At 43.7% G+C, this 72,089-nt stretch overlaps 1 non-coding gene across 1 annotated transcript; it reads right to left on the bottom strand.

The window, feature by feature from the left end:
- Positions 1–45,965: 45,965 nt before the first annotated feature.
- Trnap-cgg lies at positions 45,966–46,040 on the bottom strand. The gene has a single exon. It is a non-coding gene; the product is annotated as a tRNA-Pro (tRNA).
- Between the last annotated feature and the right edge of the window lie 26,049 nt (positions 46,041–72,089).

The raw sequence follows: 72,089 nt of genomic DNA, 5'->3' as shown, positions 1-72,089 counted from the left end.
CGTAGCTGAAGGCTATGCTAAACTGTCGTCTCTGCAAATGAGAGCGTATGTAGACAGTGAACCATCGCTAGCAAAGTCGGCTCTCCAACTGGGGCGAGTGCTAGGGAGTCTCTCTAGACTAGACCTGCCGTGTGGCGGCGCTCGGTCTGCAATCACTGATAGTGGCGACACGCGGGTCCGACGTATACTAACGGACCGCGGCCGATTTAAAGGCTACTACCTAGCAAGTGTGGTGTCTGGCGGTGACACCACAGTCAACAACTCATTGGAAGTAACCTGCAGAAATATTAAGCCATGCTGCCTCTATAACCGCCCATAATTGCGAAAGTATGCAGGATTTTGTGCACGAACTGACCACTCTATTATCTCACATAAATATTCGATGGAATTCACTTCGCGTGATGTGGGTGACGAAGCCATTCGCTCGAATTGTTCAGTGTGTTCTTAAAACCAACTGCAGACAGCTGTGCTTCGGTAACATGGCGCATTGTCATCCATAAAAATTCCATCATTGTTTGGGAACATGACGTCCATGAACGGCTGCAGATAAACTCCAAGTAGCTGATCATAATCATTAAAAGTCAATGAGCGGTACAGTTGGACCAGAGGACCCAGTCCATTCCATGTAAGCGCAGCCCACACCATTATGGAGTCACGACCAGCTTGCACAGTGCCTTGATGAGAACTTGAGTCCACGACTGCGTTGGATCTGCGCCACACTAGAATCCTACCGTCAGCTCTTACCAACTCAAATCGGTTCAAATGGTTCAAATGGCTCTGAGCACTATGGGACTTAACTTCTGAGGTCATCAGTCCCCTAGAACGTAGCACTACTTAAACCTAACTAACCTAAGTACATCACACACACCCATGCCCGAGGCAGGATTCGAACCTGCGACCGTAGCGGTCGCACGGTTCCAGACTGAAGCGCCTAGAACCGCTCGGGCACTCGGCCGGCCCTCAAACCGAGACTCACCCGACCAGGCCAGGATTTACAGTCGTCTAGGATCCAACCGATATGGTCGCGATCTCAGGAAAGGCGCTGGAGACGATGTCGCGCTGTTAGCAAAGGCATTCGTTTCGGTTGTTTGCTGCCACAGCTCATTAACTCAAAATTTCGCCTCACTATCTTAATGGTTACGCCCGTCGTACGTCCCATATTGATTTATGCTTGTGTGTTCGCACTGACAAATCTACGCGAACGCCGCTGCTCTCCGTCGTTAAATGAAGGCCGTCAGCCACTGCGTTGTCCATGGTGAGAGGTAATGTCTGAAATTTTATATTCTCGACACACACTTGACACTGTGGATCGCGGATTATTGAATTCCCTAACGATTTCCGAAATGGAATGTCCCTTGCGTGTAGCTCCCACTGCCATTCCGCGTTCAGTCTCTTGTAATTCCCGTCTTGCGGCCGAAATCACGTCGGAAACCTTTTCACATAAATCACCTGAGCACAAATGACAGCTCCGCCAATCCGCTGACCTTTCGTGTCGTGTGCACGTGATACTACACCCATCTGCGTATGTGCATATGGCTATCCCATAACTTCTGTTACCTCAGTTTATACAGTGTCTGTGCTAGGGAAGTGAACCTGAGGACAATATTATAGAAAGGGAAGAAGAAGTAAATGAATATTAGTTGGAAATCAGATATCGCGAGAAGAATTTGACATAGTACTGAAAGACCTAAGACGAATCAAGGCCCGTGGAATAGATGACATTCCCTCAGAGTTACTGAGATTCTTGGGTGAATCATCCTTGATGAATCTATTCCACCTGGTGTGCAAAATATGTGGACTAGCGAAATGTCGTCAAACTCTCCAAGCAGACTGTAGTAATCCTAGATTAAAGAGAGGCAAAGATACATTTACAGCATTTTTAAATTTAGAGAAAGCTTTTAATAACGTTCACTGGACTACACTCTCTGAAATTCAACGGTAACAAGGGTAAAAGACAGGGAAAGAGAGATTATCTGTATTTTGTACAGACAGCAGACGGTAGTTATAAGAGTCGAAGGAGGTTTGCTGATTATAGTGTTTTTCTCTCAGAGACAACAAAGGACAGCCGTGCAGCGAAAAGTATAGTGTACTGAAAAGAAGTTGTTAGATGAAAAATAAAAGTAAAAAACCGTAATGGAATGCAGTCGAATTAAATCGAGTAAATGAGATACTAAAAGTAGTAGATGAGCTCTGTTATTTGGGCCACAAAATAGATTACAGTGGCTGAAGAAGAGTGTGCCGCATGTAAAAAAAAAAGACTGCAATAAGAGAAAAGCATAAATTGTTAATATCCGTTATAAATTTAAGTACAAGGAATTTTTTCTGAAGACATTTGCCTGAAGTGTAGCCTTGTACAGAAGTAAAACGTGAACAGTAAAAAGCTCAGAAAAGACGAGAAAGCAAGCCGTGAACAGTTGCATACCTCTAGGTTAACTTCTGTTTACGGTGTCATTCAGAAGTATTGATGATCATTATTTTGTCTTTCCTTCTCCCTTGGATACAAGTTGAGTAAGCCACAGGAAGATTTTCTTTGACCTATCACGGAAAGCCCTTCCACATAACTGATGGACGGTTTCCTCTTCCAACACGTTTTCGTGCATGAAAGTGTGAATAAATTACCGGTGGTTCTTCAACTTAATGTATCTTGCGTCTATGTTTACCTATTTATAAACCAGAGTTCGTGTGGTGCATGTTTAGCAGATCATAAATATCTTTCCAGTTTTTAAAGTATGAAGTACAGACCGTTGTAGCCGACAATCAAGGGTGAATACGAAATACTCAGTTTTATATCGTGCTACCTCCATGTATTGAGATCGAACATTCACATCAAACCAGATAGTCTGGTAAGGTACATCAAAAGCTCTTGACAAAGAAACAAAGTTCTTTATAATTCAACGAAACTAAAGTTGAGAAACACTTTCACGTACTTCCGGCATAGTTTGACACGCAGAGCTAGTTTCTGCGCCACTGTCTCGTAAAGTATCTAATTATCATTCTACACGGTCCACTCAAATTACCATGACCACGACCCATGTTCGACGTCAACGAGCAATAACCACTCACTGACAGCATGTGGAAGCACTAGCAGTGGAGGGTACATAAAGCCTGAAGGGGGGAGGGTAGGAGGGTGAGGAACGCTGAAATACGGTGCAATCGTTGTGATAATGCAGAAACGAAGCGATTTACACTGAAGCGCCAATGAAACTGGTATAGGCATGTGTATTCAAATGCGGGGGTACCTAAACAGGCAGCATACGGTGCTGCGGTCTGCAACGCCTATATAAGACAACAAGTGTCTGGTGCATTTGTTAGATCGGTTACTGCTGCTACAATGGCAGGTTATCAAGATTTAAGTGAGTTTGAACGTGGTGTTATAGTAGGGGAACGAGCGATGGGACACAGCATCTCCGAGGTAAATATGAAATAGGGATTTCCCCGTATGACCATTTAACAAGTATACCATGAATATCAGGAATCCGGTGAAACATCAGATATCCGACATCGCTGCTGCTTCAAAAAGATCCTGCAAGAACGGAACTAAGAGAATCGTTCAACGTGACAGAAGTGCAACCCTGCCACAAATTGAATGATTATAAAGAATCCGCCTCGACTGCAAATAGAAACCGGATGTTTACCGAGGCTTCGGTGCGGATAACCACGCCTTCTTCGGAACACACTAAACTACAAACTGCCTAAAGAGGCATGGTCCAATATTAATACAGAACGCCCAAAAGGGCAAAAGACTCGCATAAAATGTAAAATAAAAGGTACGTGTGTATCATGTCAATAGCTGTACTTAGCTCAAACGTCAGAAGCGTACTTCCTCACCCCAGCCAGCGTACGGTGGGCCGCGGGCTCTCAGGTCAACAGCCGGTTTCTATTTGCAATCGAGGCGGATTCTTTATAATCATTAAATTATTCACGATTGCTGACGCGCTGCAATGTTAAAAGTTCTCTACCGCAAATTGCTGCGGACTGCAATGTTCGGCCATCAACAAGCGTCAGCGTGGGAACCATCCAACGAAACATTGCCGGCCGGTGTGGCCGTGCGGTCTAGGCGCTTCAGTCTGGAACCGCGTGACCGCTCCGGTCGCAGGTTCGAATCCTGCCTCGGGCATGGATGTGTGTGATGTCCTTAGGTTAGTTAGGTTTAAGTAGTTCTAAGTTCTAGGGGACTGATGACCACAGATGTTAAGTCCCATAGTGCTCAGAGCCATTTGAACCATTTCTGAACGAAACATCATCGATATGAGCTTTCTGAGGCGAAGGCTCACTCGTGCGTCATTGATGACTGCGCGACACAAAGATTTACGCCTCGCTACTGGCCTGTCAACACCGACGTTGGACTGTTGATGAGTGGAAACATGTTGCCTGGTCGGACGAGCCTCGTTTCAAATTGCATCGAGTGGATGGACGAATAAGGGTATCGAGACAACGTCATGAATCCATGGATCCTGCATGTCAGCAAAGGATTCTTCAAGCTAGTGGAGGCTCTGTAATCGTATGGTGTGTGTGCAAATGGTTCAAATGGCTCTGAGCACTATGGGACTTAACATCTGAGGTCATCAGTCCCCTAGAATTAGAACTACTTAAACCTAACCTAACCCAACCTAAGGGCATCACACACATCCATGCCCGAGGCAGGATTCAAACCTGCGACCGTAGCGGTCGCGCGGTTCCAGACTGTAGTGCCTAGAACCGCTCGGCCACACTCGCCGGCCGCTGTGTGTGCAGTTGGAACTATATGGGCACCTGGTGGGTCTAGATACGACTCTGACAGGCGACTCGTACGTAAGCATCCTGTCTGATCACCTGCATCCATTCGTGTCCATTGTGCATTCCGACGGACTTGGACAATTCCAGCAGGACAATGCGACACTCCACACGTCCAGAATTGCTACAGAGTGGCTCCAGTAATACTCCTCTGAGTTTAAACACTTCCGCTGGCCACACACTCCCCAGACATGAGCATTATTAAGCATATCTGGAATGTCCCGCGACGTACTGTTCGGAAGAGATCTCCACCCTCTCGTACTCTTACGGATTTATGGACAGCCCTGCAGGATTTGTGGTCAGCACTTCTTCAGACATTAGTCGAGTCCATGCCACTTAGTGTTGTGGCGCTTCTGCGTGCTCACGGGGCCCCTACACAGTACTAGGTAGGTGCACCAGTTTCTTGGGCTCTTCAGTGTATCTCACGTTCAAAGGACATGGTCACTGGGGTTCGCGACAAGGGTGGAATCGTTTCCGAAACGGCTAAGTTTTTGAACAGTTCACGCGCCACAGCGGTTAAAGTATACCGTACAAGGGCCATAGATCACAGGGATGGACGACGCCTGAGGAAAAGTGTACGGGCAAACAGACGTGCAACTATTGAGCAACTGACCGCCCATATAAACGAAGACGCTACCTACAGCGTCTCCTCAACGACCGTTCATCGAACGTTGGTGCATGTGAGCCTCCGCAACAGACGCCTCGCTCATGCGCCCATGCTGACTGCCGTTCATCAGCGACGAAGGATGGAATTCTCATCCCAGTACCGGACGTCCACTGAAGTAGCCTCTTCGCATGGATCACGTTTTGTGCTCCGTCGGACAGAAGACAAATACCCTGCAACAATCGTCGGATGGGTCGAGACTGGAGGAGGAAGCATTATGTTCTGGGAAATGTTTTTGTCTTATTGTCTGGATTATCTCTTCATTCTGGAGGGCACAATGGATCAACGCAAGTATGCATTTATCCTTGGAGACCATGTCACCGGCCACGGTGGACGAGTGGTTCTAGGCGCTTCAGTCCGGAACCGCGCGACTGCTACGGTGGCAGGTTCGAGTCCTGCCTCGGGCATGGATGTGTGTCATGTCCTTAGGTTAGTTTGGTTTAAGTAGTTCTAAGTTCTAGGGGACTGATGACCTCCGATGTTAACTCCCAAGGTGCTCAGTGCCATTTGAACCATTTTTTTGAGACCATGTCCGCCCCTATATGCAGTTTGTTTCTCCTCAGAACGACGGCATTTACCAGCAGAACGAAGCAATGTGTCACACAGCTTGCGATGTATGTGTGTGCTTCGAAGAACCTGTGGGTGAATTTGCAGTATTCCCCTGCCCACCAAACTTTCCGGATTTAAACCCAGTCGAGGATCTGTAGGGCCACCTCGATCAGGCTGTTCGCACTATGCATCCTCAGCCGAGAAACCTACTTACAGGTGTCGCAATGCCTCCACGTGTTTGTCGGTACTTTCCAGAGCCTCACTGACTGCTTTCCCGCACGTCTCGCAGTGGTCAGGCGTTTAACAGGTTGTCATATTAATGTGATTGTACAGTGTAGTACAGACATTAGGAAGAGTGAGTTCAAAAGATGACACATCATCAGTCAGTGGACGTCCAAATACTGAACTGTCGGGACCGATGAAGCTATAAGAAGACCGCACGGAACATTAGTCACTCCCCTTTACAAAGGGCGCAGATCGCTCTGTAGCGCTGCAGACGGCGCAGAACTGGTACCAGGCTGTCCACTGAACCTTCATCGCCGACATAAGTCATGTCAGTGAAGCCGTGCTTATGTCGCACTAGGTTGTTAGAGAGCAATAAGACGCATCGATGAGACGTCACAGAATGCAGAAAGGAGCTGTAGTGTTCGCACTTGCGCAGGACCACGCCGTGAATAATGTTGCACGATCTGCTGCTATACCACTGTGGATCTCAAATGCGTCAATAAGGAATGGTGTACACCTTACAGCCATGTAACACGGCATAAGAACAGCAGTCGTAAGAGATCCTCCGCAATAGGTACTGGAGACGAGTGTCACACGTCGTCAATGGCAATCGAGTTGAAACCCGACAGGAATATATGCTGTCAGTGAGTATAAGTCCTTCCCAACCAGTAAACGAGCAAACATCCCGAAAGTTACTGCGTTCGGTTACCTCGTAACCAACGAATGGATAACCTTCTACTAGTCGGGGCGTGGAATGGTAGGAGACTGAACGTGATGGGGAAGCTAGAAAATCAGAAATGGGAAATGCTAAGGCTCCGTCTATGTATAGTGGGGGTCAGTGAAGTGAAATGCGAAGAAAACAAGTATTTCTGGTCAGATGAGTATAGGGTAATATCAACAGCAGCAGAAAATGTTATAATGTGAGTAGAACTCGTTATGAATAGGAAGGTAGGGCAGGTAATGAGTTTCTGTGAAAAGTTCAGTGATAGGGGTGTTCTCATCAGAGTCGACAGCAAACAAAACCGACAACAATAGGTCGGGTGTGCATGTCGACGTCACAAACCGAAGATGAAGAGACAAAGAAAGTATATGAGGATTCTGAACGAGTAATTTACTACTTAACGGTAGATGAAAGTCTAATAGTCATGGGGTTTGGAATGCGGTTATAGGTGAAGGAATAGAAAACAGGGTACAGGAGAATAGGGGGTGATATTAGGAATAAGAGAGGAAAAAGACTACTTGAGTTCTGCAACAAATTTCAACATGTAGTAGCGAATACCCAGCATAAAAATTATAAGAGAACGAGGTATTGCTTGGAAAAGGTCGGAAGATCCGGGAATATTTTGGTTAGGTTAGATAAAGGTCAGGTAAAGATTCCAAAATCAGATACTGGCTTGTAAGGCGGACGTAAGAGCAGATATAGACTCAGATAACAATTTAGTAGTGATGAAGAGTAGGCTGAAATTTAACAGATTAGTCAGGAAAAATCAATGTGCAAAGAAGTCAGATACGGGGATGCTGAGAAATGAAGAGGTACGCTTGTTGCTCTCTAAGGCTATAGATTTATCAATAAGGAATAGTTCAGTGGGCAGTACAGTTGAAGAAGAATGGACATTTGTAAAAAGGTAAATCACAGGAAATGGAAAGGAAACATATGCACAAAGAAGGTAACTGCGAAGAAACGAAGGGTAGCACAAGAAATACACCAGTTGATCGATGAAAGAAAGACGTACAAAAACTTCTAGGGAAATACATAAATACAGAAAAAAGGTCGCTGAAGACTGAAATAAATAGGAAATGCAGGGAAGCTAGGACGAAATGGCTGCACGATAATGTGAAGAAATCGAAAAAGAAACAGATTATCGAAAAGACTGACTCAGCATGTAGGAAAGTCAAAACAAACTTCTGTGAAATTAAAAGCAGGGGTGGTAACATTAAGAGCGCAACGGGAATTCCGCTCTTAAATGCAGACGAGAGAACAAATAGGTGGGACGAGTACACTGAAAGCCCCTACGAGAGAAAAGATTTGTCTGATGTGATAGAAGACGAAACGGGAGTCAATAGGGAAAAGATAAGGGATACAGTATTAGAAACAGAATTTAAAGAGCTTTGCAAGTCTTCAAATAAGGCAGAATAGATAACATTCCAATAGAATTTTTAAAATATTTGGGCTAAATGGCAACAAAACGACTATTCACGTTTTTGTGTAGAATGTATGAGTCTGGCGATATACCACCAGACTTTCGGATAAATGTCATCTATACAATTCCGAAGACTGTAAGAGCTGACAAGTGCTAGAATTATCACACAGTCAGCTTAACAGCTCATGCATCTAAGTTGCTGTCAAGAATAGTATACGGAAATACGGAAAAGAAAATTGAGGATCTGTCAGATGACAATCAGCCTGGCTTTAGGAAAGGTAAAGGCACCAGAAAGGCTGTTCTGACGCTGCGGCTGAAAATACACTCCTGGAAATGGAAAAAAGAACACATTGACACCGGTGTGTCAGACCCACCATACTTGCTCCGGACACTGCGAGAGGGCTGTACAAGCAATAATCACACGCACGGCACAGCGGACACACCAGGAACCGCGGTGTTGGCCGTCGAATGGCGCTAGCTGCCGCCGTCAGTGTCAGCCAGTTTGCCGTGGCATACGGAGCTCCATCGCGGTCTTTAACACTGGTAGCATGCCGCGACGTGAACCGTATGTGCAGTTGACGGACTTTGAGCGAGGGCGTATAGTGGGCATGCGGGGGGCCGGGTGGACGTACCGCCGAATTGCTCAACACGTGGGGCGTGAGGTCTTCACAGTACATCGATGTTGTCGCCAGTGGTCGGCGGAAGGTGCACGTGCCCGTCGACCTGGGACCGGACCGCAGCTACGCACGGATGCACGCCAAGACCGTAGGATCCTACGCAGTGCCGTAGGGGACCGCACCGCCACTTCCCAGCAAATCAGGGACACTTTTGCTCCTGGGCTATCGGCGAGGACCATTCGCAACCGTCTCCATGAAGCTGGGCTACGGTCCCGCACACCGTTAGGCCGTCTTCCGCTCACGCCCCAACATCGTGCAGCCCGCCTCCAGTGGTGTCGCGACAGGCGTGAATGGAGGGACGAATGGAGACGTGTCGTCTTCAGCGATGAGAGTCGCTTCTGTCTTGGTGCCAATGATGGTCGTATGCGTGTTTGGCGCCGTGCAGGTGAGCGCCACAATCAGGACTGCATACGACCGAGGCACACAGGGCCAACACCCGGCATCATGGTGTGGGGAGCGATCTCCTACACTGGCTGTACACCACTGGTGATCGTCGAGGGGACACTGAATAGTGCACGGTACATCCAAACCGTCATCGAACCCATCGTTCTACCATTCCTAGACCGGCAAGGGAGCTTGCTGTTCCAACAGGACAATGCACGTCCGCATGTATCCCGTGCCACCCAACGTGCTCTAGAAGGTGTAAGTCAACTACCCTGGCCAGCAAGATCTCCGGATCTGTCCCCCATTGAGCATGTTTGGGACTGGATGAAGCGTCGTCTCACGCGGTCTGCACGTCCAGCACGGACGCTGGTCCAACTGAGGCGCCAGGTGGAAATGGCATGGCAAGCCGTTCCACAGGACTACATCCAGCATCTCTACGATCGTCTCCATGGGAGAATAGCAGCCTGCATTGCTGCGAAAGGTGGATATACACTGTACTAGTGCCGACATTGTGCATGCTCTGTTGCCTGTGTCTATGTGCCTGTGGTTCTGTCAGTGTGATCATGTGATGTATCTGACCCCAGGAATGTGTCAATAAAGTTTCCCCTTCCTGGGACAATGAATTCACGGTGTTCTTATTTCAATTTCCAGGAGTGTAGAAGCAAGACTAAAGAAAAATCAAGACACGTTCACAGCGTCTGTCGATTTGGAAAATGCGGTGGATAGTGTAAAATGATGCAAGATGTTCGAAATTCTGAGGAAAACTGGGGTAAGCTTTAGGGAGAGACGGGTAATATAAAATATGTACAAGAGCCAAGAGGGAATAATAGGAGTTGAAGACCAAGAACGAAGTGTTCGGATTAGAAAGAATGTAAGGCAGGATGTAGTTTTTCGTCCCTACTGTTCAATCTGTAGACCGAAGGAGCAATGATGGAAATAAAAGAAAGGTTGAGGAGTGGAATTAAAATTCAAGGTGAAAGAATGTCAGTGATACGATTCGATGACGACACTGCTGTTCTTAGTGAAACTGAAGAAGAATTAGAGGATCCGCTGAATCGAATGAACAGTCTGATGAGTACAGAAAATGATTTGAGTGTAAATTGAAGAAAGACGAAGGTAATGAGAAGTAGTAGAAATGAGAACAGCGAGAAACTTAACATGAGGATTGATGGTCACTAAGTAGATGAAGTTAAGGAATTCCACTACCTAGGCAACAAAATAACCAATGCCGGACGGTGCAAGAAGGACATCACAAGGAGACTAGCACTGTCAAAAATGGTATTTCTGGCCAAGAGAAGTCTACTAGTATCAAACATGGGCCTTAAGTTAAGGGAGAAATTTCTGAGAGTGTACGTTTGGAGCACAGCACTGTATGGTGGTGAAATACTTACTGTGGGAAAAGCGGAACACAAGAGAAGCGAAGCCTCTGAGGTGTGGTGCTACAGAAGAATGCTGAAAATTAAGTGGACTGATAAGGTAAGAAATGAGGAGGTTCCGTGCAGAATCGGAGACGAAAGGGATATGTGGGAAACATTGACAAGAAGAAGGGACAGGATTATAGGACATCTGTTAAGACGTAAGGGAATGACTTCCATGGTACTAGAGGGAGCTGTAAAGAGTAAAAACTGTAGAGAAAGGCAGAGACTGGAATACATCCAACAATTAACTGAGGACCTAGGTTGTAAGTGGAACCCAGAGATGAAGAGGCTAGCACAGGAGATGAATTCGTGGCGATCCGCATCAGACTTGAAGAATATATCGACCGTAGCATGAGGAGAGACCTGTTGCAATAGATTTTTCTGTAGATACAAGTAAATTACTTGGGTTTACTTAAGTTTTTCGCGTGCGTTTGTGTTTTTTGTGGCATGTGAGCTTTTTAGATTGGGGTAATGGATGTCATCATATGTTTTATATATGGGGTAACAAGCAGACTAAAACCGTAAGCAGACTAGGAATCAAAACTGTGGACACCATGAAAAGTGGGCCTATACGAGCGGAAACGCAACGTGTAACTGAAGTAGAAAAGGCTGTTGAAAGCGTGACAAAGGAGGCCATAATAACAAAGACGGTGAATAGGCCACTCAGAGTCAACAAGATTATGGTCGGTTGGTTGGTTTCAGGGAGGGGACCAAACACCGAAGTCATCGGTCCCATCGGATTAGGGAAGGATGGGGAAGGAAATCGGCCATGCCCTTTCAAAGGAACTATCCAGGCATTTGCCGGAAGCGATTTAGAGAAATTACGGAAAACGTAAATCAGGATGGCCGGACGCGGGTTTGAACCATCGTCCTCCCGAATCCGAGTCCACTCGCTCGATGAGAAGATCATGGAGCTGGAGTGTTTTGATATATTATCACTGAGAAGAAAATGACATGGAAATCTTTATTTTCAATTTCCCATCATCAATGTTTTAACATATTTATGTATTATTATCTCATCGAATATTAAAGCAACAAAAACAAAGTTTTTCATGAATAATGATATTTTGCTTGCCTACACAGTGAACCACATTATGCAACAACATATTAAATACTTCAAGCTGAAGCTTGTCATACGGTCTTAAATTGTTAAGAGAAAAAAATGACTCCCAAAAAACATGTTTTTTAAATGCACAAAACAATAAATTGGTAAAACTTCCTGGTTTACTGCTTCAGCAAGTTAGTAATTAAAAGAATAAAATTTATTTGACCCTTTATTTTGAATAATATGGAAGTACAGCGTACCTAAAATAAAAATTACACGTAACTCAGTAAGTAAGATAAGAACCATACTCACTCCTCTAAGTATTCCATGGTTTTTAATCCGTGTTTTCGCATGGAGATCACATTACAGAAATTATTTCATTCCAATATCTATCAAAATTTTTGAGTTATTAATTTTCAAGTTGCTAGTAAAAACTACAGGCCATGACATTCAGGTCCCCTTAAAAGATGGTCAATTAATTCAATATTTGTTGTTTTATGATACATAAGATCAACTCAAAAATTAATTTGTGGAATAGGAGCAATTATCAAGATTTGCTAGAACGAGTTTTTAAATGGGTACCTACGTGAAGTTGAAGGGTGGAAATCTGATATCCTTACAGCAAAATTCTGGACAATGAATACTCTGTGTGTATTTGAGGAAATTATTCCACACGACATCAAATTATGGAAATATGCATATTAGGCTTATTTCCTATTGCTTTTGTCACCATAACGAGCAATGACAGGTCAATGAAATGTTGCTGAACTCAAATGTTTGAGAGGAAGTGTTTTCAATTCAAGTTCTGATCAGTATGAACATCGAGGAATTTTAAATGAACTGTTTTACATATTTCGTGTTCCCTGCCCTGTATTTTAATTGGTGCTTATATATCTTGAATTTCTTAATTTATGTAGCCGACCGTTTACCGAGAACCGATCAGTGATGTGTGTGAGAGTGTTTCATTTATTGCTCGTTACATTGTTCCATCATTTTGGGATTGATAACGATGCTTCCGTCCTCATCAACACCCACAACTTCTGCTTTATAGGTGTTAGATGGAAGGTCGGAAGTACAAGAGTGGTACCAGAAGTGAGCCTTGTGGAACAACAGCAGCAATTGACTCATTTAGGAGAAGGTTCTTCACGAGGATTGCATGAGCTATCTCGACATGACCCGTTGTTCACTACCTCTACAATCTTCGCACACATATGTACAATGCGCTATTTTTTTCCTTCAAGTTAATTTGCTGACGATGAAGAAACGTCGGAGTTCATCACCTCCATTGCTCCGGTATCAACGGAGATACATTAATGCTCAGTGTTTTGTTGTCGTTGACTTCTGGCTCATCAGTGTCAGAGAGAATGTGCAGAAGGGGTAACAGAACTGAGCCTTGTGGAACGACAATGGCAAATTATTACATTCAGAAGAAGACTCTTCATTAGAGTTGCATGAGATATCTCAGCATAACCCTTTGTTTACTATCGGTGAAATCTTGCCACAAGCATGCACAGTGTGCCCTTTCCAGGGCAATTTACTGATGATGAAGAATCACAGAAGTTTATCAACACTAGTGCTCCGGTATCACTGAGGCTACAGAAATGCTCTATGTTTTGCTGTCACTGATTTTGATCTTGTTTCATACTTGTCAGGTGTGTCTGCAAACGAGGACATTCGTAACCGTAGCCCGTCTTCGGTGCGCGCCCGCACGCCGATCGGCGCTGCTGGGTGCGCGTCGCGGTGGCCGCTGCGGCGGAAGCTTTGTCGCAGGACATCCGGCGGCCGTAACCGCACCCTCCGCGCCACAAAGCGCCGAAACTGGATCCTCGGCCGGCCGGAAGCCCGCCGTGGCCGTGTCCCTGGCCCCGTCGCCGCATTTCCATGTGCCAGGGGCGCTCCTTGCTGCGTAACGAACGCAGAGCAGAGCTTCAGGCAAGTGGCGAGCTAGCCTCCCAGTCACGCTGTTAGGGCTGTCACCCCCTGAAGCAGGGAACGTTTTGTGCACAAGATGTGTAAGTCTTTACGTCTCTGTATAACTACTGCTACTTACATCTACACTACTTGCCATTAAAGTTGCTACACCACGAAGATGACGTGCTACACACGAGACATTTAACCGACGGGAAGAAGATGCTGTGATATGCAAATGATTAGCTTTTCAGAGCATTCACACAAGGCTGGCGCCGGTGGCGACACCTACAACGTGCTGACATGAGGAAAGTTTCCAACCGACAGCAGTTGACCGGCGTTGCCTGGTGAAACGTTGTTGTGATGCCTCGAGTAAGGAGGAGAAATGCGTACCATCACGTTTCCGACTTTGATAAAGATCGGATTGTAGCCTATCGCGATTGCGGTTTATCGTATCGCTACATTGCTGCTCACGTTGGTCGAGATCCAATGAATGTTAGCAGAATATGGAATCGGTGGGTTCAGGAGTAATACGGAACGCCGTGCTGGATCCCAACGGCCTCGTATCGAGATGACAGGCATCTTATCCACATGGCTGTAACAGATCGTGCAGCCACGTCTCGATCCCTGAGTCAACAGATGGGGACGTTTGCAAGACAACAATCATCTGCAGAACAGTTCGACGACGTTTGCAGCAGCACGGATATCAGCTCTGAGACCATGACTGTGTTTACCCTTGACGCTGCATCACAGACAAAAGCGCCTGCGATGGTGTACTCAACGACGAACCTGTGTGCACGAATGGCAAAACTTCATTTTTTCGGATGAATCCAGGTTCTGTTTACAGCATTATGATGGTCGCATCCGTGTATGGCGACATCGCGCTCAACGCACATTGGAAGCGTGTATTCGTCATCGCCATACTGACTTATCACCCGGCGTGATGGTATGGGGTGCCATTGGTTACACGTCTCGGTCACCTCTTGTTCGCACTGACGGCACTTTGACCGGTGGATGTGTTACGACCCGTGGCTCTACACTTCATTCGATCCCTGAGAAACCCTACATTTCAGCAGGATAGTGCACGACCGTATGTTGCAGGTCCTGACGGGCCTTTCTGGATACAGAAAATGTTCGACTGCTGCCCTGGCCAGCACATTCTCCAGATCTCTCATCAGTTGAAAACGTCTGGTCAATGGTGGCCGAGCAACTGGCTCGTCACTATACGCCAGTCACTACTCTTGATGAGCTGTGGTATCATGTTGAAGCTGCATGGGCAGCTGTACCTGTACACGCCATCCAAGCTCTGTTTGACTCAATGCCCAGGCGTATCAAGGCCGTTATTACAGCCAGAGGTGGTTGTTCTGGTTACTGATTTCTCAGGATCTATGCACCCAAATTGCGTGAAAATGTAATCACATGTCAGTTCTAGTATAATATATTTGTCCAATGAATACCTGTTTATCATCTGCATTTGGTGTTATTGATGTAACAATTTTGATGGCATGTAGTGTATATCTACATGTGTACTCTTCAGTTCACAATTAAGTGCCTGCAATAGCTTGATCGAACTTCTCTACCGTTCCACTTTCGAAAATCGCAGGGAAAAAACGAACACAAATCTTTCAGTGCAAGCTCTGATTTCTCTTATTTTATTATGAATCTCGTTTCTCCCTATGTAAGTGGACGGCAAAAATGCATTTTCACACTCTGAGAAGAATGTTGGTGCAGTATCCTGCCCGTTCGTCTAATACAGGGTGCCTAGGAAGCTGTTTTCTCGGATCGCTAGATAACAATTCAAGCGAATCAAATTAATGGAGTTTATTACAGTAAGTTAAACTGACAATACTTAACTTTGCGTATTCACAAAAGTGTCGTTAGCAAATGGTGACATGCAAATAATGAATGTCCTTCGGTATGTACAATTTCTACGCAAGCAAAACAATCCAGTTAATAAGTCACTGATGGAGGGTTGTATGACAGCTCGTCTTCCACTTCCCATGGGTAAATGGAGCGGCGCTTATATTCTCTTGGCCTAGGTGTCGCTCCTGTCTTGGTGTCGTCCTAGTCAGCGAACTATTGCCTGACGTCGTCTCATAGCCTTCTCTATTCTTCCGTTTTTCATCGTAGTGCCGGCGCTTGTTGTTACGCCGGAACAGTTGGTGACTGAAAGTTCATGAGAAGGTCCTGCGGCAGCGAAAAATGCCTTTGTTTTAGTGACTGCCATCCCAATTCGCGAATTATATCCGAGGCATACTCTCCCTTATTTCACGATAAAACAAAAAGAACTGCCCTTCTTTGAACTTTTTCGATGTCCTCCGTCATTCCTATCTGTTGCGGATCCCACACCGCACAACAGTAATCTAGAAGAGGATGGACAAGCGTATTGTCTGCAGGCTCTTTAGTAGAACTGTTGCATTTTCTAAATTTTCTGCCAAGAAATCGCAGTCTTTAGTTTGCTTTACCCACAACATTATCTATGTGTTCGCTCTAATTTCAGTTATTTATAATTGTAATTCCTAAGTATTTAGTTGAGCTTGCAGCCTTTAGACTTATGTGATTTATCGTGTGATCGAAATTTTACGGATTCTTTTCAGTACTCAAGTGGAAGACTTCACACTTCTCGTTATTTAGAATCGACTGCCACTTTTGGCTCCAAACAGATAACTTGTCTAAATCATTTTGCAACTACTATTGCTCTTCTGATGACTTTACAAGACGGTGAATGACAGCATATCTGTAAACAGCCAAGAGATCTGCTCAGATTGTCCTCTAAACTGTTTATGTAGATTAGGAACGGTAGGGAGTTTATAACACTTCCTTGGAGGTCATCACATATTAATACTACTTCACTCGATGACTTTCCGTCAGTTACCACTAGCTATGAACTTTGAGACAGAAAATCGCGAATACAGTCGCACAAATAAGACGATATTCCGTAGGTTCGCAGTTTCATTAGAAGTTTCTCATGAGGAACGGTGTGTGGAAATCTAAAAATATGGAATCAATTTGTCATCCCCTGTCGATAGCATTCATCTCTTCGTGAGGATAAAGAGCCAGTTGTGTCTCACAAGAAGGACTTTCTCCGAATGCATGTTGGCTATTTGTCAATAAATCGTTTTTTTTATAGGTGCTTCATACTGTTCGAGAACAGTATATGTTCCAGAATCCTACTGCAAATCGACGTTAGTGATATGAGTCTATAATTCAGCGGATTACTCTTACTTCCTTTCTTGGGTATTGGTGTGACTTGTGCAACTTTTCAGTCTTTGGATACGGATCTTTCTACGAGCAAGTGGTTGCATATGATTGCTAAGTACGGAGCTATTGTATCAGCATACTCTGAAAGGAACCTGACTGGTATACAATGTGGACAGGAACCTTTGCCTTTCCTGAGTGTTTTACGCTCCTTCGCTACACCGAAGATATTCACTTCTTAGTTACTGTTGTTTGCAATTGATCTTTATTCGAATTCTGGAATATTTACTTCGCCTTCTTTTGTGAATGAATTTCGGAAAACCGCTTTTAGTGTCTTCTTTAGTGGCACTGTCATCAGTAACAACACCATTGCTACTATGTAGTGAAGGTATTGTTTACATCTTACCCCAATCTCTCTGGGTTTTCTGCCAGGTTTCGAGGCAGGGTTTCACTTTTGAAACTATTAAAATCATCTCGCATTGAAGTTCGTGCTAAATTTCGAGCTTCTGTAAAACCTTGCCACTCCATTTGAAGCTGCGTAATGTAGTCCAGACTTAGCCTCTCTCTACAGTTTCACTTTAGCCTATCTCCCCCCCCCCCCCTCAACCACCGCTCTTCCCCCCCCCCCTGTCAACACACACACACACACACACACACACACACACACACACACACACACACACACACACACACACACAAACTTGGCTCAGTTTTCAAAATGACGATTCCTTCATGACTTACTATGTCCTACTAACCAATCTCTTAAAAAAAAAAATGCTCCCAAAATTAAGTGCCTTCTCATTAGTTATCGGTTAACCTTCATCATAATCAGAATTCTCAAAGTTGGCTTTGTTGCCTGTACGGCCGGGAGTCAAGATTCATTACGTCAACTTTCATCACGATTCCAATACTTCGTCCACCTTCAGCACACGTGATGTACTATCTGAACAAAAGTATATGGAAACCCCAACGGCCGGCCGGGATGGCCGAGTGGTTCTAGGCGCTACAGTGTGGAACCGCGCGACCGCTAAGGTCGCAGGTTCGAATCCTGCCTCGGGCATGGGTGTGTGTGATGTCCTTAGGTTAGTTACGTTTAAGTAGTTCTAAGTTCTAGGGGACTGATGACCTCAGAAGTAAAGTCCCATAGTGCTCAGAGCCATTTGAACCATTATTGAAACCCCAACGTAATGCGGAACTGACCACTAGATGTCACTGGCGGACTCGCCAATCTTAAAAGAGGCGGAGAGTATTGTGTTGTCAGTGGAGAAGCTGTGGACCGTTCCGCAGATCTCAGTGACTTCGAATGTAGGCTAGACTTCGGATGTCACCTGAGTAACAAATCCATCAGTGATGTTTCAGTCCTTGTAAAGCTGCCAAGTCGACTATTGTTAAGTGATTAAGTGAAACGCGAAGGAACGAACACAGCTAACCCAAGGCCGGTCAGAAGGGATGATGGACAGGGATCGTCTAGCATTGCGAAAGGCGGAGGTACAAAATAACATAAAATAAGCGAAACGGCATCACTCTTGAGTTCCAAAGTGCTGCTAGAAATCCAGCCAGCACAATGACTGTGCATGAGGGGCTAAAAAGAATGAAGTACAGTAGTCGAGCAACTCTCTACGAGCCACACATTTGTGCAGTGAGCGCTGAGTAACGCTTGAGGTGGTGTAAAGAGTAATAGCACCGGACAGTGAATGATTGGAAGCGAGTTATTCGGAGTGGTGAATCACGTTACGGCCTACGTCAGTCCGATGGACGAAGTTGGGTTTCTCGAATTCCTGGAGAACTTTACCTGCCACCATTGTGCAGTGCCACGATTGAAGCATAGGGGATGTTTTATTGCGAAATGGGGATGTTTCTCGTGGGTGGGGTGAGGTCCCCTTATTAAACAGAATAAAATGCAAAATGCAGAGGAACGTGAAGGCATTTTACAGCACCGTACACTGCGTGCAGTAGATGAACAGCTTGGAGGCAATGATTTTATCAGCATGGCAGTTCAACCCGTCGTAGATCAACTTGCGTGAGGCAGAGGCTTGTGGATAACAACATTCCTGTAATGAACAGGCTGCCCCAGAGTCCCAACCTGAACCAAACGGAACGCCTTCGGTATAAGTTAGCACGCCCACTTCGCTCCAAATCTCAATGTCCGACATCACTACCATCTCTGTTTTCAACTCTTGAGGAAGAATGGGCTGCCGTTCTCCACAGGCATTCAGACACCTCACTGAAAGTGTCTCCAGCTGAGTTCAAGCCGTCATAAAGGTGAAGGATACACCGCGCGTTAATATCCACTAATAGGTGTCCGAGTACATTCGATCTGATAGCGTATCGGCTGAAGCAAAGATTCTGTGTCGGCATTGATATTCCGCAGCAGGAAACGTTTTGGGCACATAAGTAGACTTACTGAAAGTAACTAGACCGCTCATTGACGCTGATGTAGCGTTCCCTTATTGAATATGAAAAGAGCTGCAATTTGTAGGGCAGCGTTGCTCCTAATCTTTGCAAATGATGTGAAATGTCTGATAAAACGGTAAAAGTCACACACGCAACGTCTTAAGAAATACAAATGACTTTCATAAAGACTCTGTATCCACGTTGGAAACAAGTGTGAGAATTGTGACGCCTCTGATTAGTGGTAAAAGTAATTACAGTGACATACGCTTAACAAAGAATGTTTATCACAAGCAGTGTATCGGAACTTTAGATTTTTCGGAGACACATAAAGATTCTATGAACTACTATATAAAGGAAAGTCGCCATGTTATCTTCTTCGTATCGCTTGTCTTTTTTGATCTTGTTGCTTAGCTCTTGTCCTGCGCTGGTGGCTCTTGTTGCCATTCGATGTAAAGACACTTGCTGCTGTTCACGTAATTTGAATTACCTTTAAATAATAAATACCAGTGTTGAATTTTAAAAATTTGTTCTTTCTGGCAAACGGAAACCTTTCCCTTTCCTCACCATTTACGGGCCAACGCTTCGTACTTGTGGAAGCTCCTGTGGTATATTATTTAGTTTTCTTTCATTACTCGTGCTCTACATTCTGAACAACCTGCATTTTAAAGTTATTTATGAAGTCCAATTTTCAGTTAATACAGCGCGGCTATCTCTAATTGTTGAAAATTAATCTTTACGTAAAACCACACTAGCAGAAGCTTGCATTAACTTTGGTTTAAGCCTGAGGAAGTCATGTTTCAATATTAAAAGAATTTTCAATTTATTTCGAGTTAGCAGGAAAAAAATTTAAAATCCATACCAGAGGCAATTTTTCGTAGCAATAAAATGCCTACGATCTCATAATAATAATTCCTAACATCACAATACTTTCAGTTTTACACAAAGGATATATCTGAACTGAAATTTGCATTATTAAATGTAGGAACCTTCTTGAATTTTGAAAGTGTTGCTGTTGATTCTGCTCATGTTGGCAAAACACTGTAATTCTTTCTTTTTGCTAGTCAAACGTTTCGACATGTATGTACCGTCTTAGTGAGTCTCGTTTTATTTCTTAAAATGTATTATTTAAGAACGGGACTAGCTGCCGTAGATTACGGACTGACAGCAGGTCATATTTCCTCCCATGTTGTTCACGCCTGGTCAGCTGCATCCTCAGACTCTGTTTTCACAGCTTTCAGCTTTACTGTGTCCTTGTTTTGTCAGTTCGAAGCAGAAAAAAATAAATAAATGAAAAAAGGCATCAGGCGGCAGATTCAATACATGTCTGTCTAATAAAAAGAAATAAAAAACACTTGGTGTTTTCCACAGACGGCGACGGTAGAAAAAAGGCATACTTCATAGTTTTGCAATCGAAATTGCGTAACCTTGGTATCAGTTACCTTGGCTGTGACGGCTTGTTGTCGTGATGCTTAGGCGACACAAAAGATGTGCTCCGTCTGTTTCTTGCGACACAGATTTCCCTCCGTCGTCGCAGGATATCCTCTCCCAACAAGTCACCTTGACCGTTTATCCTGCGCGTCGCACAAACAAGCAGGGGCAATGAAGCAGTATGTAGAAATGCCCTATCGTTCCACTTCAATAGTAAATGAAGTTTTGCATAAATTTTGTAAGTGCAAGAGAATAACGTACATTTCGTAAGTTATTTCTTTATTAATACGTGTAGTGTTAAATAACGAAAACAGCCCATGACTACAAGATGCTAATACAAAGAGGAAAGCTGATCACCAGAAAGTAACAAATTGAATGAGGTGCCAAACTATTAAAAACACATTAGTAGATGGAAACCAAGTTATTTTCTTTAAAAGTTTATGTTGCTCATCACCTTAATCAATTTATTTATTTCCTTTATGCGAAAATGTGTTTTGAGCTTTTATCCCTCTTTGGTTAGTTTTATCCAAAGCGTCGTATTTGTTGTCAGTTTGTTGACTGCATTATGAATGCTGCACTTGGCAATCTTGATGCACTAGATGAAGTAGAGTTTATCTTCCGGGACAGTTGTGGCTAGGATTTTCTACCACGACGTATATAAAATAAAGTTTCTTTTTACTTTGTATGTTAAGAGTCATTGAAAGTAGTAAGATTGAGTAAAGCTTTCTATTTTCGTAAATATTATGAGGGAAAACTAGACGTTAATGCAGAATAACGGGCACAGGAACGATACACATTATTACACTCATATTTAACTGCGACTTTTTACTGTGTAGCAAATTATCACAATCAAATAGCTGCCAAACAAATATTATTTACTTCCTAAAAAGTATGTACCATTAGCGCCTGAAATATTTTTACAACCACATACAGCCAGCATTTACAGCTACTGCTTGACGCATACTGGCATTTAATAATAAGACTTTTATTTTCACTTTGTACAGCTCATGTTCATGACATTAAGCAAATAGTCACTTCACATAATTTAATATCTGTTTTTGCCGGGAAGTAATGTTGCATCCCTTTGACCTTCCATAAACTGTTATTGCTTGTTGTTCGCACCTCATAATAATGGGTTAGGTGATAATTAAAATAGGACAACATCATTGCATATCAGAAGCAAAGTTGATGGTGAATAAAAGTAAAAAGTAAATTGCGTAACATGATCTAGTATTTATAACTTAAAAGTAAAAACTGTAATCATCAAAGAGTTTGGTAGAACCATTTTCTGTCACGGTCGCTGCGTCGATATACATTTGATGTGATAATTTACCAGGACTAGGCCCAGATAATTGTAGTAGTTGGCATCAATGTTCTTGCGTTTAAACACAGATATTTCCCATCATCTGAAGATACAGGAAAACCATTTACTTCCTTTAACTTTCAGGTAAATAGCGTTTCGAGCTCCCGCTAATCCTTAGCTAGCGTTATACCGTTACATATTTAGCAGTCTCTCCCGCTACACTTGTTATATAGTCCTATAATGTCAGATGAAATCGACTTCATCTTTTTTGTTGCTTTTTGTTGCAGGACCAGGCACGTCACCCACTGCTGATGCTCCGTCTCTGACGCGATGTGGTGGATCTACGTCTCATTCACAGTAGAAAATTAGTGGAAAAAACCAGTTAATTTATATACAGAACGATACAAATTTTGTTGAGAAAATTCTTTTCTCTTCTGCCTTAGGAAACAATCAAAAATGTATGACGGATCTTGCACAATGTTTTATAATAATTTACATTTCATTTACATTATAGTGCACTCTCTCCTGAAAAGTCTATGACGTCATCTGTTACCTAAAACTTTAATCATCCATAGTCCATTATTATATATGTGCACATTCTTAAGAATGTCAGATATACTTTTTTTTTTGTTTTTAGGTGGCCCTCTTCTGCTTCACCTTCAAGAAAGGGACGAATACGTTGAAATTCAACAATCTGTATTTTAAAGGACATGACTCTGTATAAACATTTACTAACACAGAATGATTTTCCGTTGATGATAACGATCCAAAACAGACTGTCACTATGTCACAATATTCCGATTTTCCCTTTTTAATGGAATAAACACAGCTCGTGTACTTTAAAAGTTTTATGAACAAAAGTATTCCACTTATTATGTTCACAATTGACACAGGTTACTGCGCAACACGTGCCAAAATAAAAAAAAATACTGTTGTAAACACCATGTTTCTGCCCGACCAAGAACATTCCACCATTCTACTGAAAACAAAATCTGATAGTGTCTATGAAAATGTAAGTACACTCAACGATCAATTCCAGTGGTATATGACAGTGTTCAAGGGATGTATTAGATGTATCACTAATGACTGAGTTGTAGAAATTTAAAAGGAAGAAGTTCATGTGAATTTACAGTGTCAGCTACTGATTTGAATACATTGTTCGTAAATGCAACGTTCTGAACTGTTCATAGCTACAAAGCTTACCAGATTTCGACTCTGAAACAGAATCTGGATTCAAATACGCTACACCCTCGATGTGACCTCTGAATTCAAATCCTGTTACTGTCAGCGATTAATGTGTTTAGAAACGGCCAGCGTTTCCTGTGGGCACGCCAGTTTGGGTGAGATTTTTCACGAAGAGCGATGAAAAACGGTCCAACGTTTCTCGTCTCTATGAGCCCTGATTGATGTAACCATCCGCAGTGTGAACGCCTCGCCGGCCGCGGTGGTCTCGCGGTTAAGGCGCTCAGTCCGGAACTGCGCGACTGCTACGGTCGCAGGTTCGAATCCTGCCTCGGGCATGGATGTGTGTGATGTCCTTAGGTTAGTTAGGTTTAAGTAGTTCTAAGTTCTAGGGGACTGATGACCACAGGCGTTAAGTCCCATAGTGCTCAGAGCCATTTTTGTGAACGCCTCAAGAACCTCCCAGCTCATTTCCACTATCAAAAGCGAAGTAAAAAATACGAGGGAAAACGTAACCTAACATTAGAATTAACCCTCTTTCCATAAATGGAGTTTCGCCTCAGTTTGCTTGTGTACTAGCAGTTATAGGCAATTGAAAAGAATTGAATGGACTACTTTTATATTTATTTACCTACATTTGCGGTCCGTTATGTAGTTAATGGGCGGTTTTTTATACATTACATTATGAAATAATTATGATGATGAAGTCCCTTACTCCAGGGAACGATTCGGGAGACCCACACTGCTGTACTATGCAAGGTCCTAGTGGAGGTAGTATGCCATTGCCTTCCACCGACCGTAATGGGGATGAATGATGATTATGAAGACGACACAACAACACCCAGTCATCACGAGGCAGGAAAAATCCCTGACCCCGCCGGGACTCGAACGCTGGACCCCGTGCTCATGAAGCGAGAAGGCTACCGCGAGACGACGAGCAGCGGACTCATGAAATAAGTCACATGATAAAATAAAAATACGTTTCCATTGCAATTCCTCATCAACTGCTGTTTTCTTCTATAAGCTAACTATTACTAATTTAGCCATTAGAATTACCATACCTTCCATCTAATATTGGAGAAATAACTAATACAGATAACCAAGAACTATAACAGGAACAAGTGGCAGAGTAGTAGGAAACAGAAAGGAGAGTAGGAATGAGTAGGAAACAGATATTTTAATTGTAATACAAATACGTGATGGAGGCGACAAACACTTGACAGCTTCTTTTTTTTTTCTTCTTTTGTAGTTTCATGGGTTAGTGTACTCTACGTCCAGTTTCCTGGATGTAAGAGGATTGTGGATCTGAAAGACAGTCAATTGTGTACTGCGGTATTTCTCATTTCACTACGTGTTTGGTATGACAGAAACTGAAGATCCAGTCTCCCTTTTAGACTCGACTTTGTATCCGAAAACAACTCGGCTTCAGAAATTAAGACAAGCTAACGATCCACTAAAATTTTTCCCCTCATTCTTATCCAGCCAGCTCCCTTCCCTATGGCGGCACGCCACATCCTTCTGTCCCTGGCGCGCAATAGCTTGAGTTCGTGTTTTGTCAGTCTGGTGAAGACTGAAGCCACTACATTCAAGACATCAATTTTCTACTCATTACGCACTGCGTCGTAGATAGGAGTGCTCTGAAGCTGCAGCGTCCGTTCTGCCGTCAAGCACTCACAAACTGGACAGCCAAGTAGGACGTAATCGAGTGTACCAAGGCTTCCACAAGCAGGGATGGATTACTCTATTCCTTGATTCTATGTAGATAATCTGGCTATGGAGCATGTCTTGTCGAAAGTATGTAAGGTAGGCGATTGGTAAACCTGACACATTTGGAGTCTCTCCCTGACATATGAGGAGATGCAATATGTCCATCTTCCAATGTCAGAAGAGTCTCATCCATGCGCCACAAATCCATAGTGCGATCTCTGATAGAGATGCGACTATCTTCATGAGTTCAAAGTATTTCATCTATTTAATGTCGTCTGTTTATATTGATCCAGGAGGTAGAAACTTCTCCCCTGATACAAAAAGTAAGAGGCTAGAGCCCAAAAAATTCTTGTGATGTGTCAGCTGACTTGTTAAATACACCGGAGCAACGCAACAGAACTGCATGCTGCAGCCACCCCACAGGGAGTTTCTCAGTGACCAGTTTATGTCTCTATGCTCATATACTAGCATCATAACCCACTATTGTCGCTAGTGTTGCCTTAACATTGTACAGCTTGACTTCCGAGGGGCGGTGGAAAGTTTGTTTACTCTGCACCTTCCCTGAAGCCTGTCCAGCATAAGTTTTATAATCCTTTCTAGATGTAGTCTGCTGTTTCTTTGGGCAAGCAGCAAGAGCTGCAGGTTCTTCCTGTAGGGTATTCAATAGCGGTTAGGCCCAAGCACTGAGCCCTGAGACAGGCTTTGGGATTATTCTCTTTGAGATTCAACAGGATAACTTGTCTATGCATACAATTGTCTAGAAGATATTAAAACTTACTGTGAGTCAGTTAATATGGGCCAACGAAGCGTCACAGGGATAATACCCATTGGACTTGCATTGTCAAGACGGCGCTGCAAATCTCCATCTGGCTACCCCAATCAGATTTGCCCGGGTTTCCCTATAGAATTCGAGACAAATTCGGGGACGGTTCTGTTGAAAAAGACAAAGCCAGTTACCTTTCTTCCCTCAAATAATTGCTTAGGCAGAGTATTTTGATTCTTTTGAGTAGATTTATCAGAAGTTGTAGGAATGGTTGTGGAGGGGGGGGGGGGGGGCAGAGGGAACTCAATTACGTATACTAGACAAACTGAGGCCTACCAGGGGGTGTGCACTACTCAGGATTTTCTTCCAGGTGCTGGACCGCAGCTCAAATAAGGGAGGGAAAAACGGTCCTGTCATGATGAGGTCATTTGCGGTTGAGCTACTGCTTGTATAGAACAAAGATACGGAAAAATATCGAGACAGATGATTTCAAATGAGGTGTCCCGCCATTTGCCTTAAGCAGTTTTGGGGAACAACATAAAGACTAAATCTAGATGGCTGGACAGCAATATTCCGCCGTCCTCAGAAATACAAGTCTATTGCCTCCAGCACTGTGCCACCTCGTTCGGTCGATGAACAAGACAGCTCGATGAAACTGTCTGGTCATAAATAGTAAAAGAGTGTTCAAGGAGGAAGTTTTGCTTATTTTTTGTATATTTTACGGGTCAGTTACCCTGCTTTAGCAAAGGAATAATTAAAAGTTTTACCGCCAATTTTTACTTCCTACTTGCGCGGGGAAGTACCTAGCACGAGATGTACTCGTAAACAGAGGAACAGACTCAAAATGGTCGAAGTGTCTTAGGCTTTCAACCCAATTTTAACAAATTGTTTCCATTAATTTCTCTCAAATATAATTTGCAATTACAAGTTTCCTGCAAAACATCTGTTCTCTGTTAATTATAAAATCAATAATGCTGACTGCAACTGTTGTTTTGCATTTCCATCATAGAAGCCAGACCAGCTGGGAGGGTGATCTCTCTGTCCGTCGCACTTCCTCTTCTCATCTACAGGTAAGATGTAATTATTATGAACAGAGAACCAAATTATTGTATTTCTAAAGTGGATGTGGAGGATATAACACACTGCTATCCATTAAACTGCAGCACCATTTAGACGGAATTCAACAAATAACAATTGAGATAATGTATTGTAGAAGCTTGGATATGCGAGTGATTAGCATTGCAGCGCAACGAAACAAAACATGTCGGTGATGTCATGTTATTAGTGTTTTAGGGCGCTAAACGACGAGGTCATCATCGATGTTGGATGACGAGAATGGTGAAAACCTACTAAAAATAACAATAAATTTTAAAACAAAGTTGTTTGTTGGTACAAGAATGTAAAATATAACAATGACATCAGGGAATTCATACAAGATCATCCATAAAATTCAGATAGAACACAGCAGATCGAAAAATCAGGGATAGAATATCAGCAGAGACACATTTAAAAGTGAGCCAGATTACTGTCGCTTGATGATATCGCACGCCTAATACTTTGGGGAGGAATCCTGACGTGACACAAAATCTCATTAGACGAACCACACTAGCAGTTAGCGTGGAGGGCAGGTCCTCTGAGAGACTCAGGTCCGGCATCAGGTTGCTGAATAAAAAAACACTCAGTTAAAATATGTCATAGTGACAGTTGTGTCCCAAAGCAGGTAGGCGTAAAGCCTTCTATATTCTGCATCAGGAAAGATGAAACTGTGGGATTCTGTGTCACAAATCACATTTGAATGTTGCTTGTTTTGTGATAATCATGCTGTACCTTGTGTAAGAGGGAGAAACATCCACGAACGGGTGTCGGAGTTGAGCAACAACAGGGTTGAGGTCTATCGACACTGTGATTTATCATTATACTGCTACTCGCAATGATGGATACTCGACGAGTGTCACGGAATATGGAATCGATAGGTTCAAGTCTGTCATACTCAACGCCAAGTAGGATTTCAACGACCCCGCGAGATTAGCACCTGAGAGGGCAGGTATACAGTTCGCTCAGATATGCAGAATCGTACAGTTAAATCATGTACGTTGAGACATGAAATGGGCTTGTTTGCAGCTATAAAAGTATCAATAAGGACAGTGCGTCGATGTCTGCAGCACCACAGACTGTCGGCGCGGCGACGGTTTTGTTGCAGCTTCCCTTTCCCCGGCAGCATAGAGAGGCGTGCTGACAGTCGGACGCCTAGCGATATCACCGGATATGGGACCGACACTACGTCGTCTTTCCAGACGAGTTACGATACAGCATACAGCTTCACGAGGGACATATGAGGCCATGAGGAGAAGGAACTTTGCCACACTGCACACGGCGTCGTCATACAGATATGGCACCTGGTGCGATGGTATGAAGTGTCAAATGGTTCAAATGGCTCTGAGCACTATGGGACTTAACATCTGACGTCATCAGTCCCCTAGAACTTAGAACTACTTAAACCTAACTAACCTAAGTACATCATACACATCCATGCCCGAGGCAGGATTCGAAACTGCGACCGTAGCGGTCGCACGGTTCCAGACTGAAGCGCCTAGAACCTCTCGGCCACCGCGGCCAGCTATGAGGTGTCACTGGGTAAGAACAAACACTCACCTACGTTCACGTAGTTGGTAATTTAGACAGCTGGAGCTACTAGTATGACGTGTGAAAGCAGATAGCTGTGTCCTATCTTCGAGGTTCCCAACTTTCAATAAGACTGCATGTTGCCTGTGCTGCCTGATGAAAATCGTGCCGATGGTGTTCAACTGTAGTTCTAGCCACAACGTTCTCCACATGTCTAAGCAAGTTAAAATATCTTGTCATGGGCTGGCGAAAGAACGAGACACCACCACTCGTCACTCACTACTGTGGGTGAGCTCTGTCATAGATTTGGTGCACTATGGAATGACGCACGCTTATCTGCCATCCAAGCTCTACTCGATACCCAGCCGAGTTAGAGCGTTGTTCATGCTAGAGACGGCAGCATTGTGTTCTTAATATTGTAAATGATATCAAAAGACAAATTCCTATTTTCCCTCTCTTACTTGATCTGTAGCCTACCTCCAGGAAGCAAATTCGAAATAATCCTCAACCTTCCGCACGAATTGGTTGGTCTCAATTTGTCTGGTATACATACGTATATGCTCCCTTCCCTCCCCGCATGGCATGTTCCATGTACAACACGGCCAGATTTCTCTGCTCAAGCCATCAATGGAATGAAGGAAGGTAATTGGTCGTCTCCTTTTTCAAGACGACCACCCCAGAATATTCCTCAGATGATTTACGGAAAACACGGCAGATCTGGTTCTGCATAGGTAGACAGAGATTGGAACCATCGCCCGTCCGAATGTGAGTCAAATCCGTCATTGCCGCGCCATTCTGTTGATCCATTGTTACCTGTCACCACAATTACAAGTGTCTTGAGAATACTGTGGGCATAGACAGGTTGCTCCCAACGACAATCTGTCAAAAATAATACATTTTGGGACATTAACTTCGAAACACTTTCGGACAACCTACAGGTTAAAACCTGAAGCTTTGGGAGTACATGCGTATGCTGATGATTTCTTCTTATTATCCGTAAATCAGCCACACATTTATTCATTTTTCATCCTACCTCGTATACGGGCAATAAGTACACATTATTGATGAAAGAAATTTCCCACTTTTGCTACAAAGGGACATTGAGATAACGCCATGGCGACAGATGAAAATCTGTGCCGGAGGTGCATTCGACCACGGATATCCCGCTTTACCAAGCGAGCGCCTTAACCGCTTGGGCTATCCGAGCACACCCCCTTTTCGACCTAATATTTCTTTACCACACACTATTTAGTAGTTTGCCCTGTCCATTACAGCCCTGCTGTATTCCCGCGAGAGATGGTGCACTATTTTGCACCTACACTGAAAGATCAATATGCCGTCAAGCGCATACATTATATAGGTATGGTGCCTGTTATTTCGGACAGGTATGTTCGAAAGAGCAGACATACATGTCTGAAAGAACAGACGTCATACATATAACAGGTATTAGGTTGGTGCATAACTTCGTAAGGTCTTTGTTTTGCATATTGGTATTCCTGCTGCTGTGGGTATATATATCGATTGTCAGTTTTTCATTTGTAGCTCACTGTTGCTATTTGAGTCCACATATTGTCATTTTGTCATTTGGAAATAGAGAGTGGAGCTGCGGACGCCAGAAAATGGAGTGACAGGTGAAGAAATCGGAGCATTTCCGACATATTCTGCTGGATCAATTAAATAGAGGGGTGACAGCAGCGGAGGCAGCCAGAAATATTTGCACTGTGTATTGAGATAATGCGACTGGACAGGACACGGCAAGGAGATGGTTTCCTCCTCTCAAGGAGGTCGTTTTGACAACTGACTCTCCATGTTCAGGAAGATTATCGGGCGTTGATGAAGATCGTTTAAACTCAATAATCGACAACGATCCCGCTAAGCTTGCACGAGAGTTGGCAAAAGTGGTGAACTATGACCACATCACCATCGTGCTACACTTGCATAAGCTGGGGAAAGTTCAAAAATTGCGTGTATGGTATCACCACAAGCTCCAAGTCAAAATCACACAAATCAGCTGACATAACGAAACGGAAGGAACTGTTAAACCCAAACAGGGTGCGATTTGTGCATTTACCAGTGGGCGGATGTCTTACGGGGGTTAGTAGAATTATATATATTAGCTTGGACCGTGGCGTTACGCATGGTTAAACAGCTATTTATAAATAGATGTTAATGCCGAAACTCACTATTGACGCGTATGCACTATCAGATAAGCTATCTCTTGTTATATCTTTAAAAGTACATTATAGGTAAAGCTTATTTCCAAAATCATCTACATACGGGTACAGATACACGAGAGGAATTCAAAAACTAGAGGCACATTTGTGAAAATTTGTACTTATTCTGATGATAGAAAACTGAAACATATTAATAGTATTAATACTAAGACTTCTTAAAAACTTTCAGTGTTCGGCTCCACAAATTTATATTATATGTAAAGTTTTACTCCAGTGCGTGGGAAATAAACATCCCAGGTTGAGATGCACAAAATAAAACCAGAGGAGGGGATGGACTGATGCAGAGGGGGGGAAGTCCCCCCCATCGCCCCCTGCAAATCGCACACTGAACCCAAACAATGTAGCAACTTCCCGTACGAAGACCTGCACGCATCCACAGAAGATAATGTTATGGTTCTGGTGGAACAGTGACTGTGTGATCTGCTACGAATTGCTTCCCCGAGGTATAACCACCACTGCCGACATTTGTTGAGACGTCTTGCACAAGCAATCTAGGAACAACGACCACGAAGACTGCGTGATGTTAAATGATTCAAATGGCTCTGAGCAGTATGGGACTTAACATCTGAGGTCATCAGTCCCCTAGAACTTAGAACTACTTAAATCTAACTTACCTAAGGACATCACACGCATCCATGCCCGAGGCAGGATTCCAACCTGCGACCGTAGCGGTCGTGCGGTTCCAGACTGAAGCGGAAGGCATGTTACTCCACGATAACGACCAAACGACCACCCACATTCCGCCAGACTGACAATAAGCGCAATACAGGAGTTTGGTTGAGAAATCATTGCTCACTCACTTCATTCACCTGATCTTGCGCCCTCATATTTTCACCTTTTCCGCTCTCTATCGAACAATCTTTAACTTCCTTTCCCCATGAAAGAACGTTCTGAACATGGCTCGACGAATTCTTCGCCTCAGAATTACGTGACTTTTACAGACGCGAAATCGGAGAATTACTCCAGCATCGGCACACTGAAGAGAATATATTATTGATGACTACTGTCTCTGTCATGTACAAAATGGTTCAAATGGCTCTAAGCACCATGGGACTTAACAGCTATGGTCATCAGTCCCCTAGAACTTAGAACTACTTAAACCTAACTAACCTAAGGACATCACACAACACCCAGTCACCACGAGGCAGAGAAAATCCCCGACCCCGCCGGGAATCGAACCCGGCAACCCGGGCGTGGGAAGCGAGAACTCTACCGCACGACCACGAGCTGCGGGCTCTGTCATGTACATCTGCTGTGTTTATTAAACTTACGGAGAAACGGTACCAACCTATGCACCAATCAAACAGAGTTTCGTTACTTGCTTACCTTTGCGATGTTCCAGTTTTAGTAGCCAGCTGTGTACCACCGGGCAATAACGAATGTTTGCTCTCGGAGACCTTTGGACTCTCCCACTTCGCGTTTCAAGAGACTGAAACGGGACAGAGCTCGAGCAGATGCCCACTCGATTATTAGCGAGGAAATGAAAAAGTGTCGCAGGCTCTGGCATGCAGCTGTGAGAGAATGGTTAGTTACGTACGAGAGCTCCGCGTGGAGATTGCGCACAGTGTAACACATCGGCCAGCACGTGCGCGCCGTGTTGCTGAAGGGGGCACTCTAGCCAGAGATATGGCGACAGTAACGGGCAGCCGCCGCGGCGCGTGGCTCGCTGACTTGTACTCACTTCTGTTTGTGTCTGCGGCAGAGTGCGACCCGAAACACAAGGCCGAGGACGGCGAGTGCAGGCAGCAGTAGCAAGCAACGGAATGAGTGAGGCGCGTGCCAGAGAAACACACGAGCTCTTGGAAAAAGTCAACGTTAGTTGAAAAGGACTGGGAAACGTCACGTTCGATTATTTGCCATCAAGGCCCTTCTTGGGCCCTATTCCTAGAGTATTTCAGAAGCGACAACATGTTCCACCTGGACTGGTATTGGATTTATTTATATCAGAATTGCAGTTTCGGCATCTATCATTCTCACATGAGAACTTATTATCATGTGAGGGAATAGACGCGCTTTACTGCTAAGAGAATGTCTTGATCTACATCTATATCTACATGGATACATTGCAAATCACACTTAAGTGCCTGGCAGAGGGTTCGTCGAACCACCTTCACAATACTTCTCGATTATTCCAATCTCGAACAGCTAGCGGAAAAAAAAACAAAAACCAATATCATTCCGTGCGTGCTCTGATTCCCCTTATTTTATTATGATGATTTTTTTCTCCCAATGTAGGTTGGCGTCAACAAAATATTTTCGCATTCGGAGGAGAAAGTTAATCATTGAAATATCGTGAGAAGATTCCCCGCAACGGAAAACGCCTTTATTTTATTTATGTCCATCCCGTATCCTGTATCATGTCAGTGACACTGTCTTGCCTATTTCCCGATAATACAAAACGTGCTATCCTTCTTTGAACTTTCTCGACGTGCTCTGTTAATCCTATCTGGTAAGAATCCCACACCAATCTACAGTACTCCAAAAGGGGGCAGACAAGGGTGGTGTAGGCAGTTCTTTAGTAGATCTGTTACATTTTCTGAGTGTTCTCCCAATAAAGCGCATGCTTTGGTTTGCCTTCCCCACAGTATTTTCTTTCTGTTCTTTCCAATTTAAGTTGTTCGTAATTGTAATTCCTAGGTATTTAGTTGAATTTTCGGCCTTTAGCTTTGACTGATTTATCATGTAACCGAAGTGATACTGAACCATATAATATTTTTCCAAAAGTATACTGTCGACACCGTCAATTGCTGTCAATATGATTAAAGACTCCTTGTTCACTTCTTCTGTTTTATTCCTTTTCGTCGTTTGTCAAAAACTTTACATAAGCCTCACACATGTTGTCAAAAACAATTAGCGTCAAAATTTTAGTGTTAGTGGGGGTTCCCAGAATGAGATTTTCACTCTGCAGCGGAGTGTGCGCTGATATGAAACTTCCTGGCAGATTAAAACTGTGTGTCGGACCGAGACTCGAACTCGAGACCTTTGCCTTTCTCGGGCAAGTGCTCTACCAACTTTTTTTTCATTTTTTTTTTCATTTTGTTGATCGTTGTCTTTGGTCGTTGCCGACGTCACATGACATCCGTTCAAGTTCGTTTTGTTGATCCTTCCACTCAGTTTTTTATTACAGAGGCCAACCAAACTCTCTGACCGAACACGCTGAGTTATCGTGCCGGCACCAATTGAGCTACCCAAGCACGACACATTCCCCGTCCTCATAGCTTTACTTCTACCAGTTAGTAGGGGTTCCTGACCTGAGTTAGCTGATATGATAAATTGGTAATCGGAAATGTATGTTAAGTTTTTATAGACATGAACAACTGAGTCCTTGCAGTGACAGCTTAAGCTCGTAGCAATTGTTGTAAGCGATGTCTCAATGCATGCACTACAACAGAGACCATTAACAGAAACGTCATTTGGTTCTTTATCACAATACTGTCCACTCTGTGTTCTTCGAAGTTTTTCTTTCACAGGATAGTTGATAGTTTACTGACGGGTATTCTCCCACACGATTCAACAACACGTCCTCAAACTTTATAGTACGATAAATGGTTTGTCGAAAAATTTGGCCAACTCCCTATGAATAGTATGATGTCCTATCAAAGTTTAGAGAATAAATAGTGGTAAATATACGTGAAAGTACATGTATAACTGTGATAGCAGATTATGTAAAGTTTTATTGATGCTGAACTCATTTGTATAAACTTCATGGTTAGATGTCACAAATGTGGCCCATCTTACCGGCGCCAAAATCTGATCTCACTGTGTGCTAGCTCTCCTTAGCACATTCCAGCATCCTGCGTGACGTAACATCAGCCTATGAGTGCATCCACTAGTCCACTCGAATTATATCAATGTTTAAGATGAGTCGTATTAATTGCTGTTCATATTCACACGAACGTTGTGCATTGGCACAAGTGAATGAACAGTTTTTCGTAAGTTTCAACACTCGGTGATAAATTTCTTCCAATTACAGCCCCGGGTTCCCGGGTTCGATTCCCGGCGGGTCAGGGATTTTCTCTGCCTCGTGATGACTGGGTGTTGTGTGATGTTCTTAGGTTAGTTAGGTTTAAGTAGTTCTACGTTCTAGGGGACTGATGACCATAGATGTTAAGTCCCATAGTGCCCAGAGCCATTTGAACCATTTGAACCAGTTACAGTGCAGTACTATTGCAGATCTTACTTCTCTACACTCTTTTTGCTTTTCGGGACTACATCATGCTGTTACTTTCATTAATGCGATGTCTGCAAGTTCGTAGAATAAGTAAATCCCTATCTTTAACAGATATCAACTGAAACAATGGTAACACACATCGTCGATGCTGCGGGGAACTGTTTGTCATGAAAGGCAAGCAGTTTACAAACAGGCATATTTAACATGGACTGCTCTTTCAGCCCCCACACCAGGTGAAATATTGACTTCCAGTCATGGTTTCGCAACTCACAACACGGATCTTAGGGCCCTCAACAGTTTGTATGATTTTGGTCATAAATATTTCTGGCACCTTGTAAAGCCGCATATACACTGACGGAAAGAACATCATAACACCAAGAAAGAGTTGTGCGACGGAAACGATGGTTGGTAGGCATGTTTGTACGTCTGAAAAATGACGTTCATTTAAATTTCGCGTCAGCCGCGCAAGATTAGCACCACTCGCGTCACTATGAGGATTCAAATTGGGTTTGCTTTAAATATATGCTGTAACAGTCGCGAGCGTTAGTTAACTTTAAGACTGGGCTTGATGAGTTCATGTTAGTCAAAAACGCCTCTAAGGTGACAAAGAGGCCATTATAAACACATCACCGAGCTTGATCGAAGTCTTGTAATGGGGCTGCGAGAAGCTGTATGTTCGTTCTGCGATACTGCAGAAAGACTTGGCAGGAAAGTAGCCACTGCACATGAAGCCTGACAGCGGTGGTTACGGAAATGTGCGGTCACGAAAAGACCTGGCTTCGGACGGCTCGGTGGCAACACTGAGAGGAAAGATCAACGCGTTCGGCGTATGTCTCTGGCGCATCGTACTGCATCCCGTGCAGCAGTTCGAGCAGCACACAGAAAGAAGCGTTACAAATACGTTACTTACAGGACATCTCCGAGCCAGACATCCTGTAGTGTGCATTCCATCGACCTCAAACAATGGCTGTTTTCGACTTCAATGGTGTTAAGTGAGAGCTCGTTGGAGGGCAGGGTGGAGGTCCGTGGTTTTCAGATGTAAGCTGGTTCTGCTTGTAATGGTTCTTTATTTACGTGACCAGTACGACACTCCAACTCCAGTTCTCGATACCAGTAATATCGTACTACTTTTCTGCGAAGTAACAGACATATTTTTGTGACAATATTCACATTTGATTTTATTAATGTATAGGTACTCCGACGTATCGATATATTACAGTGATGTGGTTCTTGTGTGTATTCATTTCTGTGAGACTGTCATAATCTTTGACTTACTTGTAACCGTTTTGGTGCGAATGCGCACAGAGCAGTCTTTGTTTCACTTTGTAGAAGTTAAGTTGTTATTTCGCTTTGTAAAAGAACAGTCAAGTCTTGTGTTTGGTTAAAGTGGAAATTAAATATATGAAGACTGATACAAAACTGTTTTCTTGATGCTGTGACAATTAAGAAGAAGTATATGTGAATTTACAAGAAGTTTAATAAAAATGTGGATCGTGGGCACCAAGTCAAAAATTATTTCTACCATACCATTGTTCTGATCTGGGATTGTTTGATCATTAAGAATTTCCTGAAAAACGCATTTGTTTGGTCTTCAAATATTGCTAAAATAAGATCTGGACCTTCTAGCAGCCGAAGTGGAATCACCCTAGAATCAACAAGATGAGCCATAAAAAAAAAAAGGTTCAAATGGCTCTGAGCACTATGGGATTAAACATCGGAGGTCATCAGTCCCCTAGAAGTTAGAACTACTTAAGCCTAACTAACCTAAGGACATCACACACATCCATGCCCGAGGCAGGATTCGAACCTGCGACCGTAGCGGCCGCGCAGTTCCAGACTGTAGCGCCTAGAACCGCTCGGCCACACCGGCCGGCGAGCCATAACAGCTTCGACGAAATCTACGTGGGAATCCATTCAAGATAAGTGCCAAAATTAATGACTTTTTTACAGTGACTTCATTACTACCATTCTGACGATACCATACACAGTCAATAACTTTGTTGTTGCCCTATAAAGCGAACATATGCTGCGTGAGCAACACTATTAACCTGATTTCTAACCTACTTTGCAAGTGGTGGTATTGTTAGATACTCAATGCCAGTAATGGCCGAATATTAGTTACAAGGAGTCCAGTTGAGAGCCTGCAGCCGACCTATCTGCGTGTTAAACACACTGCACCTACAACTGAAGTTATGGTCTGGGTGCGATTTCGTATGATGGCAAGACCACTCTCGTGGTTATTGCACGCTCTCCGACAGTAAATCTGTACTCCAGTCTGGTGATTCGACCTGTTGTGCTGCCGTTCATGAATAGCATTCCAGTGGTGTTTTCCGAAAGGATAACAATCGCCCACATACCGCTGATGTAATCCAACATGCTCTACATAATGTCGGCATGTTGCTTGGCGTGCTCGATCACCAACCGAGTACATACCGGACATCATCAGATGACAACTGTCCCTGTGTTGACCAACCAAGTGCGACAGGCAAGGAACTCCATTCCACAAACTGACTCCCGGCACGTGTACAAAACAATACATACACATTGGCATGTTTGCATTCAACATTCTGGCGGCGGCATCGGTTATTAATGTACCAGCATTTCACACATGCAATAACTTATCTCCCACTTGCGTTAACCTGCGATCTTGCAATGTTAATCACTTAATTATGATGCCTAGACAGATGTATTCGTAAAATTTCATTACTCTACCTTAAATAATCTTTTTTGTTGCGTAATTTCTTTCCATCAGTGTGTTATTTCATCTTACCTCTCTCTTTTGGGTTAGCTGACCTTTAGAACACCCCAACAGCAAGTGCTTCTGTTTCACGGTCTAACAACCCTACCAAGAAAAAGGTCAAAAATTAATTATGAGTGTAGTGTTGCTCACGCTGCTAAATATTGCATTTTCGGGAACAACAAAGTTATATTATGTGGAAGGTGTCACTAGAGCAGTTAATAAAGTCATTTCTTGAAATAATTGATAAACTAGGACTCATCTTTTCGTGTTTCCCACGCTGGTCTCGTTGAGAACTCATGGCTCAATCGTCGAAAATCTAGGTAGTGATGATTCCAAGCTCGGATGCAAAGAGGCCAAGGTGTTAGTCTGCGATATTCAAAAATTTTATAGGCGTGTTTCATAAACCATTCTTGAAGATTAAACTTTTGCAAGTTAGGACAATGGTGATGTAAAAAAGTAATCAGCACTCCGGATTTAAGTTACACTTCTTTTTTATTACTTTTGTTGCAATATCACGTAACTCGTTCCAAAACATCACTTCACAATATAAAACATACTTGAAAATATCTTCCTCACTGTTAAAGTTCACATTTCATAAACTGACTACAATTTGCGTCTTGTTAACATGACGACCCAAGCTTGACTCTCTAATAACCGCTTACGCCCCCAAAAATCAGAGTTACAAGTCCGTCAAAGACCATAGTGACAAAAGAAATAATACACATAAGAATAATATCATTGCAATATATACATATCGATGTATCGAAGTACCTCTACATTAATGAAATCAAATCTGAATGTTGTCACAGAAATATGTTAACTATTTTACAGAAACACAGTAGAATATTGCTGGTATCGAGAGGTTGAGGTGAGGTGCCTTAATGGTTACGTAATTCAAGTACCATTACAACGGCCATGTTTGGACATAACAAAGTGTTTGTACGATGATTGCAGGGGATTCAAGGAAACTGCACCGACTGTATTTTGGTGCGTGTAAGCAGAACCGCACACAAGCCCCCCAGCAAGGAGTGTCGTCGAACCGACGCTGCGGACCGCAGCTTACCTTGAAAAGCGGGCAGTGGTTCCCCCGGCTCTGCCGCAGCTTCCGACAGCAGCCACTTCCGCAGATAGCGGCAACGCCACCAGCGGCCACGCCAGGACGCACCCGAGTCACACACACTGCGGGCGAGGCTTCCGCCAAGGGCTTCGCTCAAGCCATCGAGCGACTTCTGAAGCACACGTCCAACGCTGAGGCCGTTGACAGCAAAATTATGAGATTTTTGTGTGTATCATTTTCGATAGCAGACTGCGCACATGGGTTTGCCTTAAGGCATTCCGTACATTCTCTCAAAGATTCATATACTAGTACTCAAAAAAGAAACAAAACATCGATCACTAGGGCACGTTGCAGGAGCAGAAAAAATGTTGCTGAGGATACTGACAGCTGAATGTACATCTTATTTCATAAATATTTATTCGACTTCTCAAGATTACAGGCGCATAGGACTACAAAGCCATTATTTTCGAAAGAACCATCTGATTTTACAATGGCATTGTGGCCAAGATAGATACGAAGTAGTACAAGTTTATATTCCAACTAGCTCCGTAGATGACGAAGGAGGATATTAGATCAACATCAACAAAATCGAACGAGGATAATGGAATGTAGCCGAATTAAATCGGGTGATTCTGAGGGAATTAGATTAGAAAATAAGACGCTTAAAGAAGTAAATGAGTATTGCTGTTTGGGGAGCAGAATAACTAATGATGGTCGAAGTAGAGAGGATATAAAATGTAGACTGGCAATGGCAAGGAAAGCGTTTCTGAAGAAGAGAAATTTGTTAACATCGAGGATAGATTTAAGTGTCAGCAAGTCGTTTCTGAAAGTATTTGTATGGAGCGTAGCCATGTATGGAAGTGAAACGTGGACGATAAATAATTTACACAAGAAGACAATAGAAGCTTTCGAAATGTGGTGCTACAGAAGAATGCTGAAGACTGGATGGGTAGATCACATGGCTAATGAGGAGGTATTGAATAGAATTGGGGAGAAGCGATATTTGTGGCACAACTTGACCAGAAGAAGATATCGGTTGGTAGCACATATTCTGAGGCATCAAGGGATCACCAATTTAGTATTGGAGGGCAGCGTGGAGGGTAAAAATGGTAGCGGGAGACCAAGAGATGAATGCACGTAACAGATTCGGAAGGATGTAGGTTGCAGTAGGTATTTGGAGATGAAGAAGCTTGCATAGGATAGAGTAGCATGGAGAGCTGCATCAAACCAGTCTCTGGATGTGAAGACCACAACAACAACAACAACATCTTCTACAGGCATACATACTCAAATGGCTCTGAGCACTATGGGACTCAACAGCTGAGGTCATTAGTCCCCTAGAACTTAGAACTAGTTAAACCTAACTAACCTAAAGACATCACAAACATCCATGCCCGAGGCAGGATTCGAACCTGCGACCGTAGCGGTCCTGCGGTTCCAGACTGCCACTTCGGCCGGCATACATACTCAACTTCGCTGTATCTGCACATACAGAGTGACCCAAAACCCCGTTAACATTTGACAGCGCACTAATTTACAGAATAAAGTAGATAGAGCGATGAAAATTGACGCACATACCTGAAATACAAAATACAAAAAGATGGGAATTTAAGGAGATGGGAGCTGGATAAACTGAAAGAACCAGAGGTTGTACAGAGTTTCAGGGAGAGCATAAGGGAACAGTTGACAGGAATGGGGGAAAGAAATACAGTAGAAGAGGAATGGGTAGCTTTGAGGGATGAAATAGTGAAGGCAGAGGAAGATCAAATAGGTAAAAAGACGAGGGCCGGTAGAAACCCTTGGGTAACAGAAGAAATATTGAATGTAATTGATGAAAGGAGAAAATATAAAAATGCAGTAAATGAAGCAGGCAAAAAGGAATACAAACGTCTCAAAAATGATATCGACAGGAAGTGCAAAATGGCTAAGCAGGCATGGCTAGAGGGCAAATGTAAGGATGTAGAGGCTTATCTCACTAGGGGTAAGATAGACACTGCCTACAGGAAAACTAAAGAGACCTTTGGAGAAAGGAGAACCACTTGTATGAATATCAAGAGCTTTGATGGAAACCCAGTTCTTAGCAAAGAAGGGAAAGCAGAAATTTGGAAGGAGTATATAGAGCGCCTATACCAGGAAGATGTACTTGAGGACAATATCATAGAAATGGAAGAGGATGTAGATGAAGATGAAATGGGAGATATGATACTGCGTGAAGAGTTTGACAGAGCACTGAAAGACCTAGGTCGAAACAAGGCCCCCGGAGTAGACAACATTCCATTGGAACTACTGACAGCCTTGGGAGAGCCAGTCCTGACAAAACTCTACCATCTGGTGAGCAAGATGTATAAGACAGGCGAAATATGATCAGACCTCAAGAAGAATATAATAATTCCAATCCCAAAGAAAGCAGGTGTTAACAGATGTGAAAATTACCGAACTACCAGTTTAATAAGTCACAGCTGCAAAATACAACGCGAATTCTTTACAGATGAATGGAAAAACGGATAGAAGCCAGCCTCGGGGAAGATCAATTTGGATTCCGTAGAAATGTTGGAACACGTGAGGCAATACTGACCCTACGACGTATCTTAGAAGAAAGATTAAGGAAAGACAATCCTAAGTTTCTAGCATTTGTAGACTTAGAGATAGCTTTTGACAATGTTGATTGGAATACTCTCTTTCAAATTCTGAAGGTGGCAGGGGTAAAACACAGGGAGCGAAAGGCTATTTACAATTTGTACAGAAACCAGATGGCAGTTATAAGAGTCGAGGGGTATGAAAGGGAAGCAGTGGTTGGGAAGGTAGTGAGACAGGGTTGTAGCCTATCCCCGATGTTATTCAATCTGTATATTGAGCAAGCAATAAAGGAAACAAAAGAAAAATTCGGAGTAGGTATTAAAATCCATGGAGAAGAAATAAAAACTTTGAGGTTCGCCGATGACATTGCAATTCTGTCACAGACAGCAAAGGACTTGGAAGAGCAGTTGAACGGAATGGACAGTGTCTTGAAAAGAGGGTATAAGATGAACATCAACCAAAGCAAAACGAGGATAATGGAATGTAGCCGAATTAAGTCGGGTGATGCTGAGGGAATTAGATAAGGAAATGAGACACTTAAAGTAGTAAAGGAGTTTTGCTATTTGGGGAGCAAAGTAACTGATGATGGTCGAAGTAGAGAGGATATAAAATGTAGACTGGCAAAGGCAAGGAAAGCGTTTGTGAAGAAGAAAAATTTGTTAACATCGAGTATAGATTTAAATGTGAGGAAGTCGTTTCTGAAAGTATTTGTATGGAACGTAGCCATGTATGGAAGTGAGACGTGGACGATAAATAGTTTACACAAGAAGAGAATAGAAGCTTTCGAAATGTGGTGCTACAGAAGAATGCTGAAGATTAGATGAATAGATCACATAACTGAAGAGGACGTATTGAATAGATTTGGGGAGAAGAGAAGCTTGTGGCACAACTTGATTAGAAGAAGGGATCGGTTGGTAGGACATGTTCTGAGACATCGAGGGATCACCAGTTTAGTATGGGAGGGCAGCGTGGAGGGTAAAAATCGTAGAGGGAGACCAAGAGATGAATACACTAAGCAGATTCAGAAGGATATAGGCTGCAGTAGGTACCGGGAGATGAAGAAGCTTGCACAGGATAGAGTAGCATGGAGAGCTGCATCAAACCAGTCTCAGGACTGAAGACCACAACAACAACAACAACAACCTGAAATGAAGGGGGGTTTTCTTGAAACCGAAACCAATGCAACACTGGCCACGGATGGCGCTAGATATCAACATACCTGTGACACCTCATGAGAATCGTGTGTAAAATGAGCTGTAGTAAGAGGAGGAGTCAGATGCGTCAGCAATCGCAGCATGTTGACTATAACAGAAAAGGCACATTCAGTGGAGCTCTGCTGTCAGAATAGAGAATCCGCTACTGAAGCTTATGATCCTATCGTCATAAGAAGGGTAGTCAAAAAGATAAAAGTCCTGTGCCAAGAGTCGCTGTGAAGAAAGCCATCACGAAGTTCGATAAACACCTGCGGAAGGCACGGCTTTTATGCTGGGTTATACTCCACACCATATTGCTAAACGTGTGAAAGATCTGTTGCGCACTTCGTTTCGTTAGGATCGCGTGCTTGGCCGCTACTTCCGTCGTTCTTGGCCTCCCAGGTTCCCACAACTCAACCCATGTGATTATTGATTGTGGGGTTACCTGAAGTCGCAAGTCTATCGCGATCGTCCGACCCCATCAGGAATACCAAAAGACAACATCCTACGGCAATTTCTCACCATTCCTACTGATATGCTGTACAGTGCTCTTCACAACATTGTCCCTCCACTAGAGGTACTGTTGATGAAGTGACAGCAGACATGTTGAGCATTTGCCATTAAGAACATCATCTTTGTTAAAAACTTGTTGTTAAGCAAAAGTGTTCGTTTTTATCATATGAAGTTCCGTCTGTTGTACTCTCTTTTGTTTCAGTAAAACCCCACATCTGAAATGATAATTAAATGGACACCCTAGCTGCAAACAGGCGTTGGTGTACTTCATTGGGGACATGTTGAAAATGTGTGCCCCGACCGGGACTCGAACCCGGGATCCCCTGCTTACCGGTCGCGGCACACATTTGCAACATGTCCCTAATGAAGTACATCAACGCCTGTTTGCAGCTAGGGTGTCCATTTAATTATGATTTCATTTCTAGCAAAGCTGTATGGTCATCCACGGTAACTGTTCTTTCGGGAGCAGATACTATCGTCATATATAGTTAAAATATGGCATCCCGGCCATTGACCTTCTTGTGCGAACGCACATGCTATGCCCGAACTCGTACGGGACTTGGTAGATTAATCTGCCACGAGTAATGAGTATGATGGGCAAACATCTATTAGGCGCACTACGAATGTAGTGGTGTGGACATGTTGGGAATGTGGATCTCACGGGGAGCGTGCAAGGGATAAGTCTCTGCAGACGCACTATCCTCTGTGCCCGCGGTGGCTCGGATGGATAGAGCGTCTGCCATGTAAGCAGGAGATCCCGGGTTCGAGTCCCGGTCGGGCCACACATTTTCAACATGTCCCCAATGAAGTACATCAACGCCTGTTTGCAGCTGGGGTGTCCATTTATTTATCATTTCATTTCTAGCAAAGCTGCATGGTCATCCACGGTAACGGTTCTTTCGGGAGCAGATACTACCGTCATATATAAACCCCACATCATTTCAAGTATGTGTGACAATTTTTACCTCACTACCTGCGTTATTCCGTGCAGTATTGAATTTTAAAGTGTTAACGAACTTGTGGGTCACCCTGTGTTATAAATTCAAGTCTTCTGCTGTGTTTTCCTATCTGTATTTCTGTATTTGAAGACTAATCTCAGGAAGTAACGTAGGGATTTCATTAACAGATAGACTGATTCACAAGGAAGGGCGGCCAGTGTGGCCAAACGGTTCTAGGTGCTTCAGTCTGGAACCGCGCGACCGCTACGATCGCTGGTTCGAATCCTACCTCGGGCATGAATGTGTTTGATGTCCTTAGGTTAGTTAGGTTTAAGTAGTCCTACGTTCTAGGGGACTGATGACCTCAGATGTTAAGTCCCATAGTGCTCAGAGCCATTTGAACCATTTTCACAAGGAAGATTTATATACAAAGTGTGTTCCATAGTATTGTGGGGTATGACAGGAACAATCATTCAAAGTAAAACAGTGTGGTCAACCTGGGCTAGAAAATGCATACCTGAAGAGCTAAGAGCACTTGTTCATCTTCGCTACTGTGAAACACAACTCTACTGAACAAGTGATCATGGTTCTTAAGGTATGCAATTTAGAACTCATGTTTTCTGTTTGGTCCATGCTACCATGTCTCAAAATATGAAAAGCAAAGCAGATGCAGTAGAAGAGATGTTTTTCACAGTATTTACGGTGAAGAAGTGCTTCAAATGCTTCAAATGGCTCTAAGCACTATGGGACTTAACATCTGAGTTCATCAGTCCCCTAGACTTAGAACTACTTAAACCTAACTAACCTAAGGACATCACACTCATCCATGCCCGAAGAAGGACTCGAACCTGCTACCGTTGGAGCAGCGCAGGTCCGGACTGAAGCGCCTACAACCACTCGGCCACAGCGGGCGGCGAAGAAGTGCTCACAGCTCTTCAGGTACGCATTTTAGAGCCCATGTTTACTAGAATATTTTTGCTTCGAATGATCGTTCCCGTCATATCACTTAATACTGACCATTCCTCCTTGGAGTCCTCTATAACTGGTTGTAAGTTCCTATGCGACCAAGCTGCTGAGGTCATCGGTGCCTAGGCTTACGCTCTACTTGATATAACTTAAACCAACTTGCGCTAAGAACAACACACACACCCATGCCCGAGGGAGGACTCGAACGTACGACGGGGGCAGTCGTGCAAACCATGACAAGGCGCCGTATTCCACGCGGCTACCTGGCGCGGCTCCTGTATAAGTTACAAGCGCAATGCTAAACAAGTCTCCGGCTGTAGATACTTAGTGCTCTCCACGTGAAGCTGGGGCAGTTCTCTACTTTCCAATATCGTTTCCTACGGACTCTAAGACGCAACGGGATATAAGACGAACCTTAATTTACAAGCATTTTTTAAATAACGTTTTTAACATTTTTGTCCTTAGATTGTGAAACCAGACAAAAAAAAATTGTTAGTTTACAAAACCGAACTGACCTTTTAAAACCCTGAAAACCGTCTTTGGTCATTTTGTATTCAGTCCTGCGCATTTCGTCTTCTTCGCTCCTTTCAGTTCTTCTTTACTAGACATCCAACCACGAATGGATTTTTTCTGTTGGTGGAGGGCCAAAATGCTGTTCAGCCCCTCTGTTTCCATTTTCTGCATATGCTATTACTTTCAATTTATAGCCCGCATCATATGAATATCTTTTTTTTTCCATTACGAAACTAGCTACTAACCAAAATTTTGTATTGTTCCCGATAACACAAGTCACTTTCAGTTCAAGTTCACTGGCACCGTAGACTGCAAAGACGCATCATGGGATAGACAGTGTTCTGGGTTTGTGATGGCGGGGCCAGAGGGAGACTGTGTCAGCAAGCTTGAGAATCCCGCAACTCGTGTTCCTCGCATCGGTGCTCTGCAGCTACCATTTGAATATATGGCCATTTTTAAGACTAGCGGGAATTTTAAATCAAAGACTGAACACTTTTATATTAATTTCGTGTATAAGGCGCACCTGAATTTTGAGGCAACTTTTCGAAGAAAAAAAGTGGGTCTTATAATCCGTAAAACACGGTAAACACATTTAGGAACAAATTTTTCGTTTCCAGAATGAGATTTTCACTCTGCAGCGGAGTGTGCGCTGATTTGAAACTTCCTGGCAGATTAAAACTGTGTGCCCGACCGAGACTCGAACTCGGGACCTTTGCCTTCCGCGGGCAAGTGCTCTACCAACTGAGCTACCGAAGCACGACTCACGCCCGGTACTCACAGGCAAAGATCCCGAGTTCGAGTCTCGGTCGGGCGCACAGTTTTAATCTGCCAGGAAGTTTCAAATTTTTCGTTTATCTTTCACAAATGTTTAATGTGTACCTCCGCGGACGTGCGATGAACATGCAGCTCACAATCAAACTCCACTCATCTTTGTGCAGATTCCAGTGCTGTGGTGCTCCGCCCCGTTGAACAATGAAATTTTCGGCATCTTCTTGCAACTGTGCGATCAGTCAGATTTCCGACGTACCCAGACACGAGATTCCTGCGACCGCCTTTTCCGCCAATGATCGCGCCGTGAATCTTTCCTCTGGATACGTCACAAAACACTTGAACTCTTGGAGACTCTTTCTTTCGTGCTCCACTGTGGTGTGTGGCTGCCGTATTCCCTGTACTCTTATGTTGAGGCGGTTCAATGAACAACACCAAGCGAGATGGCGCAGTGGTTAGCATACTGGAATCGCACTCGGGAGGACGACGGTTCAAACCTGCGTGTGGCAATCCTGATCAGGGTTTTTTTGTGATTTCCCCTAATCGCTTCAGGCAAATGCCGGGCTGGTTCCTTTGAAATGGCACGGCCTGCTTCCTTCCTCCATCCCTCTCTAATACGATGGGACCGATGATCTCGCTGTTTGGTCTCCTCACCCAAATCAACGAACCAACCAGCTGAAGAACAAACGTGAATGGAAGTTATTATTTTCGATCTCCACGTCCAAAATGAATTCACAAAACTCTACACGTCGTTATTAATCTTGGAAGAGGATACAGAGGTAACAAGCGGATTTCCCCTTTTATAAACAGCCGGTCTCTTAAATCTGTTGGTGCTACCGTGGAATGCTTTGAGCTGTAGGAGGCGCAGTTCCATATAAGGGACGAAATTCACGTCACACAGTTGTAACTGAATTGCACCATCGAAACGGATAACGAAAAACCCAGTTTGTTGCTGCCTTATCGCCATCCCGACTAGACGCATTTCTGTAATGAACGAGCGAGATATCAAGACAGCTCCACCAGGAAAGCTCTATCAGGAAACACGTGAGTAGGTAACACACAAACGACACTCACGTTAACTTAGTTTCGATGTTTAAGCCACAGCTGACACTCAGTTTCTATCTTATTCGCGTAAAAGTGAAATGTATAGCTCGTAGTATCATTGCTGTGAGAGTGACGTGCTCGGACTCGGCAGTGGAGAGTGCTATCTGCCTGCCACACTTACCTGCACAACACACAAGCGACATGCAAATGGTGTAAGCCTTATATCGCTTTTAACCCAGTAAACTGCTAATACCAGTAATTGAAAATACTCTTTGATCTCCAGACTGTATTGGATGCAAATGAGAGCAATTTTCATCAATCGGTTGTCATGTAAATTAATTAAATTTCCTATCACACATATACTGTTCCACGTAAGGGCACCCGTCTTACAATGGATCGCCGCCCCAGTGGGTGCATGATTTGGTTATGTAGACGTAATAGGTCATATTTACATTTATGAGCCGCATGTAGGAATAAAGAAAGGACAGGGCGGCGGGGAATGCGTTCTTTTAAACACTGGATTTATTTTCTCCACATTGCTTCACAAGTAAAATGGATATTTTCTAGCAATGAATCTATGAGCAATTATTTGATGCTCAAAGTAAAGATGAAAGTGTCTCCGCAAAAATCTGACACATCAATTTCCATAGGCGAAAGCATATTTATGTGCCCAAAAGCTAAGCTCACTTGTTAACAAGCAGTGGATAGTTCTCAATTTAACAGAAGATCGCCATACACTCACGATTGAGATTCCAAAACCTTCGTAGGTCCCAGATGCATGTTGAAAACCAGAGCCCAGATGCAGATAAGTAAAGGCACTGAAAAGCAACACAGTTGTGGAAATGGTCTTGCAAACTGTGAACTGCTTAGAGCGAAAGCAGCGCTAGCGCCATAAAACGAATCGATTCAGCATAAACTGCGCATCTCTCTCTCTCTCTCTCTCTCTCTCTCGACGTAACATCTTGGCCACACGTCACTGCACCGACTTCTTGACCAATTAACGATTTCTCTCTGCTCCTAGAAAACTACCGACTGGAGGCGAGTATTTACAACTTTCGGCACAGTGACAACCAAGAATGTCAGCCACGCTAGACGAGTAGTAGGCGCTTCAGTCCGGAACCGCGCGACTGCTACGGTCGCAGGTTCGAATCCTGTCTCGGGCATGGATGTGTGTGATGTCCTTAGGTTAGTTAGGTTTAAGTAGTTCTAAGTTCTAGGGGACTGATGACCTCAGATGTTAAGTCGCATAGTGCTCAGAGCCATTTGAACCATTTGATTTGAACAACCAAGAATTCCTCTCAACACGCCGAAACGCATGGGAAGACAGCCATAACTTCTCCACTATCGCTTACAGTATGTCTGTTAGTTGCCCAGAGGTTGGTAACGATTTATGCTGTGTAACCACTCGGTTCAGACGCTTCAGCTACAGCGCCTATGCTGATGGCCCTTCTGGTCGACTGACATCTTCTAGACAGATATCAGAATTTTCCGTCAACGAATATAGCACGATGTTGGTGTCGCGTATTTGCAACCACAGACAAGAAAGGCAGATTCGTCACACCAGAAATACTCAGTTGTCCTGCGGTCGTCGCGTTATCTTCCAAGGCCGTGCCACCTCGGAGACAACAGAAACCGCCCAGCCTGTGGCCACAACACTTCTGTGAAGCAACAGCCCAGCATGGAAGAGGCTGAGCCGTCCTGTATTCAGAGCACTGCAATCACCCAGGTCCGCCAGTGTACATTCTTAGGCTTGCTTCAGCGAAGGGAAATCACGAATATTACATCACAAACCAGTGACGATGTATTCTCCTCCAGCACAATAAATAACATCAAGCTGCCAATTTCACTTATTATCTTAAAGTGATATTTGTGAAGGTACTGTTAGGAAAGCTATGGTTTTGTGAAATCTAACGGCTCTGTCCAGAACACCGTGTGTGATAGGGACAGTAAATGGTGACAGATCTGCCTGCAAAATACCCAATAAAAACATTAATTCTTAATCTTCTTAAAGGAGAGGTTACTGTTGGGAGGCACAAGTATGGGTGTTTAGGACGTTTTCATACAAGGCACGTTTTTATTAAAATGGGGATTTTATTATGCACACATTCGTGTACGAATTTTTTATCTCAAAAAGTTATAAAAATAGTGGTTCCACCCCTTGTCACAGTATGCACCTCACAACCTATCATGGTTTGCGCAAAACGTTGTACAGACTCGTGATATTTCTAGAACCTATAAAAAATACAGTTCTTATGAAATGAATTTGAGGCGGGACATCACGATGGAGTTCTGAGAAATACCTTAGAAAATAGGCAGATATTTCAGACACATGTCAATTTTAAGTTCAAACGTGTAAAACAATATTTTAAACTCGAATTAAAAGAAATGCACCTGTTAACTCCCTGTAAATTTAACTGTCTTTCATTTTTTTTAATCAAATAAACCGGGTAATTGTGGATTCTCTACAGCGCTTTGCGCGCAGAAAAATGTTGCTTCGAGAAAAACGTGTTTAAAGTCTGGAATAACAAACAAAACACTGTTTCACCACTTACAGTCAATCTGCGATCTGAGGACCATAGGAGCAACCTTCCACTTCCTCAGACATGTCCTGGTTCTGAATCTGGTGCTTTTTTTTCAAACCAGGCTATTTTAACAAACTGAAACATTCCTTGTTCTGCAGTGGCCACGAGTTTCCTGTAAGATAACTCCGCGAAGTTTTTGCTGTTCGTTCCTATAATGATTCCTAACACGTTCATGGTCTTCAGAACAGGCGAATGACCTTCGCTGAATAAATCAGCAGCTATATATTGGTAATGGAACAGTGTTTGTCCCACTTTGAAGACGTTTCGATACTAGTTCCCAAATGCAAGCGTTGAAGCTCCCGTTTGGCAGAGGTACGTCTTCTAAGCAAATCTTTGTTGAACAGTAATTTTCATGCTGGTCCAATCTTTTCTTAAACTAGTTTATCGTGCGCCTACAGCTGCCTGTATTTCGATCGGCGTACGGTTCCATTCATAGGCTGTAAATTTTGAAATACTTTCACAATCAAAAATCCTTTTTCAGGCAAAATCTGTATACTTCAGGCATGCAAATTATATAAAAAAATCAATTTTTTCACACGTCTAGAGTGGAACCTCCCCTTAATTTACTCTTCCTCCACCTACATCAGTAACGTGATCTGTTGATGATCATCTACGGCTTTTCTGAACAGCAATTCTGTGCTCAATCCAAACCACTGGCTTAAGTTACGTAGACAGTCTTGGACCATGTCCGCCGTCAGTCTTTCCTTGAGGTACTACTTGCAACAGGTTGTTCTTGTTGTTGAGCATCGTACGGCTAAGGTATTCGAGTTTTATTCATGTGGTAGTATTTAGAATTTCTGAATTTTTGTTCAAGCGCCGCAATACTGACGCATTTGTGGCTTTGTCTGTCCATTGTATCCTTAACATCCTTCGACAAGTGTACATTTCAAACGCCTCTATTTTCCCGTCTGACGTTGCGGTAACTGCCCATGGCTCAACTTCATAGAGGAGGGTACCGAAAACGTAACATCGAAGTAGTCAAGTGTAATACTTATGTCATGGCTAAACAGAATTTTCTTCATTTTCTGGAAAGACCTTCTTGTCTCTTCGATACTGCAGCTAATTTCTTGAGAGAAGTGCCATTTATCATCCATCTGACTCGACAAATATTTATATGATGGAACTCTTTCGATTTTATCATTACCGAGTGGAAGATTGCCCTGAATTTCCTCTCGGTTTCTGCTGACAACCACCGATTTTCTCTTCTTCACGTTAATACGTAACTGCAGTCCCGGGTCTGGTAGAAACTTATTTGGTCACTAACTTGTTACGTTCACGTTTTCAAAATAGTGCACTTCGTCACCTCCCGACGCAAGTATCAAAAGTGATCGCGGAAAATGATCCTACAAGCAGCCATGGCAGCTTGCTGTTAGCATCATTAAATTCATTGGGACGAGAAGGAGAAAGACATTGGAAAGACTGTTGACCGTAAAGGAGACGAAACTTGCGAAAAAAGCGGGAAAATTTAGTTGGTGAATGATGCACAAATTGCAAGAGAAGCGGACGATGCTGAATGGTGAGTGATATTCAGCTGACACAAAGTGTGTCATTGACTACATAAATTTAGGCACCAATTTTTGCACCATTATGAACAACACAAAAACAATGCAAACCAGAGTTAGTTGCACAGAACTGTACTTTAACGCCAGCAAGGAAACTGAGGAAAATAATTCTGCGTACGCGAACGATACGACATACTCCGTCAGCCCAAAAGATTTCGATACTGGATTAATAAAAAAAATAGAGAAACGCTAAGACGGTAGTTTTCATACGTCAGGTGTTTTAGAAAGCCTCCCCCCACTTGAGTACAACGCACAGAGCGTTCATAAAACCTCGTGTAACTGTTAGGAAGGTCCTTCTTTGGAACTCGCATGTCACATCGTGTTAAATATCGGTCATGTTGTAAAGGCGTTGAAGCTTCATGTGAATTTCTGCACTTTGTCTTTTTTTTTTTTTTTATTCGGCTGTAACGGTAACACCAAGTCTCGCCACCCGTAATGACTTTTTCCAGAAAACAACTGTCCACGTTTCGCATTGCATTCGAATAACGGCAGGCTTTGGAGTCAAACTGTACAGAAAAAATTTTAGACGCACTTCTCACCTCTTCGTAACAGCCTCAGTATGTCTTCAACTTTTGGTTTTGAGATGTTTTCCATTGCGATTCGTGACACAACTTTCACAGACTACGATCGCACGTCCGCTACGTAACAGTGCCAGTTCAAAACTGACTGGAGGAATATATATGTGTTGTTTACAGTTGTTACTTCAAGCTGCCGCTGATGTTACTGCACTGACGTCGCTTATACGTCAGGAATGAAATGTGTCTCGAAACTTTTTTGAACAGAAGGTGTATAGTCTTGTGAAATCGGATGAATCTGAAACACCGTCTACTCTCCTCTGCAGTGTATGAGTCGACGACAGTTTGCTGAAGGCACTGGTAACGTAATGTACCAAGTGTAGCCACTTAAAGATGGGCATAGTTACCAGAAACCGGTAATGACGATGAAATGAAACATGCTTCAGAACTATCTATGACTGTCAGCCGTCTGCCTCACTAAACATGGCCGGCCTCTGTGGCCGAGCGGTTCTAGGCGATTCAGTCCGGAACATCGCTGCTGCTGTGGTCGCTGGTTCGAATCCTGCCTCGGGCATGGATGTGTGTGATGTTCTTAGGTTAGTTAGATTTAAGTAGTTCTATGTGCTAGGGGACTGATGACCTCAGATGTTGAGTCCCATAGTGCTTGGAGCCATTTGAATCATTTGAACCTCATTAAACATGAACCGAACATCGCCCAAAGTGCTTAGGAACATTCATCATTGATAAAATGACCTGAAACTAAATAACTAAACACTTAAATATATACTACACGCACGAGAGGCAAGTGACAGTTCTCGCCCTAGCGTAGAGATAGTTATGTTACTCTATACGTCTTCCTAAAGTGGCCTCCTAGTGTAGGTTTTGTTGAGACTGATAAATCTGTGTATTGAGCTGTCCTAAAAGTTTTGATTTAGGTCCTCGCGGTCTAAGGCGTCCTGCTACGGTTCGTGCGGCTCCCCCCGTCGGAGGTTCGAGTCCTCCCTTGGGCACGGGTGTTCAAAAGTGGCTCTGAGCACTATGGGACTTAACATCTATGGTCATCAGTCCCCTAGAACTTAGAACTACTTAAACCTAACTAACCTAAGGACATCACACAACACCCAGTCATCACGAGGCAGAGAAAATCCCTGACCCCGCCGGGAATCGAGCCCGGGAACCCGGGCGCGGGAAGCGAGAACGCTACCGCACGACCACGAGCTGCGGACGGCACGGGTGTGTGTGTTTTCCTCAGCGTAAGTTAGTTCAAATTAGATTAAGTAGTGTGTAAGCTCAGGGACCGATGACCTCAGCAGTTTGGTCCCATAAGATCTTACCACAAATTTCCAGTTTCGATTTAGGTGTTTTACCATCAATGGAAATCCGTCCAAAGTTGATAAAGGTTTATAAGGTGTTTGTTCCGTCGTCTCCTGTATCTCCTGTTGCCTATATTTACTAAAAGGAATAATCAGGAAGTTGACATTAGTCATAACATGTCACCTTTTGCAGATGCGGATACATCGCATCATTTGAGCAACGGAGTATATCACAGGTAAATAGCTTCGAAATATGCAGGTCTCAGTAAGTTTCATACCGTAACTACGAGCAACTAATGCCCTCTAACGCTTTAAAGAAAGTGATGTGAATCAGTATGTTGGTCCTAATAACTATGTCCCATACTTGTTGTAATACCACCCACACAGCACATACGACATATTTTCACACTTAGAAATAGAGAAATGTTTGCTAATAAGCGAGAGGCGACATTTGGGTGCTATATTACAGCACTGTGGGTTTTACTTGCTGGAAATGGAAATGATCGTATGGCATTGTTGGCCAGGAGGCCCCATTCGGGGGTGTTTGGCCGCCGTATTTCAAAGTCCTTTTTAGGTGACACCACATCGGCGACTTGCGAGTCAATGATGATGAAAATGATGACGAAGGACACACAACGCCCAGTCCCCTGCTGGGAATCTAACCCCAGCCCCCTGCGTGGTAGTCGGTAACGCTACCGTCACGCTACATAGGCGGACTGTTTCACTTGCTAAAACCCAAATATAAAGTCACACTATGATGAAAATTAAACAGTAGGAATGAAAATGAATTATGAAAACATATTGTAATCCATGCCTTTTGGTAGTCAGTGATGAGGTAGTAGGAACGTTGGCGGCAATCACACAATGAACGCTACGGCAAACGTAGCGTCGGCGCACTTGCGACGATGTTGACCAGATGGAACAGAAATCTTGACACTATGACGGCGATGACAGCAGCAGAGATCAAGGATCTGGAGTGTGTCACAAAACGATGTCGAGGTCGTTTGGTCATTGCCGAGCTGCAAGTGCTCTCATAGAGCCTGTACGTTACTGTTTTTGCGTACGGACTATGAAATGCGAACGTGGCGACATATTTCACGTACTCTCTCTGCGGCTTTCAAGTCCATATCTCCTAAAACCGAATAATACCCGGGAAGTTGATATTATACGACGCGCGTTTTTTAAGAAAGATCCGTTTTGTTGTAGATACTAGTAGTTCGCGCGCATACCGCAACGAGCGCGTGCGTCGTGTACCAGCATGCCTCGGGAACAACTGTGCTCAGTTTCATCTCCGTAGCTAGCCTGTACGGTTCTTCTATGTGCTTTCAAAATGTTTAAGACTATCAACTCGCCCGCTGCGTGTGAGGTTCGCTCAGGGATATGGTATTTGTCAGCAAGGAACCTGTCTGCTGCAGAAATTCATCGACAGATATGCGAAGTGTACGGTGATACTGTTATGAGTGAAAGCAAAGTGCGTAAGTGGGTACGAGAATTCAAAGATAGCCGTGACAACGTCCATGATGAGAACCGCTCCGGTCGCCCTTCTTTGACTACAGAAGATTTGGTGGCTTCATTTGAAGCGAGAATTCGTGAGAACAGGAGCTTCACAATAACAGGTCTCTCAAACGAATTTCCTGACGTGTCGAGATCAGTACTTTACGACATTGTTTCTGAACACTTAAAGTTTAGGAAACTGTGCACCCGTTGGGTCCCGAAACTCCTAACAGAGGACCAAAAAAACCAAAGATTTGCGTGTGCGATGAAGTTCTTGACTTGTTATCACGAAGAAGGTGACGGCTTCTTGAGTCAGATCGTAACTGGAGACGAAACATGGGTTCCGCATATCACGCCCGAATCGAAGCAACAGAGCATGCAATGGAGACACATACACTCGCCTGTAAAGGTGAAGACCAAACAGTCTCTGTCCCAGAGCAAAATCGGTCGGAGTTTTGGGATATGCTTGGTGTTTTGTTGGTCGACTTCATGCAACGAGGAACCACTATCAATGCAGGAGCATGCTGCTAAACCCTGAGAAAGCTACGCAGAGCGATTCAAAGCAAAAGATGCGGCATGCTGACAAAGGCAATTGTCCTTCTCCAGGACAATGCGACACCTCACACTACAGGTCAGACCCGCGATATATTGGACAGTTTCGGCTGGGAAGTTTTAGACCACCCACCCTACAGTCCTGATCTTGCGGCGAGCGATTACCATCTGTTCCTCCAGCTCAAACAACACCTCAGTGGCAACCGTTACAATGATGACGACGACGTAAAAACGGCAGTGAACTCTTGGTTTTCGGAGCAGGTGGCAAATTTTTATGAAGAGGGTATTTTAAAATTGGTTGAGAAGTATGATACGATTTTCAACAAACTTGGCAACTATGTCAAAAAATAGAGTGAAATATGTACTCTCTGAAAATAAAATTACTTCTTTAAAATAACCTTTTGTTGTGTACTTATGTTTAAACGGACCTTACTTAAAAAACACGCCTTGTACATCAAAAGAAAATAAGGAACAAGTAAGTATCACTCCTCATTTATTATGGCTCAGATGAAAGATCTACATTTATAAAAATGGTTGCTTGTTGCAACAAAGCTCCGGAGTTCCTGGGGCAATTTCAGTCCCAATTTGTAGACACGCTATCTAATCAAACTTGTTAGTCATCGTTAAAATGGGGTGTGTTCACCCTTCCTTTTGTTGATGGCTTGATCTCTGCTGAAGACACTACCAGTGAGGTGTAAATTTCTGCAGAGGAATGGCGGCCCATTCTTTCCCAAGAGCCAAAAGCAGAGAAGGTAGTGATGTTGGACACAGGGCTACTGAGCAAAGCCGGCTGGAGTGGCCTAGCGGTTCTAGGCGCTACAGTCTGGAACCGCGCGACCGCTACGGTCGCAGGCTCGAATCCTGCCTCGGGCATGGATGTGTGTGTTGTCCTTAGGTTAGTTAGGTTTAAGTATTTCTAAGTTCTAGGGGACTGATAAGTCCCATAGTGCTCAGAGCCATTTGAACCATTTCACTGAGCAAAGTCGACATTCCATCCATCCCAAATGTGTTGTATTGAGTTCAGGTCATGCTCTTGGCAGGCCAATCCATTTAAGGAACGTTATTGTCCATAAACTATAGCCTCACAAATGCTGCTTTATGACGTGTATTGTTATGCTGTTCTTCTAACTGTATCTAGTGCACATTGGTGTAAAAAGTATCCCTATCCTTCACCATTTGTTAGTTTCATTTGCAACAAATTAATATGATTACATCGCCTGACTGTCCCTGAGAACATACTCGTCGCTTCCTCCAACGTTCCACCTTATTCACGTGGGTTAAGACTGAGAGAACACAGTCTAAGCTTAATTTTCTCCTCGCCTAACCATATAAATTTCATTTTGAATGGATTTTACTCCAATAAAGAGGTGTCTTGCAAATATTACCAAACAATGAAAACAATAAGCACAACTGTCGTTTTTCTCAATTACCTTGTCGTTTATTGGAATCGTCCAAAGTGAGTTGCAAACAGGCGATCTGCAGTTTCCATTATCGTCCTGTGTCCTAATTTAATGTAACGTTCAGCAACTTAATTTTATAATTTAGCTTTTAAATCATAGAATCTTCTTGTTTCTAGATTTTCAACAAATTCATTATTTATTTCACTTCGACTACTAAATATAAGTCTTGGCCGCAAAACTCATCTTCTTACGCATATTCAGCCTAATGCCAGACTTGAATTAACTAGAAAAACATATGAGCTCGCCAAAGCAGGTGTTACTGTCAGAGATACACAGAATTCAAAGACTTAGAGGAAAACTGGGTAATGTGGCTTCCCTAAAGAAAATGCTGTTTTTCTCTGACTTCATTTCATAAATATGCGTATGAAATATATCTGTCTAAACTGTATGCATTATGTAACTATAAAACAATTTTATTAATTATTCAAATCCTCCTGTTGAAGTGGAGAACTGATCTTAAGCGAAAGTCTGCAAAATGACCACTTTGCCCTGTGAACACAGCATAATGATTGTGAATAGGAAGAGACTATAAAACGAAGAACATACACTTTTACGGGATGCAATACATTAACAAAAAATTTGAGCAGAGTAACAATTTACCGAATTAACCAGGGTAGCCGAGAATGGTAATGTGCTGCTTCCTGGACTCGGGTGGCCCGCCAACCCTGGATCGAATCCGCCCGGCGGATTAACGAGGGCCAGTATGCCAGCCAGCCTTAATGTGGTTTTTAGGCGATTTTCCACATCCTGCTAGGTAAATACGGGGCAGGTCCCCAAGTTCCACCTCATTTAGACGACTCGCAGACATTTTACCACATTTGCACTGCTCCATGGCTTACACTGGACGCAGACACCTGGGGTACACTAATTCCATCCCGGTGGTGGCGGATGGGGCATTGGGCCACCCTCTGCTACTAACACTGCCAAATCAATAGTAAGGCCCCAAGAAAGAAATAAACTATTTACCGAATTATGCAAATTTTAATAAATTTTCAGTTTGCAAGCTACACAATACCATTTGTCATATTCTCGAAATCAAATAAAGCTCAACACTCAACACATTCTCCATGAGATCGCTACTTGTAATTATATTATCTAACCCAATCTTCGTTGTTCTCAGAGAAAATATAGTTACAGTATAAGAATTCAGTCTCCTCGTCCTCTTAACTGTGCCTCCAACGAGCTCCTTCATGTGCATTTCCTTGTTTCATCTTTGTTTTTCAATTATTCGTTTCAATAGGTTCGGATCTTTTTAATCTTTTCTTCTGCTGGCTTCCCTCTTCTCTTGTTGATCTACTTACCTATCCTCAAGATACTTTCTCACAGTGTAGTTTCATATGGACTCGACATTTGCTTGCCTTTTCTTCGCCTTTATCTTCTTTGTTTTTGATGATGCTCTAATTTTGATTCTGGCAAAGGTTTATAAATGTCTTGGACTCGGCTGTGTTACCATTCCGTTTTCCTCAGTGACGGATAGACCTTCATTCTTGTCATTGCCATTCACGTCCCCTTACGCAAAACTCCATATTCATCGGCATAATTTCTTTTCTTACAGCATCCAGTGACTATCTCTTAACTTACAACCCTCTGATAGTTGCAGTTATTTCTTAAATAATTTGACGGCACCTCAAAATACACCTATAATAAAAGAACAAAGATTTTATTAAGTTACTAATACGCTAAGGCGTTACGGTAATACATTTTTTTGTGAAATACGTTTGACTTATTATCAGACCAGTTGCTGGAAGAAGGTAAATACATTACAAACAGTATTTTCAGGCGTAAGGCGACTGGCCACTAAGACCGGCTGGACGCCATTACGCTAATTGTTGTACAGACACGGAATTATGGAACCGAAGCAACTGCAGATGATTGCGCGCAAGTAGCACCACAGAACTCGCTGACAGTACAAGAGATTCCTCTTTGAATAATTTTAAGTGCTCGCAATCAGGTGACAACACAATCCAAGAGAATAAGAGGAAGAAGCCACTTTACTCGCCTCGGGCACTAATGTCGTTCATACTCTACATCGAATATTGTGAATCAGTAACATTTATTAATTACCAGAAAATGGACCTTAGTATGAGAAAGGCAACCGTCTACAATTAATGGCATTGGAAGTACAATACTTGACCCAACCAAACACGCTCCTTGAATGTCATGTAGTTGTGTTATACGCTAAATTTTATTCGTTGATCTAAAAAAGAGACGGTATCTCTTATGGTAAAAAGATTCTGGAGAGAAAAAAAGTGATCTATCTAAGCCTATTGTTACTTTAAGTGAACAATGAATGTGCGATTATTGACAGGAAGTACAGATTGTTTGTAAGAAGTGATATGGTGATACCTTGGAATATTGTGAAGAAAGCAAGAAAAGCCGGATCCTCCAGGCTTATGGTGTGGCTCTTTACTTTATTAATTTTCTGTAACGACATTTGAGTACATCAGGACGGACGGAGAGGAGCTTGGGCACCGAGGTCGAGCCTGCAGCACACAGTCTACTTAAGATTCTACGGCTATGCAACGAGCTTCAAGTTCATATACCGGAGCGGAGCTTGCGATTCATTTACCAGATTTCTGGTTTCAGATGAATGTGGATAAATTTATTACCGTCTTAATACATTGTTGTAGGTTTTGCTGAGGATAGTTGCCACTAAAATCGAGGGGATGGTATAACGACTTTATAAAATTAAATTACGTTTTAAAGTATTAACATTTTTCAATTTTATCACGAAAAAATTAGTTTCATCGCTGATTTTGATGTGAAAGAACCAAACATACGACTGTCATATACACAGACATTCATTTCAGTACATATAAAATGATCAAACTGAACGTCACAAAAAAACTAAATTAACCGTTATGTTATGTTAACCGGGGGCCTAGAAACGACGGAGAGGCTCCTTCCCCGCCGCAGCCCCAGTGGTCCGCAACCCCACGACGACTACCGCAGTCCACTTCACTCCTCCGCCGCCCCACACCGAATCACTCTTTAAGGGTTATTGTGCGGTTTGGCCCCCGGTGGAACCCCCCCCCCCCCTCCCCCAAGGAACGTCTCACTTCAGACGAGTGTAACCCCTACGTTTGCGTGGTAGAGTAATGGTGGTGTACGCGTACATGGAGAACTTGTTTGCGCAGCAACCGCCGGCATAGTGTAGCTGAGGCGGAATAAGGGGAACCAGCCCGCATTCGCCGAGGCAGATGGAAAACCGCCTAAAAACCACCCACAGACTGGCCGGCTCACCGGACCTCAACACAAGTCCGATGGGCGGATTCGTGCTGGGGACCAGGCGCTCCTTCCCGCTCCGCAAATCCGTGCGTTAGACCGCTCGGCTAACGGGGCGGGCAAATTAACCGTACTACATTGCGACAGTAAATTAAAAGACTGATGCCGTCCAAAACAAAATCCCATACCTTAGAAAACCATTAGAAGAGTTAACTAGATAGTTCAGGACACTAAAAATGCGAGCTTACAATATTATCACATGAAATGTCCCGAAGTGTGATGTTCGTGTTACTTTAAGATGACTACGAAGAAATTAAAAGCAAGGAGAGTAACATTAAGAGAGCAATAGGAACTCCACTGTTCAATGCAAAGGAGAGAGGAGGTAGGTGGAAAGAGTACGTTGGAGGGCTCTTTGAGGGGGAAGACTTGTCCGATGACGTGAAGAAACAGGAGTCGATATAGAAGAGATAGGGGATCCAGTATTAGAATCAGAATTTAAAAGAGTGTTGGAAGATTTACGATCTGATACGATAGAAGGGGCAGATAACATTCAATCGGAATTTCTAAAACCATTGAGGGAAATGACAACAAAACGATTGTACACACTGGTATGTAGAGTGTACGAGTCTGATGATAAACTATCCGACTTTCGGGAAAATATCACCCAAACAATTCCGAAGATTGCAAGATCTGACAAGTCCGAGAATTGTCGCACAGTCAGCTTTACACTTCATGCATGCAAGTTGCTGACAAGAATAATACGAGTACACTTCATGCATGCAAGTTGCTGACAAGAATAATACGAGTATACAGAAGAAAGGAAAACAAAACTGAGACCGTCCTAGTTGACGATCAGTTTGTGTTTAGGAAGGGTAAAGGCATCAGAGAGGCAATACTGACGGAGCGACTGGTATGGAAGCAAGACTGAAGAAAAATCATGAACCTTTCACAGGATTTTTCGACAGGAAGAAAGTGTTCGATAGTGTAAAATGGTGAAAGATGTTCGAAATTCTGAAAAAAATAGGGATAAGCTATAAGGAAAGATGGGTTAATATATACAATATGTACAAGAACCAAGAGGGAACACTAACAGTGGGAAACGAGGAATGAAGTACTCGGATTAAAACGGGAGTCAGACGAGAATGTAGTCTCTGGCCTCTACTGTTCGATCCACACATCGAAGAAGCAGTTGCAGAAGTAAAAGAAGGGTCAAGAGTGGAGTTAAAATTCAAGATGAAAGGATATCAATGTTAAGAGTCGCTGATGACATTGCTATACTCAGTGAAAGTGAAGAAGAATTACAGGATCCGCTGCATGGTTCAAAATGGTTCAAATGCCTCTGAGCACTATGGGACTTAACATCTGAGGTCATCAGTCCCCTAGAAGTCAGAACTACTTAAACCTAACTAACCTAAGGACATCATGCACATCCATGCCCGAGGCAGGATGCGAACCTGCGACCGTAGCAGTCACGCGGTTCCGGATTGAAGCGCCTAGAACCTCTCGGCCACTCCGGCCGAGCCGCTGCATGGAATTAACTGTCTAATGAGTACAGAAAATGGATTGAGAGTAAATCGAAGAAAGACAAAAGTAATGAGAAGTAGCAAAAATGAGAACATCAGGATTGATGATCACGAGGTAGATGAAGTTAAGGAATTCTGCTACATAGGCAGCAAAATAACCCATGACGGACGGAACAAAAAGGACATGAAAAACAGACTAGCACTGGCAAAAAGGGCATCCCTGGGCGACAGAAGTCAACTAGTATCAAACATATGTCTTAATTTGAGAAAGAAATGTTTTAAAATGTACGTTCGGAGCACAGCATTTTATGTTATTGAAACATGGGCTGTGGGTAAACCAGAAAATAAGAGAAATCAAGTATTTGAGATGTGGTGTTACAGAAGAATGTTGAAAACGGGTAGACCAATAAGGTAAGGAATGAGTAGGTTCTCTGGAGAATCGGTGAGGAAAGGAGTATACGGTAAGCTCTGACAAGAAGAAGAGAGAGAGTGGTAGGACATCTGTTAAGATATCATTGAATAACTTCCATGATACTAGAGGGATCTGTAGACCGTAAAAACTGCAGCTGAAAACAGAGATCGGAATTCACCCACCCAATAATTGAGGACGTAGGTTGCAAGTGCTACTTCCAGGTGAAATGGTTGGCACAGAAGAACTCGTGGCGGGCCTCATCAAACCTGTCAGAAGACTGTTGACTCAATAAAAAAAAGTACTTAAAAAGAAAAACGCTCAGCGCTGGTTTTGCATACGCGCTGGCAGTCGAGTGGGTGGTGGAGAGCTGCTGTAAAGTAGTCAGGCGAGAGGAAGACGGGGAGGGAGAGAGTCCCGTCGTCTCTTCGACGTGTCGAGTGTAGGCGGCAGCTGGCGGCGGCCAGGAAATACGAGCGCTGGGGGCGCCTGAGCGTTGCTTAACGCGTGGCTGCTGTCCGCTGTCTGCTATCGGGCACGGCACGGCACAGCACGTGTGGCCGTGGGACGGCTGGGACCAGCCACCGGCTACAGCTCACGTGACCTCCTTTCGCGCCCAGACAAAGGAGCGGGCCACACCGTCGGAAGCTCGCGGCTGATGGCCGCGCTTCCTGCCATGTTGATGAGTAACTCTCACCGCCGGTGGGGATCAGAATACTCTTGTCAAAGGGGTAAGAAGGAAAAGGGAGAGGGAGAGATGTATCTGGACAGCCTCTGGATCCACATCTACATTTACATCTACAAACATTCTCTACAAGTGCGAAATGCGTCGTAAAGGGTACTTAGCATGGTACCATGAGTTCCGTTCGTGCGTGGAGTACCTGCTTAAACGCCTGGTGTAATTAATCTAACCTCTTCATTCCCGAGGTATCATTGTAGAACTACTGTAGGCTGCTGTAAAGTATCATAAGTGATGTAGACTACGGTAGTTTTTCTAGTAGCTTTGGTCAGTTAAGGTCGTACCTGCGTTACAAGAATGTTAGGCGTGTTGCATACCTGTCACGAGTTACCTTATAACGATCGCTTTCTACATGAAAGAGATCAATGCGTTACTAGATGCCCCTAGAAATCGGAAGCTCTGAACAGTACAGAAACTGAGTGTGGATATACACTACTAGCCATTAAAATTGCTACACCACCAAGATGACGTGCTACAGACGCGAAATTTAACCCACAGGAAGAAGATGCTGTGATATGCAAATGATTAACTTTTCAGACCATTCACACAAGGTTGGCGCCGGTGGCGACACCTACAACGTGCTTACATGAGGAAAGTTTCCAACCGATTTCTCACACACAAACAGCAGTTGACCGGCGTTGCCTGGTGAAACGTTGTTGTGGTGCCTCGTGTAAGGAGGAGAAATGCGTACCATCACGCTTCTGACTTTGATAAAGGTCGGATTGTAGCCTATCGCGATTGCGGTTTATCATATCGCGACATTGCTGCTCGCGTTGGTCGAGATCCGATGACTGTTAGCAGAATATGTAATTGGTGGGTTCAGGAGGGTAATAAGGAACACCGTGCTGGATCCCAACGGCCTCGTATCACTAGCAGTCGAGATGACAGGCATCTTATCCGCATGGTTGGAACGGATCGTGCAGCGACGCCTCGACCCCTGAGTCAACAACAGATGGGGACGTTTGCAAAACAACAACCATCTGCAGAACAGTTCGACGACGTTTGCAGCAGCACGGACTATCAGCTCTGAGACCATGGCTGTGTTTACCCTTGACGCTGCATCACAGACAGGAGCGCCTGCGATGGTGTACTCAACGACGAACCTGGGTGCACGAATGGCAAAACGTCATTTTTTCCGATGATTCCAGGTTCTGTTTACAGCATCATGATGATCGCACCCGTGTTTGGCGACATCGCGGTGAACGCACATTGGAAGCGTGTATTCGTCATCACCATATTGGCGTATCACCCAGCGTGAGGGTATGGCGTGCTATTGGTTACACGTCTCGGTCACCTCCTGTTCGCATTGACGGCACTTTGAACAGTGGACGTTAGATTTCAGATGTGTTACGACCAGTGGCTCTACCATTTATTCGATCACTGCGAAACCCTACATTTCAGTAGGATAGTGCACGACCGCATGTTGCAGATCCTGTAGGGGTCTTTCTGGATACAGAAAATGTTCGACTGCTGCCCTGGCCAGCACATTCTGCAGATCTCTCGCCAATTGAAAACGTCTGGTCAATGGTCGCCGAGCAACAGGCTCGTCACAATACGCCAGTCACTACTCTTGATAAACTGTGGTATCGTGCTGAACCTGCATGGGCAGCTGTACCTGTACACGCCATCCAAGCTCTGTTTGACTCAATGTCCAGGCGTATCAGAGCCGTTATTACGGCCAGAGGTGGTTGTTCTGGGTACTGATTTCTCAGGATCTATGCACCCAAATTGCGTGAAAATGTAATCACATGTCAGCTCTAGTGTAATATATTTGTCCAGTGAATACCCGTTTATCATCTGCATTTCTTTTTGGTGTAGCAATTTTAGTGGCCAGCAGTGTATGAAGGGCCGGATAACCTATGGAACAGTTTTGTTCTACATACTTAATCTCCTTTCTCTTGCTTAAACGTAAGCAGGATTTATAGCAAAATTGAAAACTGTCAATGAGTAATTCAGTTTTTATTCGAAGATTGTTGATTTTTAATTTGAAACAGAGAGATGTTGTATCGAAAATAAAGAAAACAATACAGATTTCTGATATAGCTCTAGGAGACGGAATTTACTCAAGAAAAAGGTAAAATAAGAAAATGCAAACGAAAAATGTATCAAACATCGCTTCAATACTTCGTCAAACTTGTATAAAACTTGTTGCTGTTATTCATAAAAAAAGTTTCGCATTTATCAGCAATAACAGGAAACTCTTCCTTTTGATCATGATGAAGAAGCTCTGTTTAGTATAAAATAACAATAGTAATTCCAGATTCTTTATGTTTGTGAAAGTTAACTGTGCTTCCAGCACTGGTTTGGTTACATAAAAGTGCAAAACTTACGCGAGCAAATAAGTTTTTTTGCTTATTAAAGGCGATTTACGTACTACAAGGTTATAAAATACACAGTGGACAAGCACCGAATGATGTGTGTGTGTGTGAGAGAGAAAGAGAGAGAGAGAGAGAGAGAGAGAGAGAGAGAGAGAAAGAGAGAGACAAGTCGTCGCCTCCCAGTTCTCTTACACATTCATTTGTGTTTCTTCGTCTCCCAAAGCTACTAATTCTACTATTTTCTACATCATTTATATAGTGTTCCAAAACTACAGGACCACAGTTTTGGTAGAGCGCAACTCTGTATAAGAACCTCCAGATTTCAGATTTTTCTCGGGCGCGTACGTTTTCTAGCCTGTGGTGCCATGTACGATGCACATTGCACTTGCCACAGGTCACTTGTTCATCCTTCTACTGAGCACCACGAGGTGGCAGTACTGATTGCAAACCTCGGGCTCTGCAGTCGCACAACATGTCCCGGCGAATTAAAGGTAAAGACACATCCGTTTCTAATTACTAGTGATTTCACATGCTTTAATAACTTATTAATGCTGTGCAGACATTCTCCAGTTAGTAGCTAACTATAAATTAATGCTATAACGGGTTTACCTTAGCTTCAGTCTTTAGGCTTTTGGTTATCATGTATGATAATTCGACATGGCCGAACGGTTCTAGGCGCTACAGTCTGGAACCACTCGACCGCTACGTCGCAGGTTCGAATCCTGTCTCGGGCATGGATATGTGTGATGTCCTTAGGTTAGTTAGGTTTAAGTAGTTCTGAGTTCTAGGGGACTGATGACCTCAGATGTTAAGCCCCATAGTGCTCAGAGCCATTTGAACCATTTTTTTTAATGATAATTCGAGAGTCTAAGCCAACTTGTTTACGTCAGTGGAAGTGGCGTTGGATTTTTTTAGTGCTTAGAGCCAGCTGAACCATTTTTCTAAAAGCTTGAATTTCGGAACAGTGTGTAACAAAAAAATACTTCTCGTTGTAAATTTTATCATATGTTTTCAAAAATCGAAATCGAAACATGTGATTTTTATGGCTGAGGTGGGGGAAGCGGGGGAGGGGGGGGGGTTGTATGGTTGAAATTTTGTAAGTTAAGCACTGGGACACCGACTCCAGTAAGGTGCGCACATATCCGGAGAGCAATGGACACTTAGCGAAGCGTTTACCTTTCCCGGGTTTCGGCTGATCATTTGCTCGGGTGAACACAGTTAACGAGGCCCTGCACCCACTCCTGCCCCGCGGCGGACGGGCTAACCAGGCGCCAGCAGGCAACAGCTGCCTGGTTTCGAGGTCAGCGGCGCACTCTCTCTCTCGGTGGCCCACTGGCTGCAGCGGCCGCTAGGGGAAAGTGAGCAGCGGCCTCGCACTTTCTTCCGTTCCAGGTCACGTCCGGCCCCCGCCGCACAAAGGCCCGATCCCCTTTCCACAGCTGCCTCCCACCAGCCCATCACTACCAACTCTCTACATCTAAAATTAGAGTTAACCACATTATGCGGGACCGTCGTCCAGGTTGATGCCGCACACACAATCCGATCAAAAGTATCCGGACACACTTGCCTAGATACGGAGGCACGCATAAGACTTCTTAAGTGATAGAACCCAGTACGTTGTCCTCGTTGGTAAGTGTTCATCGGAGGTCAGGGTATCATCTGGAGTGCACCAGGGAAGTGTGGTAGATCCGCTGTTGTTTTCTATCTACATAAATGATCTTTTGGATAGGGTGGATAGCAATGTGCGGCTGTTTACTGATGATGCTGTGGTGTACGGGAAGGTGTCGTCGTTGGGATACAAGATGACATGGACACGATTTGTGATTGGTGTAAAGAATGGCAGCTAACTCTAAATATGTTGTTGTTGTTGTGGTCTTCAGTCCTGAGACTGGTTTGATGCAGCTCTCCATGCCATACAGTAAAGCTGCATGCCCTCGGGAGAAATTACGGCTGTAGTTTCCCCTTGCTTTCAGCCGTTCGCAGTACCAGCACAGCAAGGCCGTTATGGTTAGTATTACAAGGCCAGATCAGTCAATCATCCAGACTGTTGCCCCTGAAACTACTGAAAAGGCTGCTGCCCCTCTTCAGAAACCACACGTTTGTCTGGCCTCTCAACAGATGCCCCTCCGTTGTGGTTGCACCTACGGTACGGCCATCTGTATCGCTGAGGCACGCAAGCCTACCCACCAACGGCAAGGTCCATGGTTCATGGGGGGAGGACTCTATGTGTAGATAAATGTAAATTAATGCAGATGGATAGGAAAAAAGAATCCCGTAATGTTTGAATACTCCATTAGTAGCGTAGCGCTTGACACAGTCACGTCGATTAAATATTTGGGCGTAACATTGCAGAGCGATATGAACTGGGACAAGCATGTGATGGCAGTTGTGGGGAAGGCGGATAGTCGTCTTCGGTTCACTGGTAGAATTTTGGGAAGATGTGGTTCATCTGTAAAGGAGACCGCTTATAAAACACTAATACGACCTATTCTTGAGTACTGCTCGAGCGTTTGGGATCCCTATCAGGTGGGATTGAGGGAGGACATAGACGCAATTCAGAGGCGGGCTGCTAGATTTGTTACTGGTAGGTTTTATCATCACGCGAGTGTTACGGAAGTGCTTCAGGAACTCGGGTGGGAGTCTCTAGAGGAAAGGAGGTGTTCCTTTCGTGAATCGCTTCTGAGGAAATTTAGAGAACCAGCATTTGAGGCTGACTGCAGTACAATTTTACTGCCGCCAACTTACATTTCGCGGAAAGACCACAACGATAAGATAAGAGAGATTAGGGCTCGTACAGAGGCATATAGGCAGTCATGTTTCCCTCATTCTGTTTGGGAGTGGAACAGGGAGAGAAGATGCTAGTTGTGGTACGCGATACTCTCCGCCACGCACCGTATGGTGGATTGCGGAGTATGTATGTAGATGAAAATTATTTCGACCAGTTAGTTCATGAGCTCATGCGAAGTGCAAATAACTGTGAAAACGCACTTGACCTTTTAAGCAACAAAATACCTCCATACCGTAAAGTAAACCCATCTCCTCCGTACTTCACTGTTGGCGCTGCACATGATGGCAGGTAACGTTCCACAAGTATTCGCAAAAAATCGAACTCTTCCATCGGATTGTCACGCGGTATAGCGTGATTGATCACTCCAAATCATTCGTTTCCAGTCTTCCAGTGTCTAGTGACGTAGCTCTTTACACCAACTCAAACGTGACTCAGGTAATAACGAGCATCAAAACGGATACAGGGATTAGTAAAAACAGGGATGCCGTAGCGGGACGGAATATTGTAACTCCTAAATGCCCCCAAAACAAACGAAAAATACACCTATTCAAAAAAGCAGAAAAAATTTCACTTGACACCTTCTAAATAAACAATGTGGTAAGAAGATGTGGCTTGAGTTCAAAGAAAGAGTATCGACAGCAACTGGGAGATTTATACCAAAGATATTAACAAACGATGAGCTGATGCCTCATGCTACCAAAATGGATCAGAACACTGTTGCAGAAGAAAAGAAAAAAGTATGCCAAATGTGAAAGACAACAGAATCTCCAAGATTGGCGATCTTCTGCTAAAGCTCGAAATTTAGGGCGGACTACAATGCGAGATGCCTGCGAGAGACCTGGCAGGAATTCCAAAGAGATTCTGGTCGTAGGTAAAGTACATTAGCGGCAAGACGCAATCCATGCCTTGGAATGGAAATACTATCTACGACAGTGCTTGCAAAGCACAGTTACTAAACACAGCATTTACCAAAGAAGATGAAGTAAATATTCCAGAATTCAAATCAAGAATAGGTGTCAACATGAGCAGAAGTAGATATCCTCGGAGTAGTGAAGCACCATAAATAATTTAACAAAAGCAAGTCCACCGGTCCAGACTGTACACCAAGTAGATACCTTTCATAGTATCGTGATGCAATAGCTTCATACTTAACAATAATATACAACCGCTCCCTCAACGGAAAATCCGTACCCTAAGATTGGAAAGTTCACAAGTTACACCAATATTTAAGAAAGGTAGTACGAGTAATCCACAAACTTACAATGTCATACCGTTAACATCTTTATGCAGCAGGATTTTGGAGCATATATTGTGTTTGGACATTATGAATTACCTCGAAGTGAACGGTCTATTGAACGAGCGGCTCTAGGCGCTTCAGTCCGGAACCGCGCTACTGCTACGGTCGCAGGTTCGTATCCTGGCTCAGGCATGGATGTGTGTGATGTCCTTGGCTTGATAGGTTTAAGTAGTTCTAAGTTATAGGGGACTGATGACCTCAGATGTTAAGTCCCATGGTGCTCAGAGCCATTTGAACCATTTTTTTAACGGTCTATAGACACACAGTCAACAAGGATTTAGAAAACATTGTTCCTGTCAAACACAACTAGCTTTTACGCCTGGAAGTGTTGAGGATTTCAAATTAATTCCGTATTTCTCGATTTTCAGAAGGCTTTTCAGACTGTACCACACAAGCAGCTTGTAGCGAAATTGTGTGCTTATGGACCATCGTCACAGTTATTCAACTGGATTCGTGATTTCTAGTCAGTAATTCACGAAAGTCATCGAGTAAAACAGATGTGATTTCTGGCGTTCCGCAGGGTAGTGTTATAGGCAATCTGCTGTTCCTTATCTGTAAAAACGACAATTTCAGCAGCTGTCTTACTTTGTTTGCAGATGATCCTATCGTTTACCGTCTAGTGAAGTCATGAGAAGATGAAAACCAATTGCAATTTAGGATTTAGAAAAAATGTGTCTCCATAGTGCGAAAATTAGCAGTTGACCCTAAATAATGAAAAGTGTAAGGTCATCCACATGAGTGCTAAATGGTATCCATCAAGCTTCAGTCACACGTTAAATCAGTCGAATCTAAACGCTGTGAATTCAACTAACTACCTAGGAATTACAATTACGAAATTTGGAAAGAGCACATAGAAAATGTTATGTGGAAGCTGACTACGCTTTATTGGCAGAACACTTAGGGAACGTAAGATATACTAAAGAGACTGCCTTCACTACTCTTGTCGCTCTTTTCAGGTACTAAATGGTTCAAATGGCTCTTTTGTACTATGGGAGTTAACATCTGAGGTCATCTGTCCCCTAGACTTAGAACTACTTAAACTTAACTAACCTAAGGACATCACACACATCCATGCCGGAGGCAGGATTCGAACCTGCGATCGTAGCAGCAGCGCGGTTCCGGACTGAAGCGCCTAGAAACCGCTCGGCCACAGCGGCCGGCTTTTTCAGGTACTGCTGCGCGGTCTGAGATCCTTACCAGAGAGGATTAAGGGAGTACATCGAGAAAGTTGACTGAAGAGTAGCACATTTTGTATTATCGTGGAATAGGGAAGAGAGTGTCACTGATAAGATAGAGGACTGGGGGTGGACATCATTAAAACAAAGGCGTTTTTTGTTGCGGGGAGTCTTGTCACGAAATTTCAATCATTAACTTTCTCCTCCGAATGCGGAAATATTTTGTTGACGTCGACATACATAGGCAGAAACAATCATCATAATAAAATAAGGGAAATCAGAGGTCATATGGAAAGACCCGCCAGGTTAGCCGAGCGCGCTAACGCGCTGCTTCCTGGACTCGGGTGGCGCGCTGGTCCCGAATCGAATCCGCCTGGCGGATTAACGACGAGGGCCGGTGTGCTGGCAAGCCTGGATATGGTTTTTAGGCGGTTGTCCACATCCCCCTATGTGAATACCGGTCTGGTCCCCACGTCCCGCCTCAGTTCCACGGCTCGCAGACATCTCAACACTTTCGCACTATTCCATGGATTACACTAGTCGCAGACAGTTGGGGTACACTAATTCCCTCCCAGGGGGTACGGGGTGGCGGCAGCAAGGGCATCCGGCCACCCCTTCAGCTAACATTACCACATCCGATTAACCATGCCCACCCTGCGTATCCGCGGGAAAAACGGCATAAGCAAAAGAAAGAAAGAGCTCTCATGGAAAGATATAGGTGTTCGTTTCTACCACGCGCTTTTCGAGATTGGACTAACAGAGAATTATTTTGAAGTGTGGTTTTCAGAGCATCCATGCAGATGTAGATGTAATACGGTGTCCTAGCGTTTCAGTGTCACACTAGGCAACTGTTGACTGTGTAAGAGTGCGACGACCTACAGAGTGTGGGAAAACACTGATCAGGGCTGGGCTCGCGGCGGCGCGCCGTGATGTACCGTGCCGCGTGCAGCAGCTGAGCCACGTGGAGGAGGCGCATCTAGGTCACACGCGGCGCCGGCAGCACGCGGCAGCCCGCCCAGCACAGCGCGCCTTCCTTCACTTTCTCCGGCCCTCATCCTCTCCCGCGCTGCACCTCACGCCGCGCCATTCTCTCCCTCGCCACGTGCTGTCATCATTCACCTACTCGTCACGCTGCACAGCTGATAGCTGATACAGATTCCACATCTCGCAACGCTCACTTGGAGTTTATCTCCAAATCTTCGTTGGTGGTCTCATTCATGTGATGCTAGTAAAACGATTTCCCAAGATCACATTCTTTGCTACCGTTTTAAACTCCACCATATTATTTACCTGACAGAACTCTACCATCTGTCGAGCAAGATGCATGAGACAGGCGAAATACCCTCAGACTTCAAGAAGCATATAATAATTCCAATCCCAAAGAAAGCAGTGTTGACAGATGTGAAAATTACCGAACTATCAGTTTAATAAGTCACAGCTGCAAAATACTAACGCGAATTCTTTACAGACGAATGGAAAAACTAGTAGAAGCCGACCTCGGGGAAGATCAGTTTGGATTCCGTAGAAATGTTGGAACACGTGAGGTTATACTGACCCTACGACTTATCTTAGAAGAAAGATTAAGGAAAGGCAAACCTACGTTTCTAGCAATTGTAGACTTAGAGAAAGCTTTTGACAATGTTGATTTGAATACTCTCTTTCAAATTCTGAATGTGGCAGGGGTAAAATACAGGGAGCGAAAGGCTATTTACAATTTGTACAGAAACCAGATGGCAGCTATAACAGTCGAGGGACATAAAAGGGAGGCAGTGGTTGGGAAGGGAGTGACACAGAGTTGTAGCCTCTCCCCGATGCTGTTCAATCTGTATATTGAGCAAGCAGTAAAGGAAACAAAAGAAAAGTTCGGAGTAGGCATTAAAATCCATGGACAAGAAATAAAAACTTTGAGGTTCGCCGATGACATTGTAATTCTGTCAGAGACAGCAAAGGACTTGGTAGGGCAGTTGAATGGAATGGACAGTGTCTTGAAAGGAGGGTATAAGATGAACATCAACAAAAAGAAAACGAGGATAACGGAATGT

The sequence above is a fragment of the Schistocerca americana genome, chromosome 3 (assembly GCF_021461395.2).
Source record: "Schistocerca americana isolate TAMUIC-IGC-003095 chromosome 3, iqSchAmer2.1, whole genome shotgun sequence".
Taxonomy (NCBI): domain Eukaryota; kingdom Metazoa; phylum Arthropoda; class Insecta; order Orthoptera; family Acrididae; genus Schistocerca; species Schistocerca americana.
Note: the sequence above shows the minus strand (reverse complement) of the source record. Positions and strands in the feature narration are given on the sequence as shown.